Below are 70122 nucleotides of genomic sequence, written 5' to 3' on the forward strand. Positions count from 1 at the left end.
GGGGTTTCTGAGTCAGATATGGCCCTGTTTGAACTCACATAGGAAAATGAAGAGGTTGCACTCAAATAAACATACTTTAAATAGGCTTGTGAAACACTAACTGTAAATAAAGTTATTATATTCATTTCACTCTATTTTATTATATTACTCAATGTCATGCTAAAACTCAGAATTATTGGTAGTAGTCCTACGATCTGATACAGCCCAAATGAACTCTACCCCACTAGGGGGAGGCACCACGCCTCTTCTGTGTGTTTTATATAGGACTGACTCCTTTACGAGTAGACGACACAGGATTACTGACTGACAGCAGACGGACCACTTTCAATTGCGAACATTATTCAGATCGTCATTAACAGGTAAATAACACTTATTTTACAAACGGTATTCAACGTTACGTATTGTTGCTGGATAGCTTATAATGTTGCACTCCTAGTTCTCCATTGGCTTCACGTTGGCCGTGTTCGAGAGGATCAACCACGCAATGTATTGATTGACTGATCTACAAATACTCATGAGTAGTTATTTATGATGCAAGGTGATTTGTAGATCAGTCAGTCGGCATTCGACTGCAATCGTTTTGATGTTCTCAATCACGGCTTTTGTTTTGGGAGCTTTTAGCGTAGGGGTGTCAAACTCATTCCATGGAGGACCTAGTCGTGTCTGCCGATTTTGTTTTTTTCTTTTCGATTAAGACCTAGACAACCAGGTGAGGAGAGTTCCTTACTATTCAGTGACCTTAATTCGTAAATCAGTTACAAAGGACGAGTGAAAGCCCGCAGACACTTGGTCCTCTGGAGTGCATAGATGGTTATTTTTGTGTCACATTTTGAGAACTTTGCTGAGGGAAAGGGTTTTTGCAGTTTAGTATCCTAACAGTAAGTATGCTACAATAGACAGAATAAGCACATTCCATATTAGCATAGAAGCCTATTTTCCAAGACAATGGAGTATATTCTGGTTTCAACGGCTTGGCATTGATCTAATGTAATTTATTAATTTAGGGCCTACTAACTAATCCGTTTACTTATTGGACTTTCAACCAGTGTCTTATCTACAGTGAATGTGAAAGTGGGATTGACCAACTCACCTGTAGGCTATGTGTTTTTCTCTTGCAGCAGGAGATCAGTGCCAGAATGGTTGTGCTGTCTAAAGAATATGGGTATGTGGTTCTCACTGGTGTTGCCAGCATGGTCATGGTCGCCCACCTCGCTGTGAAAGTTGGCAAAGCTCGCAAGAAGTACAAGATCAATGTGAGTTGCCCGGGACCTGCCCCACTGTGTCAGCCAATGAATCATCTAAAGCTTAAACTAGGCTATAAAAACTCAGGATGGTTCCCCTGATTTTCTCTTCTCTGTTGGACAGTACCCTCAGATGTACAGCAATGATCCAGACTCTGGAAATATCTTCAACTGCATCCAGCGAGCCCATCAGAACACGTATGTACTATGTAGTATGAACATTTAGTATGTACTTCACAGAGGCAGCAGAGGAAACAACCAGATGTTTGTTATAAAAACCAAAAATGTCTTGTAATATTAGGTCAAACTTATTATTTTTTTCTTTATAGCCTGGAGAGCTACCCTGCTTTCCTCTTCAGTCTGGCCATTGGTGGTCTGCATAGTCCTGTGAGTTCCACCATTTATTAATTTACTATATATGTTAGATTTGCGTACCATGCATCCCAGACTTTACAGCTAGTTAGTCAGAGTACCCCATAAAGACACTCATCTGGATTCCCTTTTATTAACACATTAAGACTCTCAAAAGAGTCTTTTGTTTAACAGGGAGCCATTTGTGTTACAGCGCCTAGTCAGTGGACTTGGAATGACATGGGTTATAAGCAGGGAGATCTATGCATACGGATACTCCACTGGAGGTAAGACAATTGATAAATATGCTTATAATACAATAATTTATTAAAACAATATAGCAGCCTTTACTCAAGGGTTTTGTTCTATGTATTCCTTTCAGATCCTAAAAAAAGGATGCCAGGGTTATCCGGGAACATTGCTCTGCTGGGCATGATTCTGACCGTAGCCAACTTTGGCAGAACCCTGTTAGGCTGTGGTGACTGGGTGAGGCCTGGGATGAGACCAGGATGAGGTTCTCAGCTCCCTTTCCCGCTGCCATTCCTGCTACCATTCTTCAGTGAGAGGCACTGCAACCGCACCTGACCACAGTCTATTAGTAATTGTAGGATGTCCTTTGTGTATGATATGTACAGACAGAGTTCAGTAAACATTTGGAAGGAGATGACCACAGCTGTTAGTTTATCATTCCATAACTACCACACCACACCAACTCCTCCCAGACCCCCTCCTCAACACTGATAGGCCCAGATAAGCTGTTTATGGTGCTTCACCAGCTACTCTTTGTTAGAGTGTGGTATTTTTTATGCATAATGTTGCCAAAACTGTATTCCACAGGAGGTTGGGGGCACCTTCATTGGAGAGGACAGGCTCGTGTTAATGGCTGGAGCAGAATTATTTGGAATGGCATGTAACACATGGTTTCCAGGTGTTTTATGCCATTCCATTCTCTCCATACCTGCCATAATTAGGATCCGTCCTACCCTTAGCATCCTCCTGTGCTGTATTCTAAATGAAATCCTAAAATGACCATGGAAAATGGGCTTAAATAAAATGTCTAGGTTTTATCATGGACTTGTGTTTTAATGTTTGTATCCATGTGCGTGAGGTGTGTGGAGAATAAGGAGATGTTATTGCTTCAGAAGAACCAGAGTGAACCAAGAGGTTAATATGTGTGGTTGTCCTCATTGATCTGCATAGTTGTTCTAAGTTTACACCTTTTAGTCATTTAGCAGACGCTCTTATACAGAATGACTTACAGGAGCAATTAGGGTTAAGTGCCTTGCTCAAGGGCATATTGACAGATTTTTCAACTAGTTGGCTCGGGGATTCAAACCAGCAACCTTTTGGTTATTGGCCCAACTTTTGTTACCGCGAAGCTACCTGCTGCCCCATCACCTCTAAGCCTACATGCAGGCACAATAAATGCTTTACTATTATCTTAGCCATTAGGTCATGTTCTGTTCGTGGTTGGGTTAGGGCTGGGGACTGTACTACACTGAACAAAAATATAAACACAACATGTAAAGTGTTGGTCCCATGTTTCATGAGCTGAAATAATTGATCCCAGAAATGTTCCATACACACAAAAAGCTCATTTCTCTGTTAGTGAGTATTTTCTCCTTTGCCAAGATAATCCATCCACCTGACAGGTGTGGCATATCAAGAAGCCTTTAAACAGCATAATCATTTCATAGGTGCACCTTTTGCTGGGGACATTAAAAAGCCACTCTAAAATGTGCAGTTCTGTCACACAACACAATGCCACAGATGTCTCAAGTTTTGAGGGAGTGTGCAATTGGCATGCTGACTGCAGGAATGTCCACCAGAGTTGTTGCTAAAGAATTGAATGTTCATAAGCTGCCTCCAATGTCGTTTTAGAGAATTTGGCAGTATGTCCAACCGACCTCACAACCGCAGACCACGTGTATGGTGTTGTTTTGGCGAGCGGTTTACTGATGTCAACGTTTTGAACAGAGTGCCCCATGGTGGCGGTGGGGTTATGGTATGGGCAGGCACAAGCTACGGACAATGAACACTATTGCATTTTATTGATGTCCATTTGAATGCACAGGGATACCGTGACGAGATCCTGAGGCCCATTCTCATGCCATTTAGCCGTCGCCATCAACTCATGTTTCAGCATGATAATGCACAGCCTCATGTCGCAAGGATCTGTATACAATTCCTGGAAATTGAAAATGTCCCAGTTCTTCCATGGCCCGCATACTCACCAGACATGTCAACCATTGAGTATGTTTGGAATGCTCTGGATCGACGTGTACGACAGCGTGTTCCAGTTCTCGCCAATATCCATCAACTTCGCACAGCCATTGAAGAGGAGTGGGACATTTGTTCCCAAGTATTCTCACACATAATAGAGAGACATATGTGATCTTACTCATTTTAAACCTTCCTTACATTTGAATATGTTTTAGTCAAACATATGTGTTTGGGTTTCTTGTGGTCAATTAGCAGTCTACAAATTATTTGTAATTATGTCCTGGGCCCCCCGACCATCCACTCGAGAAAAAATCAGCCCTCGGCTGAATCTAGCTGATGATCCCTGTTTTAAGGTACTGTGACTAACAGATGCCAATCTGTATTACCAGTCATATGAAATCCATAGATTAGGGCCTAATGGATTTATTTTAATTGACTGATTTCCTTATGAACTGTAAATCAGTAAAATCTTTGAAATTGTTGCATTTATATTTTGTTCAGTATAATTAACAATACAATAGCTCTCTGAACTTGTGAATCACTTCCTCATTATGCTGTAGAGTCATAGGCACACAGCAAAAAGGGTTTAGGTTTTATTATTAAAAAAGTCCTTATAACGTTCATTTTTTACAGTTAACCCTGCATCTGTATGTCAACCTCTTACATCACTTTTGGCACTTACAGGTAAATCACAAGTAAAACACTTAAACACTGTAAATAGGATTTGTTGCGGTGCACGACAAAAAGTAGTTTTCTTCAGGTAATTTTCAATCTAAATGTAACTTAAAATCTCATAGTTCTAATACATACTCTGCTGTTTCTGCATTTTATTATTTCCAATTAACTTAAAGGATCAATTTCTGAGACACTCATAAATATCAAGTAAATAGTTAATAAATATCTAATTACATAATTTCCTATGGCTTGTAAAGAAATACTAAGCATACATTTTGATAATACTATACTTTGCACCATTTGTGTTTAACAATGTTTATTAGCTGATCACTTCCACATGAAGCACCGCCGTCTCATCACCATCGGTGAAACTTTATCCCTTAACCTTTCTCCTCAAAGTAGTCCATGAATTGGATCTGTATCTATATGGCTTTGAATCAAGTCACGCTTATTGGAGGTGACCCCCTTTCTGCACGAGCGGACTGGGACCAGAAATGGCCACTGGTATTTCGAACACACCAGCCCATTTTTTTTACCTTGAGGCCCCCATTATTAGCCAGATCATCATCATTTTGCACAAAAAAACAAAACAAGTTAGACAGGCCCACTGGGCTAAAAATGGACCACCCGCCCCTGCCTTTCTACACCCCCAATCAAATTAGCTTCTCTGCATTCGTTGGTTGACTGTTTTTCTGACTGTTTTGGGTTACATTTACAGAATGTTTACTGGCTATCAAGTAAGACCAAGTATGGATGTTTTTCAACCCGCTAGGCATTCTGGTTTGAAAGAGCACTTCACTCATATTTGGTCAGTTCAAGGATTAGAATTGTTCTATAACATGGTTTATTGGAGACTGATAAACATTTACATCAAGTACCTCTACAGTAAGCATCTTTCACTCCCTTTCCATTTTCCCTCGATCCTGGACTCAGGCAACAACATCCAACGTGACATTGTGTCTTCTTCATACAGTTCCAACTCATTTAGGGGCTTTGGAGACTGTGAGAGCACTGTGACTGTTTCTATAACACATTAAAGTGCAGCCTGTGCTGTGCATGACCTGTATCAGAAGAAGAGGATGCATTACAAAGGGAACTCGTCTCTGAAGAACAAAACAGACCCCTGTGCAGATGAGACATCCGAGAGTTTCAAAGGGAATATTGAGGGTGTTGGCCTAATGTTTAAACGGAACCTCTGATGTTGGCCTAATGTTTAAACGGAACCTCTGATGTTGGCCTAGTTTTGAAACTCCTCATTGGGTATTGAAAGCCCTCTCATTGTTAACAGAACACAATCAAATTGGAAACTGCTCAGAAGGGGGAATCATAGGGAGTCAACACGGGCGCTGGCGGAGGGCCTCGAGTCCAGTCAAAAGCTTTGCCAGGATCCAAAAATGGCAGCCCATTGGGTGTCTGCTGTGTAGCTGTGCTAGAAGAAAAGTTGACTGTTGTTGATGAAAAGTTTCCATCATCAGTAAGCGTAAGTGTATCTGGAAAGTGGCGTGTCTTCCATCAAGTCGTCCTGGACAGGAAGACAAAACAAGAGAGTCATAATGTTGCCAAACACTATATCACTTCAAATTAATTMAAATAATATATCTCACATTAACAAAATGTTATGCCACAGAAGACCTGAATCTAACATGTCAAGTATAGTATGGTCACCATGGGTAGATCCTGCAGCCGGTGGAAGTCCGGGTGGTCGGTCCGTTGGCGGAACTTGAGGAAGAGGATGACAGAGACTACGGCTGTGGTGACGATGAAGACAGAGACCAGGCCAGCCAGCACAGGGTCCAGAGGAGAGTGGAGATGTGGCCCTTTGTCTGGAACAACACGTTAACTGATTTATTGATTGATTGGCTAATTAGTTGTGTAATTTGTTAACTGGATAATGAGTGAATAATTTGATTGGTTAATTGGTATATTATCACCTTACCCTCATCTCCAACATTGAGCTCCGATGGAACCTCCTGTTGAGGCGGGCTGACAGGGACGTGGACTGGGGCAGAGGTCTGGGGGTGCTCCATGGTGAGGGGTTGGGTTGGGGAAGGGATCAGGGCAAGGGTGCTGGGTTGGACAGAGGACTGGATCGGTATTAAAACATGGGATGGAAGTAGGTTGGTATCTAAGGCAGGAGGAGTAGAGGTGGTGAGGTGGCCTCCAGCGAAACCAGGGTGGGTAGTGCCCCCTCGGGTGGAGGGGTGGCTAGTAGTGTCCCCTAGGTTGGAGGGGTGGCTAGTAGTGTCCCCTAGGTTGGAGGGCAGTCCTGCAGGGGAGGTGCTCTTCACAGGGGATGAGGAGGAGCCATCTGGAGCGGCTGAGTGATAATCACATAGAAATATAATTACAACAGTTTTACATACTGTACAGTAATACACACTGTACATACAGTATCTCAATGGAAGTAACAGATAAAGGTTCTGCAATGAGTCTTTTTTCATGTACCATCATTACTGCTTCTCCTAAATGAGTTTCTACTCATTGTTATTTGAAAGCAAAAGGAGAAGAATGAGAGAGAGACAGATATATTGAAATCTGGATGGTGTTATGTCATATTGTATGTTTTGTCAGGCAGAAAAGGCATCAGACACAGCAGACTCGCTCAGCATTGACAGAGATAGTTATATTTGTGAAAACGACACCTCCTACATCAGGTTGCCACATCCCCCTCTATACCCCTCTACTCCCTGTTGCCAAGGCACACAGGTAGCCAGTCCCAGGGCATACTATGATAGAAGGGAAAGATGGAGACTTTCTATTCCCCTGGTAAGCTGTTGATGCTGGGTGGAGCCTGAGGCATGCTGTGTTTGCAAACAAGCAGCTTTTGCAGAATGCGGCTGTCTATTTTCAGACTGAACACTATATAAACAAGCTACTAGCTGAGTGGTGGCTGAGAGAAAATCACAGAGTAATATAATTACTCTAGTATTACATAGACAGGACTAGCTCAGGGTAACCATGGGGAATATAGACAGGCTGAATGATGCTGATAGAAGTGAAATACCCTTTGGGTTACAGTACCTGCGAGAGTGACATTGTCTTGGGTGGTGGTAACAGAAATGACTGTGTGTGCAGGTGGAGACGTGGTCATCTGATTGGTCACAGCCATGTCATCGCTGTCACCAGCGTCTATAACAGAATCTGATTGGTGCAGCTTGTCACTGTTGATAACAGCTGGTTTGGTTGGGGCTCTATCCGCTTGGTCTGGTGAGGTCTGATTGGCAGGACCTGGCTCTGGCCCCGGATCCCCATCTTCATTGATAATTGGGAGGGCTTGGGATGCAGTAGACACGTCCTCACGCTGGAGGGTAACTGGGATGAAGACAGGGGGCAAAGCAGTGCTCTGACCTACAAGAAAATAATGATGATGTCACTGTATAAATATAATGTCCTGGTTCTCCATGTTGTTGTGAATAGATGAATTACTGATACTGGTAGACATTACAAAAGCATGACTGGGAAATACATATTTATTGATTATTTTTCCTTTCCACTTAACCTGAGCAGGAAGAACTCAGGGCTCTGGTCAGGCCCTAGTCATGATTGTTGCCATTTTCATATATGTCTAGTGTATGTTCAAATGCCATTGAATTGATCATTGTTTTAGAGTATTGAGTGTTGCATAGAAAATGTGCCAGTGGCCTGTAGCACTGTGGTGTTATATAATTAGGCATCTGTAGCCTGGTGAGCATACGTGGCTATTGCTGAGAGAGGGTACATCATTTCATCTTCCATTCTTATCAGCAATACTAATTGATCTGCTTGTTGATCATGTCATATGATATACTTATGTTATGAAATATTCATAATGAGAGCAGTTGGCAAACAATCCAAATGCAATAGGCTATACAAAAACATGTTTTCATAGGCTTACATTAGTATATGAGACTACAGTACTGAACGAGTATGCATTTAAATAAGAATGGAATATTCACAAGAATAATTGATTCAGTATATCAAGCAGGGTTAGGTTAAATTCCAATTTAATTTGAAATTCCAATTATATTATTGAATTCACTAATGAATTTAAATTGAATTTGAATTGTAAACACGAATTTGAATTCAATATTTGTACATTTCCCAGGTAATAGAATTAATCCACTTAGTATAAAAAAATTTACTACAGGATTTGTTTTAAATAATTTAAACTTGTATTTCTATATTTCCATTATAGCGAGGCTGTCTGAACAGTGAAATGATCAGCCTCAAACCCTGAGGGAATTTAATTCAAATTTGTGGAATTGTTTTGTTCATAATATTGAATTAGGAATGTAATTATTGGAATTTACCTAATATTGGAATTGTAAGGAATTGAATTATCTCTGAATTCAAAGACTGGCCTGGAATTTGAATTTAATTAAATGGAATTTACAGGGAGAGGTAATACAATTAGAATAGAATTTGGGCAATTAACCCCAACCCTGATATCAAGCAAAAGATCAGGTAAAATATGTTGAGAAATTCAAAGAATGTTCCTATTGGCCTCTTATGTCAATACAAATATCCTTACCTATAATAACCTCCTAATAACCCGCACTGACAGGTATCCCTAGTGTATGACCAGTCGATAAACACTGACAAATGAGATTGCTAACATTACATTTACATTTAGCCTACATTATACAAATTGTCATCCGAATATCAGAATAACTGTTATCAGAATATTTTGTGATGATAAAGTAAGCTGAATGACGAGCACAAAATATATATTCTCAGCGGGCTGTCTATTCTAAACACAGCACACACACCGACACCTACCCTTTGTCTGCGATGATCTGGTAAGGATCACCAAAGCACAAACCACTAGATGCATTTCAATGTTCATTTCATGTGCCTCTTTCGTGGATACGATGAAAAAACGTTCAACGGCTTTTAACGCCTGTTCTCTTCTTTGCTAGAGAGTATTCTTTGCTGTTCTTTCGGTTGGTTATCTGACAGAGAACAGCATTGCTAAAAATACAGAAGGGTCTGGCATTAGAGGATATGAAAGAAGGGGTGGGGTTGAAATGCCTGTATGACGCGCGGTGCGCAATGTAGGACTAACGCACCGAGCAACACACAAAGTGAGTGTCTGCTCAGCTCCGTCAGGACGATGTCTGTCGATGTTAAAGGCCCACAGTGTGTTCTGAATGTGTCACTTACATTGCTTGCCCGCGACCGCCCTTCCCATTAAAGGGGCACGCTGCACCTCAGCCAGCTGTCACTGCAAGCCGCGTGCGCTCCTCATTGCTCCCTGATTAAAACAAGCATTTCTAGGCATTCCTTTATCAGAAATACTGATAGGCCCTACACAGGTAGAGTTATGGATCTGTTTTAAAGATTCACTATGTTCTTATGCTTATGAGAAAATTGAGAAAATTATAAAGACCAACATTTCCCTCTTAAACATTTCCCGAATTAGCCTTATCTACAAACAGAGGCCAGTGTTTCAATAGGCTGCTGTCATACGCTGCTAGACCTCTCGTTTGTGGTCAGCACTACGGTCAGCACAGGTGTCAGTGACAAAAGGACAATGAATACTGAATCCGTTAACGACAACTAACTTTTAACAAGTAGRAGGCTGGCCTTCTGCCAGGAGGCGCCTCTGTGTCATCAACAGCACTGTCTGATAGAGGGAGACTTTTTAAAGCCCACGGATCGCGGGCAGCAAGCGCAAAAATATAAGAGCGGACATTAAAATAAGAGTTCTCATTATAAAGCTTGTCATCTACGGGATGGAGCCCCCTGACTGCTCCGTGCAGAGCCCCGACCTCGTGTCGTTAGAATTAACGGTGGAAAACGTCGAAAAAGTAAGTTGTCAAACTCATACAGTGCGCGACAGAGAAGTGGTTCGTTTGATGCAGTAACCTACCAACAATGACAGCTCTCATTAAGTCTGAAAGCAATTTGTTCTTCTCAGTCAAGTCTTTCTAAATATCTCATCAGCATTGTGGTTTTATGCTTTGTGACAATGATATTTATTAGGCCTCCATATTATTTTCCAAATAGGCTACACAGATATAGGCCTATTGTTTGACAGTTGGAAAAATGCACAGACTAATTACAATGGAATTTTGACCTTTAACAAATAGGCTACAGAATAGCTTTTGAATTCATATTTCACAATGGGCAGTTCATATGGAGTAAGCTAGTTCAATGGGACATAGAGGGAAGGGGGCTGTTGTAATATGATATCAGTTACAAACATACTGTGCTAATTATAACCACCACCATGTGCTTGGGATTAGTTGCCATTAGCAACAGCCAGCACTCACTCATGCAGAGTTGGCCATCCTGTGTGATTTGGAGGCTGCTACATTACTCCCCTCGTACATTCCTTATCAGTGACAGTCATGCCTTCAAGGACACATTGTATGATAAGGACTCCGGTCACTTTTTAATTTCCCTCCCTATTGTAAATTAAGTTAATTGGAAATGTCCTCTCCTCCCTTCTCTAGGCCCTCCAGCAACTGTACTATGACCCAGACATGGAGCATAAGAATGTGGCCCAGAAGTGGCTGACTCAGGCCCAGACCTCCCGTCAGGCCTGGCAGTTCTGCTGGCATCTGCTCAGCCCAGACAAGGTCCGCTCCACAGCACCATCCTACAAACTCCCCTGTACTTTCTACAGACTCTGTTGTGTAGTAATCATTCCTTTCCTGCTTGTATTTCACTCCATGACGACACTCATAATAACCCTGTAGAACGCTCTATTCTTTTTACTATTACACCATTGTCAAAACAGCTTCCTGAGATCCAGTTCTTTGGCGCCAGCACCCTTCACACCAAGATCTCCTGTCACTGGGCCGACCTCCCCACAGACCAACACCAGACACTGAGGATGCAGCTCCTTTCCCACATCTCCCACTTCTCCTCTGGGCCAAAGATGGTGCTGACCAGGCTGTGTGTGGCCCTGGCCTCCCTGGCCCTCCACACCATTCCCCAGGGCTGGCCCCAGGCTGTGGCTGACATGGTCAGGGTCTACCAGCCAGAGAAGGCCGGGGATCAGGGCGGAAGTCAGGGTGGGGCTGGGGTTGGTGGAGGAGGTGGGGCAGAGGAGGAAGTGAACGCCCACGCACACTGCCTGGCCCTGCTGGAGCTCCTCACTGTGCTGCCAGAAGAGTTCCAGAGCTGCCGGCTGCCCCAGGCCCGTCGTGCCCAGCTGAGAGAGGCCCTGGCTGGGGAGTGGACGGCGGTATGTCCCCTGCTGCGCCAGCTGCTCCAGAGACAGGAGGGCAACAGCCAGGTGAAGGAGCGGGTCCTACGGTGCTTGTCTAGCTGGGTGGGACTGGATGTTCCTCTGCATGGGGAGAGCGAGGGGCTGCTGCAGGACTGTTTTGCTGCTCTGTCAGACCCAGAGCTGTTTGACACTGCCGTGGAGACCATAGTCAGCTCTATATCCCAACCTGACTGCCAGAGGTGAGAGACACACACACACACACATTGACAGAGACACACACACACACACACGCAAACACACACACACACACACACACACACACACACACACACACACACACACACACGCACACACACACACACACACACACACAGACAGATAGAGCACTTTGATAATGAGTTGTGTTGAGACACATTATATTGACTCAGCATACATTTGTGCGTGTGTGTGTGTGTGTGTTCAGATACACTGATGCTCTGGTGAACTTGATGCCCCTGGTGCTGGGTCTCCTTGACCAGCTGAAAGCCGCAGCGAGGGATGGAGACATGGAGACCTCCCATGGCATCTGTCGCATCGCTGTCGCTCTGGGGGAAACACACTCCAGGTACACATACCTTTAGGTTAGGGCTTGGGCTATGTTACTAGATAGTTAGTTTGCTAACTCTAGTAATCTAACTAAAGTTTGTTGATACTTAGTTGAACATCTATGAACCATCTGTGGTGTTAGTATTAAGTGATAACCAGTTTTCTTGGCTCATTATGGACCTGTTTCACCTCATCTCCCTGGGTGTGACTTTGTGGAACAGGACTCTTCTGGAACAGGTGGAACACTGGCAGGGATACCTGGCCCTAGTCAACATGATCCTGTTCTGTACTGGCATCCCCGGGCACTACCCAGTCAACGAGACCACCAGCTCCCTCACACTCACCTTCTGGTACACTCTGCAGGTATGTACCCTACACCCTAACCACTACACCCTAATCCTGGACACTATCCAGTAAACAAGACCACCAGCTCCTTCACGTTTTGGTACACTCTGCAGGTATTGGTGTAGGGTTTGGGTTAGGGTTAGTGGTAAAACCTACAATGCTGGAAGTACCTCATCTGTACATTGTAGCATGGTCACATGGTCACTTCCTGATGTATTCTCCAGGATGACATCCTGTCATTTGAGGAGGACAAGCAGGTAGTCTACCTGCAGGTCTACAGACCAGTCTACTTCCAGCTGGTGGACGTCCTGCTCCACAAGGCCCACTTCCCCTCAGAGCAGGACTATACTTCCTGGTCCTCAGATGACAAGGAGCAGTTCAGGATCTACAGGTAAACAGGAAGTCTACTTCTACAGAAGGGATGCGAGTTGTAGTCCTTGGAGGAGCTCTTTGATTTTCACTTGAGATTTTACATTATTTGACCCAAGATTTTGTTGTACGATGTATGTTATGCTTTATCCAACACTAGTTTCTAGTCGACAGATCTGTTGAATGTTTTGACCAAAGTATTTCATTTTGAATAGAGCAGAGTGCCCAGGGCACATTGTGATTATACTGCATGTGTGTTTTGTGTGATAGAGTTGACATATCAGACACTCTGATGTATGTGTACGAGATCCTGGGGGCGGCGCTTCTCAGTAACCTCTATGATAGACTGGGCCGACTGCTGATGGACACGGAGAGACCGGCAGCATGGCAGGTCATTACAACCACCAATTTACATAAATACAGTGATCACAAAACGTGTCACACATACAAAGACATACACTACCGTTCAAAGGTTTGGGGTCACTTAGAAATGTCCTTGTTTTTGAAAGAAAAGCCATTTTTTTGTCCATTAAAATAACATCAAATTGATCAGAAATACAGTGTAGACATTGTTAATGTTGTAAATGACTATTGTAGCTGGAAACGGCTGATTTTGAATGGAATATCTACATAGACGTACAGAGGTCCATTATCAGCAACCATCACTCCTGTGTTCCAATGGCATGTTGTGTTAGCTAATCCAAGTTTATCATTTTAAAAGGCTAATTGATCATTAGAAAACCCTTTTGCAGTTATGTTAGCACAGCTGAAAACTGTTGTACTGATTAAAGAAGCAATAAAACTGGCCTTCTTTAGACTAGTTGAGTATCTGGAGCATCAACATTTGTGGGTTTGATTACAGGCTCAAAATGGCCAGAAACAAAGAACTTTCTTCTGTAACTCGTCAGTCTATTCTTGTTCTGAGAAATGAAGGCTATTCCATGTGAGAAATTGCCAAGAAACTGAAGATCCCGTACAACGCTGTGCACTACTCCCTTCACAGAACAGCGCAAACTGGCACTAACCAGAATAGAAAGAGGAGTGGAAGGCCCCGGTGCACAACTGAGCAAGAGGACAAGTACATTAGAGTGTCTAGTTTGAGAAACAGACGCCTCACAATTCCTCAACTGGAAGCTTCATTAAATAGTACTCGCAAAACACCAGTCTCAACGTCAACAGTGAAGAGGTGACTCCGGGATGCTGGCCTTCTAGTCAGAGTTGCAAAGAAAAAGCCATATCTCAGACTGGCCAATAAAAGAAAAGATTAAGATGGGCAAAAGAACACAGACACTGGACAGGAACTCTACCTAGAAGGCCAGCATCCCGTAGTCGCCTCTTCACTGTTGACGTTGAGACTGAGGGTTTTCTAATGATCAATTAGCTTTTAAAAAATAATAAACTTGGATTATCTAACACAACGTGCCATTGGAACACAGGAGTGATGGTTGCTGATAATTGCCTCTGTACACCTATGTAGATATTCCATAAAAAAACTGCAGTTTCCAGCTACAATAGTCATTTACAACATTAACAATGTCTACACTGTATTTCTGATCAATTTGATGTTATTTTAATGGACAAAAACAAGGACATTTCTAAGTGACCCCAAATATTTGAATGGTAGTGTATGTATACATCCCAAAGCTATTTTGTAATGTTTCTTCCTGTGTGATCTCATCAAGCTACCTTCTCAGGAAAAAACTTTAAACTGTAACCAGTGCCTGCAACCTGGATCAGGTTGTCAGTCAACCTAGCAGGGTAGTTACAAACAGCACAGGAATTAAATCATCAACATGTATTGATCACATCTTTACTAATGCTACAGATATTTGCTTTAAAGCAGTATCCAGATCCATAGGATGCAGTGATAATAATATAGTAGCCATATCTAGGAAAACCAAAGTTCCAAAGACTGGGCCTAATATAGTGTATAAGAGGTCATACAAGAAGTTTTGTAGTGATTCATATGTTGATGATGTAAAGAATATTTGCTGGTCTGTGGTGTGTAATGAGGAGCAACCAGACGCTGCACTTGACACATTTATGAAACTACTTATTCCAGTTACTAATAAGCACGCACCCATGAAGAAAATGACTGTAAAAGACTGTAAAAAATCCCCTTGGATTGATGAGGAATTGAAAAATTGTATGGTTGAGAGGGATGAGGCAAAAGGTATGGCAATGTCCAACTGAATGGCAAAATTAAGAAATCATGTGACTAAACTAAATCAAAATCAAAATAAACTACACTATGAAACAAATATAAATTATATAAAGAATGATAGTAAATAGCTTTGGGGCACCTAAAATGAAATTTTAGGGAAAAAAGCCAACTCGGCTCCTTCGTTCATTAAATCAGATGGCTCATTCATCACAAAGCCCACTGATATTGCAAACTACTTTATTTACTTTTTKATTGGCAAGATAAGCAAACTTAGTGATGACATGCCAGCAACAAACCTTGACACTACACATCCAAGTATATCGGACCAAATAATGAAAGACAAGACTTGTACTTTTGAAATCTGTGAAGTCAGTGTGGAAACAGTGAAAAAATTATTGTTGTCTATCAACAATGACAAGTCACCGGGGTCTGACAATCTGGATGGAAAATTACTGAGGATAATAGCAGAAGATATTGCCACTCCTATTTGCCACATCTTCAATGTAAGCCTACTAGAGAGCGTGTACCCTCAGGCCTGGAGGGAGGCTAAAGTCATTCCGCTACCCAAGAATAGTAAAGCCCCCTTTACTGGCTCAAATAGCCAACCAATCAGCCTGTTACCAACCCTTAGTAAACTTCTGGAAAGAATTGTGTTTGACCAGATAAAATGCTATTTCACAGTAAACAAATTGATAACAGAATTTCAGCATACTTATAGGGAATGACACTCAATGAGCACAGCACTTACACAAATGACGGATGATTGGCTGAGAGAAATTGATGATAAAATGATTGTGGGGGCTGTCTTGTTAGACTTCAGTGCAGCTTTTGACATTATCGATCATAGTCTGCTGCTGGAAAAATGTATGTGTTATGGCTTTACACCCCCTGCTATKATGTGGATAAAGAGTTATTTGTCTAACAGAACACAGAGGGTGTTCTTTAATGGAAGCCTCTCGAATATAATCCAGTTAGAATCAGGAATTCCCCAGGGTAGCTGTTTAGGCCTCTTGCTTTTTCAATTTTTACTAACGACATGCCACTGACTTTGAGTAAAGCCAGAGTGTCTATGTATGCGGATGACTCAACACTATACACGTCAGCTACTACAGCAACTAAAATGACTGCAACACTCAACAAAGAGCTGCAGTTAGTTTCAGAGTGGGGGGCAAGGAATAAGTTAGCCCTAAATATTTCTAAAACTAAAAGCATTGTATTTGGAACAAAACACTCACAAAACCCTAAACCTCAACTAAATCTTGTAAAATATAATGTGGAAATTGAGCAAGTTGAGATGACTAAACTGCTTGGAGTAACCCTAGATTGTAAACTGTCATGGTCAAACCATATTCATGCAGTACAAGCTAAGATGAGGAGAAGTCTGTCTATAATAAAGCGTTGCTCTGCCTTCTTAACAACACTATCAACAAGGCAGGTCCTACATGCCCTAGTTTTGTCACACCTTGACTACTGTTCAGTCGTGTGGTCAGGTGCCACAAAAAAGGACTTAGGAAAATTGCAATTGTCTCAGAACAGGGCAGCACGGCTGGCGCTTGGATGTACACAAAGAGCTAATATTAATAATATGCATGTCAATCTCTTCTGGCTGAAAGTGGAGGAGAGATTGACTTTATCACTACTTTTATTTATGAGAGGTATTGACATGTTGAATGCACCAAGCTGTCTGTCTAAACTACTGGCACACAGCTCAGACACCCATACATACCCCACAAGACATTCCACAAGAGGTCTCTTCACAGTCCCCAAGTCCAGAACAGACTATGGGAGGCACACAGTAATAAACTCAGCAAAAATAGAAACGTCCTCTCACTGTCAACTGCGTTTATTTAGAGCAAACAGCAAACCTAACATAAATATATGTATGAACATAACAAGATTCAACAACTGAGACATAAACTGAACAAGTTCCAAAGACATGTGACTAACATACATGGAATAATGTGTCCCTGAACAAAGGGGGGGTAAAAATAAAAAATAACAGTCAGTATCCGGTGTGGCCACCAGGTGCATTAAGTACTGCAGTGCATCTCCTCCTCATGGACTGCACCAGATTTGCCATTTCTTGATGTGAGATGTTACCCCACTCTTCCACCAAGACACCTGTAAGTTCCCTGACATTTCTGGGGGGAATGGCCCTAGCCCTCACCCTCCGATCCAACAGGTCCCAGACGTGCTCAATGGGATTGAGATCCTTGCTCTTCGCTGGTCATGGCAGAACACTGACATTCCTGTCTTGCAGGAAATCCTGCACAGAACGAGCATTATGTCTGGTGGCATTGTCATGCTGGAGGGTCATGTCAGGATGAGCCTGCAGGAAGGGTACCACATGAGGGAGGAGGATGTCTTCCATGTAATGCACAGCGTTGACATTGCCTGCAATGACAACAAGCTCAGTTCGATGATGCTGTGACACACCGCCCCAGACCATGATTAGCCCTCCACCTTCAAATCGATCCCGCTCCAGAGTACAGGCCTCGGTGTAACGCTCATTCCTTCGACGATAAACGCGAATCTGACCATCACCCCTGGTGAGACAAAACCGCAACTCGTCAGTGAAGAGCACTTTTTGCCAGTCCTGTCTGGTCCAGCGACGATGGGTTTGTGCCCATAGGCGACGTTGTTGCCGGTGATGTCTGGTGAGGACTGACCTTACAACAGGCCTACAAGCCCTCAGTCCAGCCTCTCTCAGCCTATTGCAGACAGTCTGAGCACTGATGGAGRGATTGTACGTGCCTGGTGTAACTCGGGCAGTTGTTGTTGCCATCCTGAACCTATCCCGCAGGTGTGATGTTCCAATCCTGTGTAGTTGTTGTTACACGAGGTCTGCCACTGCGAGGACGATCAGCTGTCCGTCCTGTCTCCCTGTAGCGCTGTCTTAGGCGTCTTACAGTATGGACATAGCGATTTATTGCCCTGGCCACATCTGCAGTCCTCATGCCTCCTTGCAGCATGCCTAAGGCACGTTCACGCAGATGAGCAGGGACCCTGGGCATCTTTCTTTTGGTGTTTTTCAGAGTCAGTAGAAAGGCCTCTTTAGTGTCCTAAGTTTTCATAACTGTGACCTTAATTGCCTACCGTCTGTAAGCTGTTAGTGTCTTAACAACCGTTCCACAGGTGCATGTTCATTAATTGTTTATGGTTCATTGAACAAGCATGGGAAACAGTGTTTAAACCCTTTACAATGACGATCTGTGAAGTTTTTGGATTTTTACGAATTATCTTTGAAAGACAGAGACGTTTCTTTTTTTGATGAGTTTACATCGAGCCATGACTACATGGAACTCTATTCCACATCAAGTAACTGACGCAAACAGTAAAATTAGATTTAAAAAACAGAATTAAAAAACACGTTATGGAACAGCGGGGACTGTGAAGCAATATAAATATTGGCACAGACACATACACACACACACACACACAATAACATACGCGCACTATACATACACATGGATTTAGTACTGTAGATATGTGGTAGTGGTGTAGTAGGGGCCCGAGGGCACACAGTGTGTTGTGAAATCTGTGAATGTATTAATTTTGCTGGACCCCAGGAAGAATAGCACCTGCTTTGGCAGCAGCTAATGGGGATCCATAATAAATACATATACAAATCTCACTCTCTAGCTTCCTCTTTCTGGGACATGTTTTCTATTTTTCTTTTGTATTTTTCCAGGACACTGAGGCCCTTCTCTTTGGCTTCCAGGCTATAGCAGAGACCATAGACGTCAACTACTCTGATGTCATCCCAGGCCTCATCGGTCTGATCCCACGGATCAGTATAAGCAACATTCAGCTAGCTGACACCGTCATGTACACTATAGGTGCTAGCCAACATCTGAATCCAAATGTATTATAGTTTTCTTTGCTACCTTTCTGTTTGTTCTGACCCTCTTTTCCCTACAATCTCTTTTCCTGTCTTTCTCCCTTTCTCTATCTGTCTCTTTCCTTTATCTCCCACCCCCTTTCTCTTGCTGTCTAGGTTCTCTAGCGGAGTGGCTGGCGGACCATCCGATGATGTTAGGCAATGTATTACCCATGGTGCTCCAGGGCTTGGTGAAGGCTGAGCTGTCCGTGTCCAGCGTGTCCACTCTGAAGAGAATCTGCAGAGAGTGTCGTCACGACCTCGCCCCTTACACCCATGACATCATGACCGTGTCACAGGTCTCTGTGACAATAAGATTCACAAAGCATGTGATGATAGATGCAGTGTACTGTAGCTCAAAATGTGGTGCGTGGTAACTGTGCTGTCGTTCAATGTTGCTTTGGTTCTTTTTTTACACTCACGTCAAGCATTCTCTTCCTTTCACAGGACGTACTGGTCAAAGATATCCACAAGGTCAGTATAAATTCTTTGTCTTTGAAAATAATTATCAAGTTTTAGACTGTTGCTGCAGATTGTTTATTTTCTGTAAATATAGGGATGGAATTTAAAACTATATTTGTGAATCCATGTGTGTGTGCAGAGCAGCCAGTGTATGTGGCTGATGCAGGGCCTGGGCTTCCTACTCTCTGCCTTGCCAATGGAGGAGATCCTGGGCAGCCTGACCACCCTCATCACCCCCCACATCCAGAGGCTAGACACCCTGGCACACCAGGAGGTAAGAACAAGGAAATTATGCTTATACAGTGCACTTGGTCTATGCAACCACCTAAAAGATACATGTGTTGGACACAGACTTACAATACAGTAAAATACAATGTAAATAGGTTCCATACTGTGTGTCTTTTCCTGCCTGTTTTATCCTCCCACCCACTCTTACTGTAACCTTTTCTCCCAATGTATCTCTGTATTCAGTTTGTCGGGATCTAACCATCTCCCTCTCCCTTTGTGTAGCCCAGCCCCACTGCCAAGCTGTCTATCATCCACATCCTGGGTATGCTGTCCAGTCTGTTCACTACGCTGGACATCAGCAGGCAGGACGAGGGGTCAGAGGGCACCACCCCAGCTCAGGCCAGGCCCAACCCAGTGAGTCTCCTCCCAACTCTGTCTTCCTCACTTTATTTTGCCCGCTCTCTATCTTTCTACACTCTCCCACCTTCTCTCATTTCCTGCCTCCCTCTTTCGCTCTCTCTGTCTCAGAACCTCTCTCACCACCCATAACTACTGTCATCCTGTTTACTTTGTCTGTGCTCTGTCAGGTGCTGGTGGTCTTACAGCAGGTCTTCACATTGATCCAGACCATCCTCAGCAAGTGGCTCAGTGACTCAGAAGTGGTGGAGGTAAGTACTGTAATCTATATGTACATGAGAATGTTGCAACATTTAAATGGGTCTGTATGTCTATCTGAATATGTACTGTACATAGTCATACTGTTCTTCATTAGCCTGGAATCAGAAGTGAATATTGCTCCATTTCACGATTGTTTAACTTCTGAAGCAGTAGTGAAATGAAGTGATATTCAGATTGGATTCCAGGCTAGATTCCTACTCTCTCACAGCATGTCTTCTCCCGTAGGCAGTGTGTGGGGTGTTTGAGAGGTCCGTAAAGACCCTCCTCAATGATTTTGCTCCCATGGTGCAACAGCTCAGTGAGATGCTGGGACAGATCTACAGCGCCTTCCCACAAGCCTCTGCTCTCGACCTCACACGCCAGGTGGGCCGCCACAGACCAACCATCCAAATCAGATTCAATGCTCCACAGGGTCGGGGTGAATCCCATTTCAACTCCGAATAATTTACTACATTTCATTGAAAAGACCCCATATGAAACAATGGCTGAATGGATATAGTCACTGATAGCTTGCCTTACACTTGAAAAATGTGCCCACAATGATTTCTATGAATTACTGGATCTCTTTCATTCTAGATGGTCCACATATTTGCAGGTGAAAAAGATCATTTCAGCCCCATCCAGGCCCTTATTGAGCTGGTCACATCCACCACCCTCTCTATCTTCCAGCAAGGTAAGAGAAAGTAAATTGAGATTTGATTCTCACATCATCTTCCACATACAGTTGAAGTCGGAAGTTTACATACACTTAGGTTGGAGTCATTGAAACTCGTTTTTCAACCACTCAACAAATTTCTTGTTAACAAACTATAGTTTTGGCAAGTCGGTTAGGACATCTACTTTGTGCATGACACAAGTAATTTTTCCAACAATTGTTTACAGACAGATTATTTCACTGTATCACAATTCCAGTGGAATTCCAATGGGTCAGAAGTTTACTTACACTAAGAAAATTATGTCATGGCTTTAGAAGCTTCTGGTAGGCTAACTGACATCATTTGAGTCAATTGGAGGTGTACCTGTGGATGTATTTCAAGGCCTACCTTCAAACTCAGTGCCTCTTTGCTTGACATCATGGGAAAATCAAAAGAAATCAGCCAAGACCTCAGAAAAAAAATTGAGACCTCCACAAGTCTGGTTTATCCTTGGGAGCAATTTCCAAACGCCTGAAGGTACCACGTTCATCTGTACAAACAATAGTACGCACGTATATACACCATGGGACCACGCAGCCATCATACCACTCAGGAAGGAGACACATTCTGTCTCCTAGAGATGAATGTACGTTGGTGCGAAAAGTGCAAATCTTTACCAGAACAGCAAAGGACCTTGTGAAGATGCTGAAGGAAACAGGTACAAAAGTATCTTTATCCACAGTAAAACGAGTCCTATATCGACATAACCTGAAAGGCCGCTCAGCAAGGAAGAAGCCACTGCTCCAAAACCGCCATAAAAAAGCCAGACTACGGTTTGCAACTGCACATGGGGACAAAATTGCACTTTTTGGAGAAATGTCCTCTGGTCTGATGAAACAAACATAGAACTGTTTGGCCATAATGACCATCGTTATGTTTGGAGGAAAAAGGGGGAGGCTTGCAAAACGAAGAACATCATCTCAACCGTGAAGCACGGGGGTGGCAACATCATGTTGTGGGGGTGATTTGCTGCAGGAGGGACTGGTGCACTTCACAAAATAGATGGCATCATGAGGATGGAAAATGATGTGGATATATTGAAGGAACATCTCAAGACATCAGTCAGGAAGTTAAAGCTTGGTCGCAAATGGGTCTTCCAAATGGACAATGACCCCAAGCATACTTCCAAAGTTGTGGCAAAATGGCTTAAGGACAACAAAGTCAAGGTATTGGAGTGGCCATCACAAAGCCCTGACCTCAATCCCATAGAATATTTATGGGCAGAACTGAAAAAGCGTGTGCGAGCAAGGAGGCCTACAAATCTAACTCAGTTACACCAGCTCTGTCAGGAGGAATGGGCCAAAATTCATTCAACTTATTGTGGGAAGCTTGTGGAAGGCTACTCGAAACATTTGACCAAAGTTAAACAATGTAAAGGCAATGCTACCAAATACTAATTGAGTGTATGTAAACCTCTGACCCACCTGGAATGTGATGAAAGAAATTAAAGCTGAAATAAATAATTATCTCTACTATTATTCTGACATTTCACATTCTTAAAATAAAGTGGTGATCCTAACTGACCTAAGACAGGGAATTTTTACTAAGATTAATTGTCAGTAATTGTAAAAAAAAAAAACTGAGTTTAAATGTATTTTGCTAAGGTGTATGTAATATTCCGACTTCAACTGTATTTCCTATTTGACATCATTTTGTGTGTTCTCTATTCCATCTATTTTTCAGGCCCAAGGGAACATCCTGATATTGTTGAGTCATTCATGCAACTCCATGCCCAGGTCTGTCTTATTCTTATAGTCCGATTCTCTGTCTCAGAGATTACATTCTGGATAAATATTTGTGTATCTATGTGTGTGTATCTTTAGCATCATTTATACCTGGCGCTAACATGTGTTCTTTGTCCTGATCTTGTCCACATTCCGATTGTCCCCACATTTTTGACAGGTGTATATGATCCCAATCAGATCACAATGCATATTTTAATCATCTACACCTGTCAAATAATGTGGACACAATCAGAATGTGGACAAGATCAGGACAAAGAACGCATGTTACAACCAGGTAAAAAGGTGGCTTATGTGTGTGTTGTTGACTCCATAGGCCCTCAAAAGGAAGCCTGACCTCTACCTGTCTGACCATCAAGATGTAAAGGCTCTATTCTACTGCGGTGAGTGACTTTGCCATGTAACCCACACTGTAATTCCAAGTGCACTGTAATGTGGCAGGTGTATACAACTGGTTCTGCACCAACTCTTTTTCAGGGGTCCTGTCACTGAAGTTCCCGGAGACGCCTACAGCGAAGTCAGCCTGTATGTTCTTTGTAAGTTAAGTAGGTGCGATGATGACACTACCAATCACTTCACAAATAACTTTACCTCTTGTACTAACTCATGAACGGAAGTCATAACCAGGGATGCAGACTGCTGAGGGCCCAAAAAGGTTACACTTTTTTTCACTGAAACATGCAAGAAATCCCTTCTAGGGGGAAATGCAGGTTTTAACTAATTAAACAACAAAGAATATGATCTACATGATCAGTCTCTGTGTGTAAAAAGTGGTTAATGTGAASCTAACTCACAGCAAAAAAATGTAAAGAAAGAAATCCAATGTTATTTGTTGCCTAGACTTTACTGCAAATGATACTCACGTCTTGAGACAAAAACAATACACTAATATTGCTGTTAGCCATGACAGCCTTTATAATAGAACGCTTGTGACCACACACATAAATATTGCACTTGGGGAAAAAACACCTTATAGTACAAATAGAATGAGACAAACAGGCATTCTATTTTTGCTCTAATATAGTGGCCACTATAGACATCGATCAAGTACACAAGGCTACATGTGTGCAAAAATAACGTTCGCTGAGTAAAACATTAAATAGCCCCCCCCCCCTCACTCACACGTGTTACTGTCAAGTTCAACACAACAAAAGCAATATCTTTATCTGTACATTGTACACTTTCTGCCTGTGGACATCTGTTCTACAATGTGCCAGCAGAGCATGCTACCCTTTGTTGGCATAATTGATCTCTTTCAGGCAGAGAGTACACCTGGCATACCCCTTTTTATCCACTGACTGAAAAAGTGAGAAAGTGTGGTGTTCCTTTCACCTCTATGGTGGCATCCAGCTTAAACCAGGCCCAGCTCCAGCTCCAGTTCGTCCCTGAATCCACTTGTTTAACAAGCAACACCTCATTTTCAGGGGCGGCAGGTAGCCTAGTGGGTAGAGTGTTGAACGGAAAGGTTGCTGGATCGAATCCCTGAGCTGACAAGGTAAAAATCTGTCGTTCTGCACCTGAACAAGACAGTTAACCCACTGTTCCCCCGGTAGGCCATCATTGTAAATAAGAATTTGTTCTTAACTGACTTGCCTAGTTAAATAAAGGTTAAATATATATTTTTTAAATTATTCACCTAATTCTCTCATTCGGAAAATTAACCACATACTTTAGAGGGAAAAGATCAGTTCACAGATAGTGTTTAGTTTGTTAGCTAGTTAACATTTCACACAGATTGCCAGGGTCCAGTAAGCAACTAACGCGTTATAACTTGAAGAACAGCAAGGAGTTGTATACCAGTTAATACTACAGCGAATTGGTTAGGTTATTAATGTTAGCGCATCTGATGTTATAATGTTAGCTGTCTGACTATTAGCCAGCTAATTTCACACCATAAACTCAATTATTTGATCAGTTAAGTTGGCTAATGTTGCTCAACATTTCTCTGGCTAGCTAACGGAGAATTCAATCCAGCTAGCAAGATACTTCATGCTGACAATACTTGTTCCACCACAAACTTTCCAAATGCCAGTTGTTTTTCGTTTATAGCTCATGAAATACGCTTCATCACCTCACCCCGTCTCCGTGATCAGGCTTCTCACCTACCTCTTTGTTATCATTCAGGAGACGAGCAAACTGCCTTTCCTATGGAGGTACATTTGTACAAATGTACCTCCATACTTTCCACTCTCCCGCTGTCTTTCCAGAGCGCACGCTGATGATGTAACTAGCAAATTGCTTGTCTTTTCTCTCTTCAGTCGCGTGCTGCATTCTGTTATGTGAACGATTGGCTGAGCCTTGGATACAACCAGTATTGCTCCAAACGTGTATCACTTGTTCGTCCTACAACCAGTAGTTATCCAAAGGCCCCTCCCAAACTGTTCTCAGATCTACACAAAGCACGTAGGTCACCTATTTTGGATTCAAGAAGGCCAATATCACCGAAAGGTGACTAGTTTGCATCCCTGCATAACTCCTGTTTATTCTGCACCCCTCCTGTCATAATGTGGCTGTTCCATACATCCTTCCTCTGTACCTCCCCATCAGATGGAGTTGGTCTGTCATTGTGGAGACATCCCTCCTATTGGTCAGGTGCTACAGAGGGACGGGAAGCTTCTCGTACACACCATCCTGGAGGTAACCAACTGGTATCTCCGTTAGTGTGTGGGAAAGAAATACCCTCACTAGTAGGACAAGACTGCAGTCAGTGACTCAGTCCTCCAGACCAGTGGTTCCCAACTAGGGGTTCTAGGACCCCTGTACTTGGACTATCCACAAGGGGTACTTGAGAAGACTCATGAGACCATAGGCTTACTGGTAAAATGCAAATGAGGGGGTACTCCGGGCAGTCAAATTCAGTTGGTAATACAGTAACTGAAATAGGTTGGGAACCACTGCTATTAGAACAATAGTGGCCAATGAATGGGTATAATTATGTTTCAGTCAGTGCTCACCCTTGGGATTCTTGTTACGTCTTTCTCTCCCTCTGTGTCATCACCAGATGGTTGGAAGTCAGTCTTTCTGCTGTCTGACGGAGCACTTCTCGGAGGTGCTTTTCTGTCTGAACAGACATTGCCCTGTGCTGCTGGCCCAGTGGCTGAAGGAAGGACTACATGTCCCAGGGTTCCCCTCTGCCCAGGTCTCCATGGAGCAGAAGGACACCTTCAGCCAGCAACTCCTCAGGTAGCTTACACATCCATTCATACACTCATTTGGCATTTCAGGTTCTTTGTAGTCACACTGCTCTGACCTTCAGATCTCACCGTGACAGATGAATTTAATGTCTCAGGAACAATATCATTATGTAGCAGTCCTCCAAGATGCACAAACAGCTATGTACCTGTTTGAACCCTTTTCTTATCTATTCAGACACATCTATCTCATTCACCCTATTTTTCCCAGGGAACAGACAAACAAGCGGCGTGTTAAGGAGATCGTGAAGGAGTTCTCGCTGTCGTGTCGAGGTCTGCAGGGCACTACTGGCTACTCTGCAGATTACTAGTGTGGCTGCAGTACTCGCCTTGTCTGAACCAAGACCTCCTGAGACCCAGAGGATTGGAGTCTCCCGACAAGGACTTTGTGTGAATTGGATCAACTTTATGCTGGCGGTGCAATCACATGGCTGCAGTAGTGTGTATTCTGTGAGGGGGTTGACGTTCCAAGGTAAAACTGTCCCTGTGCTAATGTCATGGGATGTTACTATTGTTATAGCCATGTGAAGAAAGGCATCATGGTTTCTTCAGAAAAGTGATTAACAGTTGTTTGTCTGATCAAGTTATATCCTGCTCTGGACTCTATGGCGTAGGCAGAACAGAGGGAAGAAAACTCTAATCCGGCCCAAAGAGAGCAGTGACAACATTGGGTTGTGGTGGGTGATGTGCGTGATACAAACCGACTGTTTTGAAGGATGATACTATGCAATATATATTTTTTAAAGCCAATTTTCAACCAAGTATTTAGTGGGATCTGAGAGTTATGATCATGTTATAAGCATGTTATGATTGTGTTATAAGAAAGTTGAAGGGATGTTTAGAAAGAAAATAATAAACAGATCTGAGTCTCTGCAGCTGCTCGGGCAGGCTGACTGTATTGGTGTACTCGTTTATTATCATGACATTCTGTTGGATTCTATGGTAGTTCAGATACATATTATCAAAATATAGAAAGTCCCCCAGGCCTCTCTCTCTCTGTTATGTAGGAAAGGCTGAGAAACGATACACCGTGATGAAAGGATTTTATATATTCAACTATTTTAGATATTATATTAGTGGAGGTATATGTCTAAAGACAGGACTTTTTTCCTGAACACGTGACCTGACCTGTAGAAACTCCGGGCCCTGGTCAGGTCACATGGTCAGATAAAAAAAATAATAACTGCTGGCCCTAATGATAATTCTAAAACATCTCAGGACATCCACGACAGAAATATAGGACAGACGTTGTACAGAGACAACAAGCCCCTCACTCTAAGGCTGTGTTCGTTTTTAATCAATGACATCACTTTAGTGGGACAGCTACTAGCAGGCTGGTGGTGGTTGGAGCTGTCCTCTGTAAAAAAAAAAGTGGAATTGAGAGGTGAGGAGTTTGTTCGTAGTGATGGTTAGTAGAGTGGTAAAGGGGGGTTTATGCGGGGTTCAAGGTGGTGTCTCCCCGACCCCCTCTACTTTAGTCCTCCTCCCATTTCACTATCGTATCCTGGTAAAGAGATTCAACACCGACTTGGACTCCTGAAGGAAGAACACAACAACAAGGAAGTTCTTTATTTGACATAATCAAGCAGCAAACCTGTGACTGGCCAAATGAAAAAGAACAATGACAAGATGTGTTCTGTTCACTAACCTTGGTGCAGCGTGTCTTACTGAAAACATTCCAGAAACGCAGAGTCTCGTCTCCCGCCCCCGTCACAATGGCCTCTCCGTCTGGTGACACAGCCTTGAGGAGAAGGAACAGAAAGAGTTGAATATCGAGTTTGAGGTTGTACTTTCTACTAGGGTTGCAAAATTCTAGGAACTGTCAAAAAAAAATCCCTGGTTTTACTGAAATCCTGGTTGGAGGGTTCCAGATTTCCTGCTTATTCCGAGAATCCTCCAACCAGGATTTCGGGAAAACCAGGGAATTTAATGAAAGTCCCAGGAATTTTGCAACCCTACTTTCTACATATGTCATACTGAGGAAGGCGGCAAATTGGTGGTGGTGATGATGATTTGCTGTGTTATTCAACATTACAGACATCCAACTACTCCCCTCCATCAGTCTCACCAGGTAGAGAACTCTGTAGGAGTGTCCCGTCAGCTTGGCCACCTGGTTCAGAGATGGGTACTTCCACACCAGGATCTGGTTCTGAGAGTAGCCATGGGTGCTCACCTGAAACACATGATAGAGTGTACACCTATTCACTACTTATGAACACCGACCTGACTAATATCCTTTACGATCAAAACACTGTCAACTAATACAAGTATTTGTTGGAGCAATTGATTGTGCAATCCTTACTTCACTATTACAATATTTATTTCAGCCTAGTGTTCCATGAAAAGTGATGTGCGACGTTTGACTACATAATTCTACTCTGTGATGAAAGAAAATAACTTAGGACCGGATACGCAGGAAAGCTGATGCTTCGGGAGCAGGTATTAAGTAAGTAGTGCCTCACCAGCTCATTGGCGTGCTTGGACCAGGCCAGGTTGCAGACCTGGGAGCCTGTGTCAGTGCTCTGCAGGGGCTGGCCTGTCAAGGTGTTCCAGAAGCGTAGGCAGCGGTCGGCCGTGCCTCCTCCGGACACCAGCAGCCCGTGCTGGTGGGGTGACCAGGCGATGGCCTTCACTGCAGCCAGGTGGTCACTGTACTGCTGCATCGGGAGCAGGCTGGAGCTGTTCCACACCAGCAGCTGAGGATAAGGAAGGGTGTGTTCAGAATCACAAATGTTGTTAAAATGTTTTGAAATAGAGCTACGGATCCCGTTCAGTATTGTAAATCTTGCAACAAGTCGAGTTGAACTGAATGCAAAGGGTGGGGGGGAGATTCACAGTGTTGAGAGATTGTCTGAAACTGTTTGAAAACAAACATCGGTGTTATATTATTGGAGAAAATCATGTTGTACCTCCCCGCTGTCTCACTAAGTTTCTCCCTACTGAACAGGAGCCAGTGATGTGAATATGACCCTGAAGTGGTCCTGCTCACCTTGTTGTCGTTGCCCCCAGAGGCCAGGTGCTGGTGGTCGGGGGACCACTTGAGGCCACACACCTCCTGTCTGTGGCCCTGGAGCCTCCTCTCAGCGGATGGAGGGGTGCGGACGTCCCTCTGGAGGATCACACGGTCCCTGCTGCCTGAAGACAGCTGTTCTCCATTCCACGCCAGTGCTCCTGGAGAGTGGGAGAGAGAGAGTACATCCTCCATGTTACAGTCCCATTCCATCTGGTATTACCTAAGCAATTATATGTTTTATTTATTTTTTATCCAATAGACAAGCCGTGTCCGGAATCTGTCTTGCCTACTACTTACTAAAACGACATACTGTGCACTAATTGTACTACATACTAATTACACGGTCCCGTGTGGCTCAGTTGGTAGAGCATGGCGCTTGCAACGCCAGGGTTGTGGGTTCATTCCCCACGGGGGGACCAGGATGAATATGTATGAACTTTCCAATTTGTAAGTCGCTCTGGATAAGAGCGTCTGCTAAATGACTTAAATGTAAATGTAATTAGAACGTACTGTTTAGTAAAAATGTATGCAGTAAGCAAAACGATTAACATACCAGGCTTACTAATACAGAGAATGTCATCTAACGTGCAATTTTGCGTCATTCGTTAATTTTGGTACAGTGTCCCCTATATGACTATCAGCTGATTATCAACTGTTGTCAAACACACATGGGTCTGAAAATACTATTCTCTTCCTCAATAACATGCAACAAATTCGTACTGTACTCAATGAAAATCTAAAGGAGTATGACATCCTGGCATTTAAAGCATACTTCATTTTTGTAGTACTATAAAACATTCTATAAAACATACCTAATCATCCTACTATTTACGCAAGTATGGATAATGTATAAGAAAATACCAAGCAAATATCAGACTGTAAAAACTAAGTCCTCTCAAAGAATAGATCTTGTCACACACATGAACATATACACACGGATACAAAAACATATCAAARCGACACCTAAATCGACATGCATCACTGACCGACGCGAGCCGAGTGGCCTTCCAGACTGGTCAGCTTTCTCCCTCCAGCTGCGTCCCAGATCTGAACATAGCCCTTATGGGTTCCCACAGCAACGAGGCTCCCCTGAGAGGATGGATACAACCCAGGCCAGTGAGTGACTAGATGTAAGGTAGATGATACATGTCTTGTTAAGAGTGTCAGTCTTCCTTTATGAACACTAAATGTCCCAGTTTCTCTCCTCATAAAGGTATTTATCAACAGAATGATCACAGATATTGAGCAGGGCTGTAAACTCACCCTTTCATTCCAACACACTGATGTCACAGAGTCCCCATCCACTGACAGGTCACACAGTCTTGTCACCTACAGGGATAAATACATGGATAGAAAATATGCAATAATAGAGGTTTGTGTCCTCTTCCCAAGTCTCCCCTGGCCCCTCCCTCACTCTCCCCTGGCCCCACCCTCACTCTCCCCTGGCCCCTCCCTCACTCTCCGCTGGCCCCTCCCTCACTCTCCGCTGGCCCCTCCCTCACTCTCACCTGGCTGGTGCAGGCGCTCCACAGGTACACACAGGCCCCCAGGCCCACAGACAGCAGGTTGCCAGCGGACCAGTCTACCAGGTTGAGGTAGAAGTCATCCTGCAGCTCAGGGGCGTCGAGCACTTTGAAGGGGATCTTGGAGATCTTACGGGCTGGCTTCCGAGGGGAACGAAGGAGCTTGTGACTACACAAACATGGGAGTGAGGGAGGGGTAAGTTCCAGCGATAGCATATGGACCTCTATGGAAGTTTATAAAAAGATTGGTGTGTATTGTATTTTTGCTTTAGCAGACATGTATATTGGATGGATATAACATACAGTAACTGTGCCTGTATAGTGGATGGATGTAACATACAGTAACTGTGCCTGTATAGTGGATGGATGTAACATACAGTAAACTTGTTGCCTGTATTAGTGGATGGATGTAACATACAGTAAACTGTGCCTGTATAGTGGATGGATGTAACATACAGTAACTGTGCCTGTATAGTGGATGGATGTAACATACAGTAACTGTGCCTGTATAGTGGGATGTGTAACATACAGTAACTGTGCCTGTATAGTGGATGGATGTATAACATACAGTAACTGTGCCTGTATAGTGGATGGATGTAACATACAGTAAACTGTGGCTGTATTAGTGGATGGATGTAACATACAGTAACTGTGGCCTGTATAGTGGATGGATGTAACATACAGTAACTGTGGCTGTATAGTGGATGGATGTAACATACAGTAACTGTGCCTGTATTTTATTTATTTATTTTTATTTATCCGTTATTTTACCAGGTAAGTTGACTGAGAACACATTCTCATTTACAGCAACAACCTGGGGAATAGTTACAGGGGAGAAGAGGGGGATGAATGAGCCAATTGTAAACTATATATATATATATAGTGGATGGATGTAACATACAGTAACTGTGCCTGTATATTGGATGGATAGAAAACCCAACATCACACTTAAAGCCAGTTAAGGCTGGAATCCTTAGTGGTGAAACTGCCATGTCCGTTTGGGATATTACAACAACAAAGATATTACTTCAAACCCCCCCCAAACTCATAGATTGTTGCAAATGGGACAGAAAAGCAGAAAATATATACAGATTTCTTTTTTACAACGTCCACGCTGCCGGACACTCCTCTCCCCGGTTTCATCAACAAAACAATAACAAAGGGTCTGGGGCGAACAGTTGTGCTGTTTCACCAAATGCAGATTCTAGCTTTAAAGGGACATTTAACAAAAATTAAACGTCATATTCATCATCTTCAGCACCACCATATGTGAAAATGCTGGAGATGATGAATATGAAGTTGAATAATTGTGAAATGTCCCTTTAAGACCAGTGGTTGTCACTAGTCCATAGAGTGGACTCATCCGTACCTCTTGTTGCTGAGTGGGGAGAGCGAGTATGGTGAGACTTCATTGCCACTGTCGAAAGGCACTCTCTTAGTGTGGACTGTGTACTATAGAGGAATAATTCAAATCAGAATGTTAATTGTGTGGATTGTTTGCCTCGCTGTATATCGGCGGTTTTGTGCTGGGGCTCGGGGGTTTCTCTCTCTCTCCGTGTCTCACCCTGAAGAGGCTGTGTGTGTCCTGGGAGAAGACGGTGTGGCGGCGGTCCTCAGTGTGGAGGTCTGGAACGCTCTCTATCCCCGCCCCCAGCAACTCGTTCCTCAGCAGGGCAGCATATGCCACAGTGTCTTTCCCCGTGTCTGACCCAGCATCCTTCGACCTGTGGTTCTGGTTAGGAGATTGACAGTTCTCCTATGGAGAATGAGCAGGTAAATAAGGGGTTGAAAATGGTATTGCCAAAGTTGTGAAAACCAATACACATGCGTGTAAACAGATATATCAATGAGACATATCAAACAGACATATCAATGAGTACGTGAGAGAGAGACGGTGGCGGAGAGTATATCATTTGTGGTACACGGTTGGAGGAAAGGTGTGTTGCTTACATTGGCATAGTGGAAGTTGATACACCAGTTGCTTCCAGCACGGGTAGGAATGAATCGGTCCCCAGATTTGACACTGAGAGGACTGCAGGTCGCACCTCCAGACTGAAATGGTTAGACACACAAACAGTGTCAACATGTGCAATAGGCAAAACATTTGGTTGAATGCACTACTACACAAAGCTTTTCACTCTCCATACATGACAACCGTCCAGATTGATTCAAAATTGATTACTTGTTAGTATCTATTCAAACACATCTGTTTCTGTTCTCTCCCCAATCATCCCAATCCTTTTGCCGGCAGTTCTGTTTTTAATACCAGAGATACAGTTGATCGCCTTACTCACCTTAGCCAGCTGGCCCTCTGGTAGGTTCTGATGGTTGATTTGCTTCAGCAGCCTTCTCTCATATTCCTGGTCCATTTTACAAGAGCACCACCACTACCAGCAACTCTGTCCAGTCCCCCCCCACCCTCCCCCCTACACGTTACTGGCCTCCCATCCCTGAAGGAAATAAAATGTCAGAGTAGAGGTGTAAGACAGTTATCCTGGTTAGTGGTCAACCACACTACTTACTGACTGACACAAATTAAAAGTAGCAAGGCAAGCTGCCCTGACTGCACACCAGAAAGCTGCACTGATTGACTAGTTAGCTCCTGCAAGAAAGCCAGATAACTAGCCACATTTCGACTGGTAAATTAGAGAATAACTATGATGACGTTTCAGGGTAAAATAAATATCGTCGCTGTGCAAGAACTCTGCAAAAATGTGTGCTGATGTCAGTCACACCGTTGTCATGGTATCATCCCCCWACAAACAAACTCTGGCTGCTAGCAGCAATAATCAGCTGACGACACACAATACAAGAAAGGTCTTTCTTACTACTGGTTAGCGCAAGTAAAAAGCAGACGTATCGCCATGTTTAGTTCTGGACAGACCACCCATAGCCTTTAAAATGCCTCAATCGCCCACGAGTTTGTTGACGTTTTCCCAATGACAAGGATCATTCCTGATTTTTGTCCTGAAGATACCAACATTAAATTGCCATCGCAACCACTGAGCCAACGATTTTTATAACTAAACCTTGCATTGCTCTATCTGTGACTGAGCTATAAAGATCACAACTCTTGGGTGTTGTTTATGTCTGAATCAAGATGGCGACGATCAGCTGGACTGCAATAGACGCAGAGCTCAACAGCGACACGTGGCGTATATTATTAGCACTGAGGTAGGTTATGAGAAATTGTTAATGAAAAGAAAAACATGGGAATTCACACAAAATATTTAAAGTGTGGTAGTCTATTGCAAAAAGTAAACCATCATAATGATTTTACTAAACCAACATATCCTCATCCTGCCACCCCCTTCCTTCTCCTGATTTATTTTATTTAACCTTCATCATAGTCAAGGATTTCAGTTTGGTGTAAATCTATTTGTATTTTTTCAAATTCCCATAGGCTGGGGGCACATTCCCTCGGGGTTTTAGGCAGCTTTATTGAATAAGCAAGAGGCTCAACAAGTGCATGCACAGATTTAGAAAGGAAGTGGTGCATTAGTGCCCCCACCCCCAGTGTTCAGACTGGACTCCACTCCCTCTGGGTAGGAGATGTTGAATTTCTGGAGCAGGGTGGTGAAGAAGAGGAAGAGCTCCATCCGGGCCAGTTGTTCCCTCGACACACCCTCTTCCCTAGAGTAACACACAAAAACACACCCACAAGTTCAGTTTTTCTTATTCCATCTTGTTCTGAGGGCAGCTCTGCTTAGGGTGATTGGTTGGAATTAATATGATTGGTTGGAATGAGATGGAATAAGGAAAACTCCAATCTGCACACAAACGTGCTGCTGTATCCAATGGATTGTGTCTATGAGGCCCAGGTCTATGTGTGCAATTATATCAGCAACATGCATGTATCTTTCAGTGCCTGACTCTTTCCTGGATATTATTAAGACATATTGCTGGACTAAAACACACTTTCAATAGAGATTCTCCATTGACTGTGGTTTTTAGTCCAGAAGAAGGCTTAATGTATAAGTACCTGCAGAAAAGGGCATGAAAGCCTCCTTCCGCACAAACTTCCCATCAGCCACCAGGAAGTTCTCAGGTTCGAAGCTGTCTGGCATCTTCCATTCATTCTGATCAGCCAATACAGAGGAGAGGAGGAACACCACCACAGTACCCTTCACACCAAATACAGCAGGACCTTATCATAATCATCCTCATCATGATCAGTAGTATTTGGGGAGTTTCTCCCATTCTTCTCTGCAGATCCACTCAAGGATCAGCTTTTTTCAGGTCTTTCAGAGATGTTCAATCAGGTTCAAGTCCTGGCTCTAGCTGAGCCACTCAAGAACATTCAGAGACTTGTCCTGAAGCCACTCATGCGTTGTCTTGGCTGTGTGCTTAGGGTCGTTGTCCTGTTGGAAGGTGAACCTTCACCCCAGTCTGAGGTCCTGAGTGCTCTGGAGCAGGTRTTCATCAAGGATCTCTCTGTACTTTGCTCCATTCACCTTTCCCTCAATCCTGAGTAGTCTCCCAGTCCCTGCCGCTGAAAAACAAGGATGATGCTGCCACAACCATGCTTCACCGTAGGGATGGTGCCAGGTTTCCTCCAGACGTGACGCTTGGCATTCAGGCCAAAGAGTTCAATCTTGATTCCATCAGAACAGATAATCTTGTTTCTCATGGTCTGACAGTCCTTTAGGTGTCCTTTATCAGAGTGACCATCGGGATCTTGGTCACCTCCCTGACCAAGACCCTTCTCCCCCGATTGCTCTTTTTGGCCAGGCGGCCAACTCTAGGAAGAGTCTTGGTGGTACCAAACTAACTCCATTTAAGAATGATGGAGGCCACTGTGTTTGCTCTGAGTCAACTCTGGGATCTTATATAGATAGGTCTGTGCCTTTCCAAATCGTGTCCAATCAATTGAATTTACCACAGCTGGACTTCAATCAAGTTGTAGAAACATCTCAAGGATGATCAATGGAAATAGGATGTACCTGAGCTCAATTGCGAGTCTCATAGCAAAGGGTCTGAATACTTAAGTAAATAAGGTATTTGTTTTTTATTTTTATAATACATTTTCAAAAATGTCTAAAAACCTGTTTTCACTTTGTCATTATGCGGTATTGTGTGTAGATAGATGAGGGAAAAAAGAATGTAATCAATTTTAGAATAAGGCTGCAACGTAACAAAATGTGGAAAAAGGGAAGGGAAAGGGGGATACCTAGTCAGTTGTACAACTGAATGCCTTCAACTGAAATGTGTCGTCCGCATTTAACCCTTCTGAATCAGAGAGGTGCAGGGGGCTGCCTTAATCAACATCCACGTATAATTGTTGTGCGTTCTCAATGGACATTGTTAATTCGGGTGCGTTCGAAAATTCGCTCTGGCTATCACTCCGATTTCAGAGCACTCTCGTCTGAGTGTGCCAGAGTGCAGAATAACTGTTGAATTTACGAACACTCAACACCCTTTGAATATGGCCGGTATCAGTAAACGTCGGCAAAAAGCGCTATTAAATTGTTGCCAGCAGCACAGTTAGTCACCAAAGCTCTGGATAACATGAAAACACCCAAACCAGCTATATTAGGGCGAGTGAGGTGTTCTCTCATTTGTGTCTGGAAGTAGCTAGCAAGCTAGCCAACTTTAGCCAGTTAGCTTGGGTGCTTTACTGCCGTTGTCAGAATGCTTGGATCAACCCTACTCCTCGGTCAAAGCGTCCAGTGTGCGCTCTGAATTTACGAACGGACAATCTGACAACGCTCTGAATTTACGAACACCCAGAGCACACTCTCTGGCACTCCAGAATTTACGAACACACCTGAAGTCGTAAGATGTCTAGCTAACAATGTTTTATGCTAACAAGCTAGTGTAACAGTATAACTTTACGTCCGTCCCCTCGCCCCGACCCGGGCGCGAACCAGGGACCCTCTGCACACATCAACAACGGTTGCCCACGAAGCATCGTTACCCATCGCTCCACAAAAGCCGCGGCCCTTGCAGAGCAAGGGGCAACACTACTTCTAGGTTTCAGAGCAAGTGACGTAACTGATTGAAACGCTATTAGCGCGTACCCGCTAACTAGCTAGCCATTTCACATCCGTTACACTAGCAAGAGGTTGCATAGCAACAGCATCAACTTCCGGTAGACAGGCGAAGCCCTAGTACACTCTGCTGAAAGGATACCATTCGATTACAGTATACTAAAATGAACTAATAGTTTATAGTATATACTCATTAAGTATGTGGTATACAGTATGTTAGTATGGGTATTCGAACACAGCTCATGATTGTTGTTTGGAATGGTTTGCTCAAACTGGATGACCTATCAAAGTTACGGTAATGAAAATAGACTTTCCATTGGTTCCGTATAGCCTGTCGAGCACGGCGACCAGAGTCTCCCACTAGATCCGCTTTCTCTGTGTTGAGGCCAGAAACACACACCATCTTCTCTGAGCCAAAGCTGATATGGAAGACATTTCCACGGATCTATGACACACAAAAAAGAGTACCTTCATGTCTAATTGCTGTTTACTGTATCACGACCAGGTGAAATGTGGTACCTTCAGTGTGGATTTATAGATTCTTTATAATGTAGTTGATAAAGTACAGGTAACTGCCAAAATAAAGGAAACACTTGATTAAATGAAGGATACAAAGTACTGTATATTGAAAGCAGGTGCTTCCACACAGGTGTGGTTCCTGAGTTAATTAAACAATTAACATCCCATCACGCTTAGGGCCAACAACATGATGACCAAAGAAAATCATTACAGAGACATTTGTTTTCCTTCCATTAATGAGAGAACTCACTGTTTGATCATTTGGCCAGCGTGAGCACAAGCCGGTTTATCAAGTTTCGTGTTGAGTTTGTTTGCCGGCCCGGTTGACAAACCAGTGGATAGATCACTCAGAAGTTGAGACGTGGAACGAGCGTGCTGTTTCTGTGCGACCCATACTGAGGGAGAATCACTGTACTGCTAAATGCTGGACTGGTTCCATTTCACGTCGATACAGTGTGATCCATGTGAGCTGTTGGCCAGAGAACTGATCTCTCTGCCTGTTTGCCCTGGTCTGTCTCTCCCATTCTTGTACAGGTGCCCTCGCCCTGTACAAGAATGGGAGAGATGTCATATGCAAACAAGGCACAGCCTAGGTCACAGTTTTTATATGCTGAAATATAACTAAGGGACAGATTCCTTGCTCACTTTTCTCTCTCTCTCTCATTCTCTCTCTCATTCTCTCTCTCTCTTCTCTCTCTCTCTCTCTCTGCTCTCTCTCTCGCTCTCTCTCTCGTCTCTCTCTCTCTCTCTCTTACATCATACGCATACATCGCTGACCTTTTATTGATCAGCGGTTGGACTATTTGATTAGTGACTTTTAGGGCAATAAACAAACATGATGCTGTTGTTCATTTTGTGGTGTCTACCCTTGGTTTTTACAATGTTGGCAATCTTTTAGACCCGTTGCACTGTGAATGAGAAATATATGATTGTTTCTCATTTACATTTACATTTAAGTCATTTAGCAGACGCTCTTATCCAGAGCGCCTTACAAATGGTGCATTCACCTTATGATATCCAGTGGAACAACCGCTTTACAATAGTGTCTGACTCTTTTAAGGGGGGATTAGAAGGATTACTTTATCCTACTCTAGGTATTCCTTAAAGAGGTGGGGTTTCAGGTGTCCTCGGAAGGTGGGATTGACTCCGCTGACCTGGCGTCGTGAGGGAGTTTGTTCCACCATTGGGGTGCCAGAGCAGCGAACAGTTTTGACTGGGCTGAGCGGGAACTGTACTTCCTCAGAGGTAGGGAGGCGAGCAGGCAGAGGTGGATGAACGCAGTGCCTTGTTTGGGTGTAGGGCCTGATCAGAGCCTGAAGGTACGGAGGTGCCGTTCCCCTCACAGCTCCGTAGGCAAGCACCATGGTCTTGTAGCGGATGCGAGCTTCAACTGGAAGCCAGTGGAGAGAGCGGAGGAGCGGGGTGACGTGAGAGAACTTGGGAAGGTTGAACACAGACGGGCTGCGGCGTTCTGGATGAGTTGTAGGGGTTTAATGGCACAGGCAGGGAGCCCAGCCAACAGCGAGTTGCAGTATCCAGACGGGAGATGACAAGTGCCTGGATTAGGACCTGCGCGCTTCTGTGTGAGGCAGGGTCGTACTCTGCGAATGTTGTAGAGCATGAACCTACAGGAACGGGTCCCGCCTTGATGTTAGTTGAGAACGACAGGGTGTTGTCCAGGATCACGCCAAGGTTCTTAGCACTATGGGAGGAGGACAAATGGAGTTGTCAACCGTGATGGCGAGATCATGGAACGGGCAGTCCTTCCCGGAGGAAGAGCAGCTCCGTTTTGCCGAGGTTCAGCTTGAGGTGGTGATCCGTCATCCACACTGATATGTCTGCCAGACATGCAGAGATGCGATTCGCCACTGGTTATCAGAAGGGGAAAGGAGAAGATGAATTGTGTGTCGTCTGCTGCAATGATAGGAGAGACCATGTGGGATATGACAGAGCCAGTGACTTGGTGTATAGCGAGAATAGGAGAGGGCTAGAACAGAGCCCTGGGGACACAGTGGTGAGAGCACGTTGTGCGGAGACAGATTCTCGCCACGCCACCTGGTAGGAGCGACTGTCAGTAGGCGCAATCAAGCGTGGCGCGCCGGAGATGCCCAACTCGGAGAGGGTGGAGAGGAGGATCTGATGGTTCACAGTATAAAAGGCAGCCGATAGGTCTAGAAGGATGAGAGCAGAGGAGAGAGAGTTAGCTTTAGCAGTGCGGAGCGCTCCGTGACACAGAGAAGAGCAGTCTCAGTTGAATGACTAGTCTTGAAACCTGACTGATTTGGATCAACAAGGTCATTCTGAGAGAGATAGCGGAGAGCTGGCCAAGGACGGCACGTTCAAGAGTTTTGGAGAGAAAAGAAAGAAGGGATACTGGTCTGTAGTTGTTGACATCGAGGGATGAGTGTAGGTTTTTTCAGAAGGGGTGCAACTCTCGCTCTCTTGAAGACGGACGGGACGTAGCCAGCGGTCAAGGATGAGTTGATGAGCGAGGTGAGGTAAGGGAGAAGGTCTCTGGAATGGTCTGGAGAAGAGAGGAGGGGATAGGGTCAACGGGCAGGTTGTTGGGCGGCCGGCCGTCACAAGACGCGAGATTCATCTGAGAGAGACGGGAGAAAGAGGTCAAAGCACAGGTAGGGCAGTGTGAGCAGAACAGCGGTGTCGTTTTGACTAGCAAACGAGGACGGATGTCGTCGACCTTCTTTTCAAAATGGTTGACGAAGTCATCCGCAAAGAGGGAGGGGGGGGGGGGGGGGGGGATTCAGGAGGGAGGAGAAGGTGGCAAAGAGCTTCCTAGGGTTAGAGGCAGATGCTTGGAATTTAGAGTTTAGAGTTTCTCCCTCGAGTTTTGAGAGAACCCCACGCTTGCTCCGGAAATGCACGTGAGAACTATGCACATTTCTCCAAACAATATGGGAGAAATCGGACTCTTGCTCTTACATGTCAGGGCTGTTCTCTTGGTAATACCTTGTCTCTGGACTTCACACATCTACTGAAATATGTTGCGTTAAAGACTCTGGTGACTATGGATTCTTCGTTCAAGTGCTTTCTGTCAATCCAAATGTTGTAACCTCAATCTAGACTTTCATTATCTTGCTGCTTCTATGTCTGGAATGTGCAGTCTAACCCGGTCTGACATTCTTACCCTGCCGAATTTAGTATTCAGAGTGACTGAATTTTTTCATTGAATGTAACAGTCTTCTGCCGAAGCTTGGTTTGTAGTAATTATGATAAAACTGCCGACCTGATGTATTTATGCTTCTGACCTGCTTAAAAAATTATTACAGAATAAATATGGTATTATGTTAAATGTTTTTCGTACAAATCGTAAATCTAAGGGTGGTGGTTTGCTGTATACATGAAGATGAAAGTTCGGTGGTGTTCTGACTTTTGTTACTAAACCTAAGCATTTGAATATCTGTCTTTGAACTAAACATTGGGTCATCTTAAATATTGTTGTATCTTGTTGTTATAACTTAATCTGCTACTGTTGGCTCTTCTGGATTGTATTTTCGAATTGTTTATCACAGAATGTAAATTCTGAGTTAACATCTAGCTCTGATCAACTCAAAATCTCACTCAGGGGCTCCCGGGTGGCGCAGTGGTCTAAGGCACTGCATCGCAGTGCTAGCTGTGCACCAGAGACTCTGGGCTCGAGCAGGCTCTGTGCGCAGCCAGCGCGCCGGGAGGTTCATGGGGCGACGCACAATTGGCCTAGCGTACGTCCGGGTTAGGGAGGGTTTGGCCGGTAGGGATTCTATGTCTCATCACGCACTAGCGACTCTGTGGCGGACCGGGTGTACGTGTTTCTCCGACACATTGGTGCGGTGGCTTCTGGGTTGGATGCGCGCTGTGTTAAGAAGCAGTGCGGCTTGGCTGGGTTGTGTTTGGAGGACGCATGGCTCTCGACCTTCGTCTCTCCGAGCCCGTACGGGAGTTGTAGCGATGAGACAAGACAATACTACTAATAATTGGATACCAAGAATTGGGGAGAAAAAGGGGGTTAAAAAATATAAAGAAATCTCACTCAGATTGTCAACAGTGTAATAGGTTGAATATAAAATATCCTCTGAAATCCTCTTTGATTTTATCTTTACCAATACTGGAAATCATTTATTGCTTCTGGTATTTTTGCAAATGACATAAGTGATCACTGTGCGAGAGATGGTAAAATTCCTAAGAAATCTCACGTGTTATTATGAAGAAGCGGTTTGATATTCAAGTTTATTTTACATTATGTACTAGCATTGAATGGAATAGAATGAATGAATCCTGATGTCGAACTAGCTTTTCTTACTTCACAACGCATTCCAGGATGTATGCAATAGGCATGCCCTTTAAAAAAAATCTGGATTAAGGGCAGAGGGTTTACTAAGGAACTTACAAAATATGTTCGTTTATGGTTCGTGCTTGGCGGATCGGGGTTAGAACGAAAACGATGCTTGTGGTAAAGTAAGAGGGATCTGGTTTGGCAGACATGATTGGATGGCTTTTTAAAGCGTCTTCGAAATATGGGTGTGGCATGATTCCGTAAATTGAAAGCAGACCACTACCTGAAATCTACTTCACATAATTTAAATAATCCATCCAAATGTTGGCAAGTAGTGAAGGGTTTGGAGTGCAAAAAAAGATACACAGCTTCCCAAACAATTGTTGGTAGACAATTGAGAGAACCTGTAACTGAGAGAACCTTCATTCTGAAAGCCTTGAATCAGCATTTTTTAGATACAGGCAGTTTATTTGAAAAAGTCAAAGGTATAATTGAGCCCCCTGTGAATTTACCTGACACCCCTGTGCACTCCTTCACCAGGTTCTCCTTTTCATCCTTCTCTGTTTCAGAAGTGTGTAAAGCCCTGAAAGAAATTGATGGGAAAAAATCCCCTGGCCCTGATGAATTAGACCCTTGCCTCCTACACCTAGCTGCAGACATCATTGCTCTCCCCTTAACATGTATTTTTAACCTCACGCTTGATGTTAAGGAAATCCCCAAGTTATGGAAATCTGCTTTTGTACTGCCTCTCCTGAAAGGTGGAGATCCCTCGCTACTTGACAACTATCGACCCATATCAAAATTGTCTGTACTGTCAAAGGTACTGGAGTCCTTAGTTAGTAGGCAGCTGAAGGCCTACCTCCAAGAAAACAACATCTTAAATGGAATGCAATCAGGTTTTAGGTCTGGCTACAGCACTGTTTCAGCAACATTGAAGGTTTTAAATGACATCCACTGTGCTCTTGATAAGAAGTTACATTGTGTGTCTGTCTTTATTGATTTGTCGAAGGCTTTTGACACCGTGCTGTGTTAGTGCAAAGGTTAAAATGTTGTGGAATTACTGGTCAAGCTCTAGATTGGTTTATAAATTACCTATCAAATCGTACACAGTGTGTAATAGCGGATGGTTGTAAATCTGAGTCCATAGAGGTGTGCTCAGGTGTTCCGCAAGGTTCCAATTTGGGCCCACTGTTGTTCATTTTGTATATCAACAACATTGGGGATCTTATTGAAACAGCGGATGTTCATTTTTATGCAGATGATACTGTTCTTTATTCAAGTGGTAGTAGTTTATCTTTAGCTTTTGAAAATGCCCTAAGAGCATTTAACATCATACAACAGAATCTGTATTATTTTAAAGCTGGTTCTAAATTCAGGTAAAACAAAATGCATGGTATTTTCAAATGCCAGGCATGTTACTAATCATGTCATTGCTACATTGGCTGGACATACTATAGAGCAAGTTAAAGTGTACAAATATTTGGGTGTGTGGGTTGATGATACGCTGAGCTTCACTGTGCATGTAGAGAACTTGATAAGGAAGCTCAAGCTGAAAATAGGTTTTTATTACCGGCATAAGGCTTGTTTTTCTTTTGAGGCCAGGAAGGAGCTGGTACGATGTACATTACTGCCGGTTTTAGATTTTAGTGATGTTATATATATGCAGGCCTCAACCACTACCCTGAGAGCACTTGATTCAGTGTATCATGCAGCCCTCAGGTTCGTTACAAATCAAAAACATCTAACACATCATTGTGATCTCTACAGCGCTGTTGGCTGGTCGTCATTGACCTTGCGTACTCTTAAACACTGGTATACACTGATTTATAAGGCCATATTGGGTAAAATGCCATTTTATCTCTGTTCTTTTTTAGTCAGGTGGTAAATAAATATCAATTACGGTCCCACTCTCATTTGCTTCTAACAGTACCAAAAATTAGAACAGGTCATGGTAGAAATAGTTTAAGTTACTTAGCTCCGTGGTCCTGAACATTTTACAATTTGATGATCTAGTTTCATTGGTGGAGTTTAAACACTTGATCGATGTATATATCATAGAAGAGTGCAATTGTTTTTAGGCCAGCTGTTTTTGTTGTACTGTATGTGTGTTTATAGTTTTGTTTAATGTTGTGTTAGTGTATGTAAGTTGTTTTGTCTGAAACGTTGTTCCCCCTGCTGCTATTGGACCAGGTCTCTCTTGGAAAAGAGATGTTATCTCAATGAGAAAAACCTGTATAAAAAAAGCCCAGTTGCCCATTATTTTGGCCCTCGTGGCTAGAAGAAGAGATCTCAGTGACTTTGAAAGAGGGGTCTCAAGGAGTATAGTGGGTTTAAAGTGTGTGTGTCTCAGTCACCATATCTCAACCCCATTGAACACTTATGGGAGATTATTGAGCGGTGCCTGAGACAGCGTTTTCCACCACCCTCAACAACAACAAAACACCAAATGATGGAATTTCTCGTGGAAGAATTGTGTCGCATCCCTCCAATAGAGTTCCAGACACTTGTAGAATCTATGCCAAGGCACATTGAAGCTGTTCTGGCGGCTTGTGGTGGCCCAACCCCCTATAAAGACACTTTATATTGGTTCTTTCAGTAAGGTATTCTGAGTTTCGATGCCAGCTTCCCCGCATAGGGCGACCTGCCATCAAAGCATCTGGCTCTCAGGATAATCCCCCAGAGACGAGGCCCTTCCCCAAAACTATTTTAATAAATGTTTATACTTGCCTTTTGTGTCTGTTGTTCATTCAGTTAGCCTGTCCTCGATTGAAATACGCTTTCCTCACCTAGTCATTGTGTTCACAGTATCTCTCATTTTATTTTTTCAACTAATAAAAAACTCTTGAAAGGGTAAACGCCTTCTCATCTTGTGTAGATACATGTGAGGGAGTTTAGCATCCATTTCAAATAGCTCGTGGTCCTGGAGGAAAGTTGGCGGGCTTCCTGTTCTTTAGGTAGTCAGTGACCAGGAAGAAGATGCAGAGGAACACCAGTATACCCTTAATGTCCAGTCCCTCCAACACAGACTGGAGTAACATGGTGAGGGTGGCTTAAAAACAGAAGGAAGATCAAGGTTAAAGTAAAATCCTTGAAAAAAAATGTAAACCGCGACGTTATGCTTTTTATCCAAGATGGCGCAGCAGTCAGACGTCTTTGTCCTGTCGTGTCCCTTGCATATATCTTTTTACATATTTTTCTTCGCATATCTTTTAAAAATATTTTCCTAAACCTTAACTTCTATATACTCTCCTGCAACCCGCCTCACCCAATGTGGCGTGGATCTGCTTTTTTCTAAAGTATTTATATTTACTTCGGATCTGGAATCCCTCAACTGAAGCTAGCCAGCTAACTAACTACCAGCTATCAGTTAGCAAACCATTGCTAGCGGTCATCAGCTAACCTTTAGCTCGGAAAGCTCTCGCCAGTTCGAACAACGTGACTCAAACCAGAGCATAACGGACCTATTTCTCTCCATATCCCCGGATTCCTACCGCAAACTCTGAACATTTTCATCTGGATCTTCGCAACTAGCTAACCGCAATCCCGGGTGACCACTCCTGGCTAGCGTTTCCATCCCGGATTAGCCTGAAGCTASCCCGGCCAGGGCTCCTGTGCTACCACCGAAGCCCACTCCTGGGCTACAATATCCGGACCTGTCACGTTCCTGACCTTATTTCCTTTGTTTTTTCTTTGTTTAGTTGGTCAGGACGTGAGCTGGGTGGGCATTCTATGTTATGTGTTTCTATGTTGGGTTCATTGTTAATTAGCCTGATATGGTTCTCAACCAGGGGCAGGTGTTTTAGGTTTCCTCTGATTGAGAACCATATTAAGGTAGGCTGTTTTCACCGTTTGTTTGTTGGGTGATTGTTGCCGCGTCTGTGTTTGTGCGCCACACGGTACTGTTTTCGTTCGTTCGCTTGTTCACGTTGTTTATTTGTTTTGTATTTTGTCAAGTGTGTTTTTCGTCTTCGTTGCTTCATTAAAAGATATGTATTCAACCCACGCTGCGTTTTGGTCCGATCCATGCTCCTCTTCAGACGAGGAGGAAAACGACCGTTACAGGACCCATTCTAATGCCGGTATGGGGCACGGAACCCGCCGATCCTCTATGACTGGAATACCGACATAATCTGCCCGAGGACTCCAACAGGCCCCTCAGGCGCGACGCCCGCTGAAGGCCCATTCTGCTAACCTGCTAGGCCTGCTAGCTACCTAGAGCTACCTGGAACCCTAATAATTCCATGACTGGTCTATCGACGTCACCGCACGAAGAGGCAAAAACATACTTACCCCCATCGCGACGTCCCCCAAAGGCTAACTTGCCTGCCCCGGTCTGCTAACTGCTAGCTTGCCTGCTCCGGTTTGCTAACTGCTAGCTTGCCTGCCCCGGTCTGCTAACTGCTAGCCCCTGCTAACTGCTTGCTTGCTAACCCGGTCTGCTAACTGCTAGCTTGCCAGCCCCGGTCTGCTAACTGCTAGCTTGTTTAACCCCGGCCTACTAACTGTTAGCTTGTTAGCATCGGCCTGCTAACTGTCTGAATCGCCGTGTCCCCAGTCAGCCCAACCACTCACTGGACCCATATGTTCACTTGGCTACGCATGCCTCTTTCTAATATCAATATGCCTCGTCCATTACTGTCCTGGTTAGTGATTACTGTCTTATTTCACTGTAGAGCCTCTAGCCCTGCTCAATATGCCTTAACCAACCATGTTGTTCCGCCTCCTACATATGCGATGACATCACCTGGTTTAAACGTCTCTAGAGACTATATCTCTCTCACCATTTCTCAATGCCTAGGTTTACCTCCAATGTACTCACCACCTACCTTACCTTTGTCTGTACACTATGCCTTGAATCTATGCTATCGAGTCCAGAAACCTGCTCCTTTTACTCTCTGTTCCGAACGTGCTAGACGGCCAGTTCGTATAGCATTTAGCCGTACCCTTATCCTACTTCTCCTCTGTTCTTCTGGTGATGTAGAGGTTAATCTAGGTTCTGCAGTGCCTAGCCCCACTCCCACCCCCCAGGTGCTCTCATTTGTTGACTTCTGTAACCGTAAAAGCCTTGGTTTCATGCATGTTAACATTAGAAACCTACTCCCTAAGTTTGTTTTACTCCCTGCTTTAGCACACTCTGCCAACCCGGATGTCTTAGCCGTGTCTGAATCCTGGCTTAGGAAAACCACCAAAACCCCTGAAATCTCCATCGTCAACTATAACATTTTCCACCAAGATAGAACTGCCAAAGGGGGCGGTGTTGCAATCTACTGCAAAGATAGCCTGCAGAGTTCTGTATTACTATCCAAGTCTGTACCCAAACAATTCGAGCTTCTACTTCTAAAAATCCACCTTTCCAGAAACAAGTCTCTCACTGTTGCCGCTTGCTATAGACCTCCCTCTGCCCCCAGCTGTGCCCTCGATACCATATGTGAATTGATTGCCCCCCATCTATCTTCTGTAATCATGCTACTAGGTGACCTAAACTGGGACATGCTTAACACCCCGGCCATCCTACAATCTAAGCTTGATGCCCTCAATCTCACACAAATTATCAATGAACCTACCAAGTACAACTCCAAATCCGTAAACACGGGCACCCTCATAGATGTCATCCTAACTAACTCGCCCTCCAAATACACCTCTGCTGTTTTCAATCAAGATCTCAGCGATCACTGCCTGCATCCGTAATGACCCTGCGACCAAACGACCACCCCTCCTCACTGTCAAACACTCCCTAAAACACTTCTGCGAGCAGGCCTTTCTAATCGACCTGGCCGGGTATCCTGGAATGACATTGACCTCATCCCGTCAGTAGATGATGCCTGGATATTCTTTAAAAGTGCCTTCCTCACCATCTTAAATAAGCATGCCCCATTCAAAAAGAATTGAACTAGGAATAGATATAGTCCTTGGTTCACTCCAGACCTGTCTGCCCTTGACCAGCACAAAAACATCCTGTGGCGTTCTGCATTAGCATCGAATAGCCCCCGTGATATGCAACTTTTCAGGAAAGTTAGGAACAAATATACACAGGCAGTTAGGAAAGCTAAGTCTAGCTTTTTCAAACAGAAATGTGCATCCTGTAGTACTAACTCAAAAACGTTCTGGGACACTGTAAAGTCCATGGAGAATAAGAGCACCTCCTCCCAGCTGCCCACTGCTCTGAGGCTAGGAAACACTGTCACCACTGATAAATTCGCTATAATTGAGAATTTCAATAAGCATTTCTCTACAGCTGGCCATGCTTTCCACCTGGCTACCCCTACCCCGGTCAACTGCCCGGCACCCTCCACAGCAACCCGCCAAAGCCCCCACCATTTCTCCTTCACCCAAATCCAGATAGCTGATGTTCTGAAAGAGCTGCAAAATCTGGACCCCTACAAATCAGCCGGACTAGACAATCTGGACCCTCTCTTTCTAAAATTATCTACCGAAATTGTTGCAACCCCTATTACTAGCCTGTTCAACCTTTCTTTCGTATCGTCTGAGATTCCCAAAGATTGGAAAGCTGCCGTGGTCATCCCCCTCTTCAAAGGGGGTGACACTCTAGACCCAAACTGCTACAGACCTATATCTATCCTACCCTGTCTTTCTAAGGTCTTCGAAAGCCAAGTTAACAAACAGATTACCGACCATTTCGAATCCCACCGTACCTTCTCCGCTATGCAATCTGGTTTCAGAGCTGGTCATGGATGCACTTCAGCCACGCTCAAGGTCCTAAACAACATCATAACCGCCATCGATAAGAGACATTACTGCGTAGCCGTATTCATCGACCTGGCCAAGGCTTTCGACTCTGTCAATCACCACATTCTAATTGGCAAACTCGACAGCCTTGGTTTCTCAAATGATTGCCTTGCCTGGTTTACCAACTACTTCTCTGATAGAGTTCAGTGTGTCAAATCGGAGGGCCTGTTGTCCGGACCTCTGGCAGTCTCTATAGGGGTGCCACAGGGTTCAATCCTCGGGCCGACTCTCTTCTCTGTATACATCAATGATGTTGCTCTTGCTGCTGGTGATTCTCTGATACACCTCTACACAGACGACACCATTCCGTATACTTCTGGCCCCTCTTTGGACACTGTGTTAACTAACCTCGAGACGAGCTTCAATGCCATACAACTCTCCTTCCGTGCCCTCCAACTGCTCTTAAACGCAAGTAAAACTAAATGCATGCTATTCAACCGATCACTGCCCGCACCTGCTCGCCCGTCCAGCATCACTACTCTGGACGGCTCCGACTTAGAATACGTGTACAACTCCAAATACCTAGGTGTAATGGCTTTTGTTGGTGGAAGGAGAGGAGGGCCAAAATGCAGCGTGGTACGTATCCATAATATCGTTTAATCGAGAATGAATACAAAATACAAAAACAGAACAAGAGAATAAATGAAAACCGAAACAGTCCCGTATGGTGCAAACACTGAAACGGAAAATAACTACCCACAACCCATAGTGGGAAAACAGGCTACCTAAGTATGATTCTCAATCAGAGACAACGATCAACACCTGCCTCTGATTGAGAACCATACTAGGGCAAACACATAGAAATATAACGTACAGACCAAAACATAGAAAAACAACATAGAATGCCCACCACAACTCACGCCCTAACCAAACTAAAATAAAGACATAAAAAAGGAACTAAGGTCAGAACGTGACACTAGGTGTCTGGTTAGACTGTAAACTCTCCTTCCAGACTCACATTAAGCATCTCCAATCCAAAATTAAATCTAGAATCGGCTTCCTATATCGCAACAAAGCATCCTTCACTCATGCTGCCAAACATACTCTCGTAAAACTGACCATCCTACCGATCCTCGACTTCGTGATGTCATCTATAAAATAGCCTCCAACACTCTACTCAACAACCTGGATGCAGTCTATCACAGTGCCATCTGTTTTGTCACCAAAGCCCCATACACTACCCACCATTGCGACCTGTACACTCTTGTTGGTTGGCCCTCACTTCATACTCGTCGCCAAACCCACTGGATACAGGTTATCTACAAGTCTCTGCTAGGTAAAGCCCCGCCTTATCTCAGCTCGCTGGTCACCATAGCAGCACCCACTCGTAGCACGCGCTCCAACAGGTATATCTCACTGGTCACCCCCAAAGCCAATTCCTCCTTTGGTCGTCTTTCCTTCCAGTTCTCTGCTGCCAATGACTGGAACGAACTGCAAAAATCTCTGAAGCTGGAAACACTTATCTCCCTCACTAGCTTTAAGCACCAGCTGTCAGAGCAGCTCACAGATTACTGCACCTGTACATAGCCCATCTATAATTTAGCCCAAACAACTACTTCTTCCCCTACTGTATTTATTTATTTTTCTCCTTTGCACCCCATTATTTCTATTTCTACTTTGCACATTCTTCCACTGCAAATCTACCATTCCAATGTTTTACTTGCTATATTGTATTTACCTCGCCACCATGGCCTTTTTTGCCTTTACCTCCCTTATCTCACCTCATTTGCTAACATTGTATATAGATGTATTTTTCTACTGTATTWTTGACTGTTTCTACCTGGTTAAATAAAGGTTACATTTTTTTTAAAGAATAAAAAAAGAATAAACCGTCCCTCGAGTGAGCCTCTTTCTCACTTACAGATTCCTCAATGACTGCTGGGGTCGGTGGATTCAAAACTCCACTATCAAACAGAAGAAACAGAAGAATCACATGGGATTGTTCAGTGATGGCCAAAGTCCAGAGCCTGTATTTGTGGAGCCCAATTATTGTGCCGTCTGAATAGCTGAAGTGATCACACGAGATGAACTAGCATGAAATGTAAATAAGACATACATTTGTTCTGTTGTACAGAATTGTGACTTTAATCAAACAATGCTGTAAGACTGGATCTTTTCAAAATGCTAGAAGGGTTACGTTCAAAGTACAAATGACTTAAACCAGGGGCGCAACTTTGGTTTTAGAAGTGGGGGGGACATAACTTTTTTTTAAATTATTATTATTTTTCTTCTTCTATCCAGTCGGAAAACACTCCAAAAAGTCTACCCGACTGCTCGGAGGCATCCGCATGATCCTAAAACACACTGTTGCCTCGTTTTGTATCACATTCCAATGATAAAACTGGGGAGACAAAAATGTAATTTCAGAATGTGGGCACATTAATGCTGTTCCCAGTGAAATGTGCGCCCCTGAATTAAACTATTAAAGGCCCAGTGCAGTCAATAATGTGATTTTCATGTGTTTTATATATATATATATATAATATATAGGTTGGGATGATATTGTGAAAATTATGATAATGCCCTTTTAGTTTGAGAGCTGTTTGAAAAGACTGCCTGAAATTTCAGCCTGTTTTGGTGGGAGAGAGTTTTGGCTTTCCATGGTGACATCACCATTCAGTAAATTAGTTAATAGACCAATAAGAAAGAGCGTTCCAAACCTCTCTGCCAATAACAGCAAAATTCTTGCTTGAGAAATTGCTATTTTCTAAGGAGCTATTTTTGTTTATTTTTGACCATTTTAATTTAAAACAATCACAGTAAGGTACTTAATTGTTACCCAGAAATGATTTGATATTGAGATAAAAATGGCTGCGTTGGACCTTTAAGAAAGGGGGGACACTGTAAATATAATACTGTGTATACATTATGTTAAGCATGCAGACAGTGCTCAGTAATTCAGTGTATCATACAATCTGCCGTTGTGCCCTTAACCTGAAACTTCTCCAGTGGCGCTGCACCATGGCTGACCCTGTGCTTCCAACCCTTCGAGGGTGTGTGTGTTTGATTTGGGAGGGGGTAGGGTTAAAAGCAAAAAGACCGATTTCCATAGGAAAATGGACAATAAAATGTATTCCTCTTCTTCTCCAAAACGGAACTATAATGGTGGTGAACCATCACCATGTGGAGGCACAGATAGTGAAGGGTTTAGGGGACTGGATGGCCACTCCCTGGGGCTCCAGGCTTGGTGGTTCCTCTCCAGGGGATGTAGAGATGGTGAACCTCTGGAGGAGGGAGGTGAAAAAGAGGAAGAGCTCCATGCGGGCCAGCGACTGCCCCAGACAAGCCCTCTTTCCTAGGAGCAGAGAGAGGGAGAGAAATGGGTATACGCAGGGTACAGGGACAGAGTTATTATTACCGCTACTGTATCACATAACACAGGCTTTGTAGGCAGGCTGTTTTTTTTTTCATTTTGTGAAAGCTAGAATAGAGTTAGTAGAGCTACATTGTATGTGGGTGGAATTTAGGGCAAGAGCGGATGAAATTGAATCTAGGGACCAACCTGCAGAAAATGGGAAAAAAGCCTCCCTTTTCCGGAAGTGACCATGCACATCCAGGAAATGTTGTGGGTTGAAGTGGTCTGCCGTCTCCCATTCTGTCTGGTCACGTAACACTGAGGAGAGGTTGACTATCACTTTAGTGCCCTATGGAGGGGATGATGAGAAAGCATGCTTGAAATAACCTTTTAAAACCATAGAACTTCAAACAAAAAATGTAAACATCACTTCCATGGGATGGTATTTTCCATAATGTAACAAATACACTGAACATTTTATTCACCAGAGTTCTCGCATTAAAACAGCACTAAAGAAAGTGTGGAAGTTCAGGACAAATGAGCATATCTTCTAACTCCCCCACAGAGAAATGAATTGAGGTGATACTGTACAGTCTGTCTCACCTTGGGTATGAAATATCCCCCCATGGTAGCATCTTTGCTTGACATCCTGATATTGAGAGGCAGTATGTTGGCCATTCTCTGTGTCTCGTGGATCACAGCGTCTGTGTAGGGCATGCTCACCCTATCAGCAAGGCAGGGCTGGCGAGACTGGCCAATCACACTTTTGATCTCTTCCTGGACATTCTCTGGGAAGATGAAGAGGGATTCAAATGGCTTAGAACTTAGTTATGACTCAACTTAGTTTTGTTGATGTGCTGTTTGGTCAGAAAGTGGTTGTTTGTTGGTTGGCTGTAGCTGCTTAGTTATTCAGAGGCTGTTTGTAGGTTGGTTGGTGTATAGCATAGCTTTAAGAATTGGATATACTGTATACAGTGAGCTCCAAAAGTATTGGTATCTTCCAGCACTTTGGATTTGATACAATGAGGTTATAGCGCAGACTGTCAGCTTTACTTTGAGGGTATTTTTATCCATATCGGGTGAACAGTTTGAAAATTACAACACTTTTTGCCCATAGTCCCCCCAGTTTAGGGGACCAAAAGTATTAGGAAAAATTCACTTATGTGTATTAAAGTAGTAAAAAGTTAAGTATTTAGTCTCATATTCATAGCATGCAATGGCTACATCAAGATTGTGACTCTACAAATTTGTTGGATGCATTTACTGTTTATTTTGGATGTGTTTCAGATTATTTTGTGCCCTATAGAAATTAATGGTAAATAATGTATTATGTCATTTTGGAGTCACTTTTATTGTAAATAAGAATAGAACGTTTCTAAACACGTCTACATTAATATGGATGCTACCATGATTACAGATAATCCTCAATGAATCGTGAATAATGATGAGTGAGAAAGTTACAGACGCACAAATATCATATCCCCCCCACACACACACACACACACACAAATGCCAGCCTCCCCTGTTATTGCAATGGTGAGAGGTTAGCATGTCTTGGGGGTATGATATTTGTGAGTCTAACTTTCTCATCATTATTCACGATAGAAATAGAAATTAACTGACCATTCATTTCTATTGGGCAAACAGCAAATGCATCAAACACATTTGTAGAGTCACAAGCTTGATGTAGTTATTGCGTGCTATGAATATGGGACCAAATACTTTACTTTTTACTATTTTAATACACATAAGTGAATTTCCCCCAATACTTTTGGTCCTCTAAAATGGGGGGACTATGTATGAAGAGTGTTGTAATTTCTAAACGGTTAACCCGATATGGATGAAATTACCCTCAAATTAAAGCTGACAGTCTGCACTTTAACCTGATAGTCATTGTATCAATTCCAATCCAAAGTCCTGGAGTACAGAGCCAAAACAACAACAAAAAATTGTCACTGTCCCAATACTTTTGGAGCTCACGGTATGACTCTAGTCTATAGAGCACTATACCTACCCTGAACATCAGGGTACTTCACCATGTAGAGCAGAGCCCAACGTAAAGTATTGGTTATGGTCTCTGTTCCAGCCTCAAACAAGTCCAGACTGCAATACACCAAGTTCTCTGAGTGGAACCCAGCCTCGATGTCCCTCTTCTTCTGAAGGAGGTATTATCAAATACAAGAACAGGATGAAACATTACTATCAACTGTCTCAGATGTTGTACCTAAAAGGCCCATGGCAGTAGTCAAAAGCTTTTATGACTGTTGAGACCATTAAAGATGGCAAGTCAATATTCAAGTTAATTTCATGACTGAACATGTTGCACAGGCAATAAAAGTGACAATATACTGTACATACACAGACAAAGAAACTGATATACAGGCATCACCTTGTCTATTTCTCCGATGTAGGAGTCAATGTAGTCCCGGTGATCAAAGGGATCCCAGTCCTTCTTATGTTTCTCTATTTCTTTTCTCAGGAATGACACAATCTTTGCATAGTTGGAAAGAATTGTCACATGGGGACCAGAACGCAGCCCAGGCAAACGCTTGAACAGCCATGGAAATACATCATACAGCTAAGAGAAAAAGGGGACATAATTATATATCCTGAAGTTGTGCTTCAAAGAAAAATGTGAGATGTATACTAGGGGCTAATGAGAAGGTATGGTGTATGGTGAACACAACTAATACGTGTATCACTTTACCGAGCTGCATATAGCAGAGGAGGCTGGTGGGAGAAGCAATAGGAGGACTGGCTCATTGTAATGGCTGGAATGGAATCAATGGAACGGAGTCAAACAAGCTGTTTTTATGTGTTTGGTACCATTCCATTTATTCCATTCCAGCCATTACAATGAGCCCATCCTCCTTCTATAGCCTTGTTGCGTCATCGCATCAGCACAGGGGAACCCACCTGAACCAGAGGGTTGCCTATCAATAGCATGGACTCCTGGCTCAGTCGCAGACGGTTCTGGAAGTCTGTAGCGTTGTAGTCAAATCGCTTTCCAAACACCAAGAATCCAATGCTGTTTGCAGCAGCACTGTTTATTATGAGTTGGGGGTTGAATGGCCCTCCTGTTGGGTTACATTTAAGTACTGTTCTTAAGTAGACACAATGTTACCTTTGTATTACATAGAACTTGAAATGCACAATGTACAGTTACAATAATAAGGAAAATGCACTGAAAACTCTAAATTTGTATTCTAAAGTCACAACCAGAAATCTTATTTTAATGTTTTTCACTGTAAATTGTGATTGGTTTGTTTACAGCAGCTCACCCATTTCCTGTTGGAAGGCCTGACACAGGAAGTTACACTCCTGCTGCACATGAAGCTCCAGGGTTCTCTTCCCCTCACCAACGTGTTTTAGGTGGGCCACCGAGAACTGCCGTTGCCTCCTCCATCTGTATCCATTACTTACAGAGATTCCTTTTGAAATAGAGTTTCATGGTTACTTGAAAATAATTTTAATTAAACAGTAACGATGGTGAGTGAAATTATATATGAAAATGTAAATAGCAGGTCTTACCACAGTCTTTGAAAACATCACTAAAGAGAGGAGATGCAGGTCGGTCTAAAAAGTTATCTCCCTGAGTCATTAAAACATCCTTCACCATCTTGTACCCAGACACAAACACCACCTTCTCCCAACCCCACCGAAGGCTGAAAATATTGCCGAACTGTTCAGCAACCTAAAAACAATCGCAGGAAAACTTAAAGAAAGATCTTTGTAACAAGCAACAAAACATTATTTGCATAAATTGATCGGCCTTGAATTTTTTGATGCTGTTTGTACAGTACCAGTCAAAGGTTTGGACACAAAAATCTCAAATTAGACCAAAGGACAGATTTCCACCGGTCTAATGTCCATTGCTCGTGTTTCTTGGCCCAAGCAAGTCTCTTCTTCTTATTGGGGTCCTTTAGTAGTGGTTTCTTTGCAGCAATTCGACCATGAAGGCCTGATTCCTGCAGTCTCCTCTGAACAGTTGATGTTGAGATCTGTCTGTTACTTGAACTCTGTGACGCATTTATTTGGGCTGCAATTTCTGAGGTTGGTAACTGTTATGATTTTTATGAATAATGACTCAATTATGTATACATTTAACGTAGAACTATAACTAACAGAAATCTACCCTGTCACTGTATGATTGTATGAAATGTATTAGAATTTCAGCTTGTAGTAGATTGTATAACAGGTGGCAGGCAATGTATGAGAAGGAGAAGACTTGTGAACTATATTGTCATTGTTTCTGAGAGGAGGGACATTTATGACGAAATGTGAGGTATATAGACCAATGTACAGGAAAATGTTAAGCAGAGCTCTCGTAAATAAACCTGCTGACTAAGTAGACTGTTTCATTTTAATAAGAACCTTACAAATTCTTAGTAACAGACAGAGTATTTTAATTGAAGTTCAGTTAATGAACATGAGAAAAGAATTCTCATAACAGTAACTCTAATGAACTTATCCTCTGCAGCAGAGGTAACTCTGGGTCTTCCCTTCCTGTGGTGGTCCTCATGAGAGCCAGTTTCATCATAGCGCTTGATAGTTTTTGCGACTGCACTTGAAGAAACTTTCAAAGTTCTTGAAATGACTGACTGACTGATTGACTGACTGACCTTCATGTCCTAAAGTAATGATGGACTGTCGTTTCTCTTTGCTTATTTGAGCTGTTCTTGCCATAATATGGACTTGGTCTTTTACCAAATAGGGCTTTTTTCTGTACACCACCTCTACCTAGTCACAAAACAACTGATTGGCTCAAACGCATTAAGAACGAAAGAAATTCCACAAATTAACTTTTAAAAAGGCACACCTGTTAATTGAAATGCATTCTAGGTGACTACCTCATGAAGCTGGTTGAGAGAATGCCAAGAGTGTGCAAAGCTGTCATCAAGGTGGCTACTTTAAAGAATCTCAAATACAGTTGAAGTCGGAAGTTTACTGTCAGAAGGTGGTGTAGCTGGTGCATGAAGTCAGGCGCAGGAGAGCAAAATGAGTGAGCAATGTACTTTACTCAGAAAATAAAGGCACAAGGTAAACAAATACACTTGACCAATAACCAACGGTTATGAACACGGGTGAACACAGCACCCGTCGAAAAACCAGCCATCTTGAACCGAACTGAACATAGAAATAATCACGCACAACAAACATGGGGGAAACAGAGGGTTAAATACATGAACATGTAATGGGATAATGAAAACCAGGTGTGTAGAAAATAAAGACAAACCCAATGGAAAATTAAAGATGGGTCAGCGATGGCTAGAAGACCGGTGACGTCGACCGCCGCCCGAACAAGTAGAGGGACCGACCTCAGCGGAAGTCGTGACATTTACATACACTTAGGTTGGAGTCATTAAAACTTGTTTTTCAACCACTCCACAAATTTATGGTTAACAAACTATAGTTTTGGCAGGTTGGATAGGACATCTACTTTGTGCAAGACACAAGTAATTTTTCCAACAATTGTTTACAGACAGATTATTTCACTTATAAGTCACTGTATCACAATTCCAGTGGGTCAGAAGTTTACATACACTAAGTTGACTGTGCCTTTAAACAGCTTGGAAAATTCCAGAAAATGATATCATGGCTTTAGAAGCTTCTGATAGGCTAATTGACATAATTTGAGTCAATTGGAGGCGTACCTGTGGATGTATTTCAAGGCCTACCTTCAAACACAGTGCCTCTTTGCTTGACATCATGGGAAAATCGAAAGAAATCAGCCAAGACCTCAGAAGACAATTGTAGACCTCCACAAGTCTGTTTCATCCTTGGGAGCAATTTCCAAATGCCTGAAGGTACCACGTTCATCTGTACAAACAATAGTACGCAAGTATAAACACCATGGTACCACGCAGCCATCATACCGCTCAGGAAGGAGAAGTGTTCTGTCTCCTAGAGATAAATGTACTTTGGTGCGAAAAGTGCAGATCAATCCAAGAACAACAGCAAAGTACCTTGTGAAGATGCTGGAGGAAACGGATACAAAAGTATCTATATCCACAGTAAAACGAGTCCTATATCTACATTACCTGAAAGGCAGCTCAGCAAGGAAGAAGCCACTGCTCCAAAACCGCCATAAAAAAGCCAGACTACGGTTTGCAACTCCACATGGGGACAAAGATCGTACTTTTTGGAGAAATCTCCTCTGGTCTGATGAAAAAAATATATAACTGTTTGGCAATAATGACCATCGTTATGTTTAGAGGAAAAAGGGGGAGGCTTGCAAGCCGAAGAACACCATCCCAACCGTGAAGCACGGGGGTGGCAGCAACATGTTGTGGGGGTGCTTTGCTGCAGGAGGGACTGGTGCACTTCACAAAATAGATGGCATCATGAGGATGGAAAGTTATGTGTATATATTGAAACAACATCTCAAGACATCAGTCAGGAAGTTAAAGCTTGGTCGCAAATGGGTCTTCCAAATGGACAATGACCCCAAGCATACTTCCNTGGCAAAATGTCTTAAGGACAACAAAGTCAAGGTATTGGAGTGGCCATCACAAAGCTCTGACTTCAAGCCTATAGAAAATTTGTGGGCAGAACTGAAAAAGCGTGTGAGAGCAAGGAGGCCTACAAATCTAACTCAGTTACACCAGCTCTGTCAGGAGGAATGTGCCAAAATTCACCCAACTTACTGTGGGAAGCTTGTGGAAGGCTACCCGAAATGTTTGACCCAAGTTAAACAATTTAAAGGCAATGTTACCAAATACTAATTGAGTGTATGTAAACTTCTGACCCACTGGGAATGTGATGAAAGAAATAAAAGCTGACATAAATAATTCTCTGTTCTATTATTCTGACATTTCACATTCTTAAAATAAAGTGGTGATCCTAACTGACCTAAGACAGGGAATACATTTTTACTAGGATTAAATGTCAGGAATTGTGAAAAATGTAAACTGTTTAAATGTATTAAAAACATTTTTTAAATGTAAACTCAGCAAAAAAAGAAACGTCCCTTTTTCAGGACCCTATCTTTCAAAGATAATTCTTAAAAATCCAAATAACTTCACAGATCTTCATTGTAAATGGTTTAAACACAGTTTCCCATGCTTGTTCAATGAACCATAAACAATTAATGAACATGCACCTGTGGAACGGTCGTTAAGACACTAACCGCTTACAGATGGTAGGCAATGAAGGTCACAGTTATGAACACTTTGGACACTAAAGAGGCCTTTCTACTGACTCTGAAACACACCAAAAGAAAGATGCCCAGGGTCCCTGCTCATTTGCGTGAGCGTGCCTTAGGCATGCTGCAAGGAGGCATGAGGACTGCAGATGTGGCCAGGGCAATAAATTGCAATGTCCGTACTAAGACAGCGCTACAGGGAGACAGGACGGACAGCTGATCGTCCTCGCAGTCGCAGACCACTTGTAACAACACCTGCAGAGGATTGGCACATTCGAACATCCGGGTGATGGTCGGATTCGCGTTTATCGTCGAAGGAATGAGCGTTATACCGAGGCCTGTACTCTGGAGCGGGATCGAGGTGGAGGGTCCATCATGGTCTGGGGCGGTGTGTCACAGCATCATCGAACTGAGCTTGTTGTCATTGCAGGCAATCTCAACGCTGTGCGTTACAGGGAAGACATCCTCCTCCCTCATGTGGTACCCTTCCTGCAGGCTCATCCTGACATGACCCTCCAGCATGATGCCAATGCCACCAGCCATACGGCTCGTTCTGTGTGTGATTTCCTGCAAGACAGGAATGTCAGTGTGCTGCCATGGCCAGCGAAGAGCCCGGATCTTAATCCCATTGAGCACGTCTGGGACCTGTTGGATCGGAGGATGAGGGCTAGGGCCATTCCCTCCAGAAATGTTCAGAAACTTGCAGGTGCCTTGGTGGAAGAGTGGGGTAACATCTCACAGCAAACACTGGCAAATCTGGTGCAGTCCATGAGGAGGAGATGCACTGCAGTACTTAATGCAGCTGGTGGCCACACCGGATACTGACTGTTATTTTTGATTTTGACCCTTTGTTCAGGGACACATTATTCCATTTATGTTAGTCACATGTCTGTGGAACTTGTTCAGTTTATGTCTCAGTTGTTGAATCTTGTTATGTTCATACAAATATTTACACATGTTAAGTTTGCTGAAAATAAACGCAGTTGACCGCTAGAGGACGTTTCTTTTGTTGCTGAGTTTATTTGGCTAAGGTGTAAACTTCTGACTTCAACTGTATAAAATATATTTTGATTTGTTTAACACTTTTTTGGTTACTACATGATTACATGTGTTATTTCATAGTGTTGATGTCTTCACTATTAGGTCCTATGATTGAGTGTAGTCTGGCCCAGGAGTGTGAAGGTGAATGGAAAGGCGCTAGAGCAACGAACCGTCCTTGCTGTCCCTGCCTGGCCTGTTCCCCTCTCTCCACGGGGATTCTCTGCCTCTAACCCTATTAAAGGGGCTGAGTCACTGGCTTACTGGTGCTCTTCCATGCCATCCCTATGAGGGGTGCGTCACTTGAGTGGGTTGAGTCACTGACGTGATCTTCTTGTCCAGGTTAGCGCCCCCCTTGGGTTGTGCCGTGGGGGAGATCTTCGTGGGCTATACTCGGCCTTGTCTCAGGATGGTAAGTTGGTGGTTGAAGATATCCCTCTAGTGGTGTGGGGGCTGTGCTTTGGCAAAGTGGGTGGGGTTATATCCTGCCTGTTTGGCCCTGTCTGGGGGTATAGTCGGACGGGGCCACAGTGTCTCCCGACCCCTCCTGTCTCAGCCTACAGTATTTATGCTGCAGTAGTTTGTGTCGGGGGGCTAGGGTCAGTCTGTTATGTCTGGAGTATTTCTCCTGTCTTATCCGGTGTCCTGTGTGAATTTAAGTATGCTCTCTAATTCTCTCTTTTTCTCTCTATCTTTCTCTCTCTCGGAGGACCTGAGCCCTAGGACCATGCCTCAGGACTACCTAGCCTGATGACTCCTTGCTGTCCCCAGTCCACCTGGCCGTGTTGCTGCTCCAGTTTCAACTGTTCTGCCTGCGGCTATGGAACCCTGACCTGTTCACCGGACGTGCTACCTGTCCCAGACCTGTTGTTTTCAACTCTCTAGAGACAGCAGGAGCGGTAGAGATACTCTGAATGATCGGCTATGAAAAGCAACTGACATTTACTCCTGAGGTGCTGACCTGTTGCACCCTCGACAACCACTGTGACTATTATTATTTGACCCTGCTGGTCATCTATGAACATTTGAACATCTTGGCCATGTTCTGTTATAATCTCCACCCGGCACAGCCAGAAGAGGACTGGACTATTCTACAATGTAGAAAATAGTAAAAAGAAAGAAAAACCCTGGAATGAGTAGATGTGTCCAAACTTTTGACTGGTACTGTATATGTCATTACCGTATAGCCTAAGGTATAAGTCTTTGTAATATAGTAGCTAAGTGTTACCTTGTCCATGTCCTGGTAGCCAAACCCAATGAAGATATTTCCAAGGAAAGGTAGAGGCCATGGTCCAGGAGGGAACTCAGGTGGGTTTCTGTGCTTCAGGAAGTCCACCAGCAGTAGGAACAGAAAGATCACAAGCAGGCAGCTCTTCAGGTCCAGACAATCCAGAGATAGTAGCATGGTAGGAGGCAGCTACAGCAGGACTGTGACAGACACTAGGAGGCTGTGGAACACTGGCAGCATGCTCCTTCCAAAGTTCACCTCCCGTTTAAATTCTCTCAAGCCAGAGTTTGTTTTGCTATTCATATGAAATCCGAAATTAAGTTACAGATTTATGATATTTGAGGTTTCTGTCTCTCTCTCTCTTTCCGTAATTAAATATTTGCTTGTGCTACTCCCCTCCCCCTCTTTATTTTTTCTCTATTTCTCCCTCTATTTTATTTATTCTGTCTCTGTCCTTTCCCTCAGTAGTTTGTTGCCAACTATTCAGGAGTTCAAACCCTTATGTAAGAGCTGCAGAACAAACAGCCAGCATCACTGAAACAGGGGAACAGCCAGCAACACCGAAACGGGAATGGCAGAAAAAGGAAGGAAAGTAAGGAGGAAAAGAGGAAGTGGGAAAAGTTCAATTAGCAAAGATTATTTTTGATTCCTTTCAATGGGTGCACTACAGAAAAACATACAATAGTATACATTCTGTACTTGTCTGGTTCCTCTATACATTGAAAGATTTTCACATTTTGGGCCCATGGATTTTTATGGCCGATTTCACAAAGTTCTGTTGAAGAGGCACCTGCAGACATGTACCCATGCATATTCAAATCCTACCACTTGGTGGCACTCTATCTCTAGAATGATGGCGACTTTACCTCTGTTGAATTTAGAGCTCTGAACCAGGAGGTCAAATCAAATCAAACTTTATTTGTCACATGTGCCGAATACAACAAGTGTGGAATTTACAGTGAAATGTTTACTTACAAGCCCTTAACCCAACAGCGCAGTTCAAGAAGAGTTAAGAAAATATTTAGGTGGCAGTATTAGAGGGGAAAACTCATCAGGAATATGTGTGTGCTTGCATGTGTGCGAACGAGTGGTGAATGTGAATGCATGAGAGAGAGAGAGAGAGAGAGAAGAAGAGAGAGGAGAGATGAAGAGAGAGAGAGAGAGAGAGAGAGAGAGAGAGAGAGAGAGAGAGAGAGAGAGAGAGAGAATGAGAGAGAGAATGAGAGAGAGAGAGAAAAGTGAGCAAGGAATCTGTCCCTTAGTTATATTTCAGCATATAAAAACTGTGACCTAGGCTGTGCCTTGTTTGCATATGACCTCAGCTCCAACGCCTAAGGCTAAACAGAAAAACCATCCATTATTTAAAGCGGTTAACCACACTCTCCCAAATTACAGTGACTTTGGGTTCCCTTTCGCCAGATTTAGTGGTTGTGTAGTTCCCCCTCTTAAGTTACTCTGTTTTGTTTTCGCTTAACATTTATGACAGCAAATTGAAATAAGACTTTTAAAAATCACTGCGTTTTTGTCTTTCGAGCTTCTAGTCATGAAATCTATGCAGCCTACTCAATCACTTTTTATAGCTACTGTTTATATGCCTCCTGGGCCGTATACAGCGTTCCTCACTGAGTTCCTGGAATTCCTATCGGACCTTGTAGTCATGGCAGATAATATTCACATTTTACATTAATAGTCTTTAATAATCACATGGAAAAGTCCACAGACCCACTCCAAAAGGCTTTCGGAGCCATCATCGAGTCAGTGGGTTTTGTCCAACATGTCTCCAGACCTACTCATTGCCACAGTCATACCCTGGATCTAGTTTCGTCCCATGGAATAAATATTGTGGATCTAAATATTTTTCCTTATAATCCTGGACTAACGGACCACCATCTTATTACATTTGCAATCGCAACAAATTATCTGCTTCGACCCCAACCAAGGATCATCAAAAGCTGTGCTTTGGCAAAGTGGCTGGGGTTATATCCTGCCTGGTTGGCCCTGTCCGGAGGTATCGTCAGACAGTGTCCACCGACCCACCCCTGTCTCAGTCTCTAGTATCTATGCTGCAATAGTCTATGTGCCGGGGGGTCAGTCTGTTATATCTGGTGTAATTCTCCTGTCTTATCTGGTGTCCTGTGTGCATTTAAGTTTACTCCCTCCAATTCTCTCTCTCTCCCTCTCTCCCTCCCGGAGGACCTGAGCCCTAGTATCTTGCCTCAGGACTACCTGACCCGATAACTCTTGGCTATCCCCAGTCCACCGAGTCGTGCTGCTGCTCCAGTTTCAACTGTTCTGCCGGAGGCTAGGGAACCCTGACCTGTTCACCGGACGTGTTAACTTGTCCCGGACCTGATGTTTTTGACTCTGAATGCTTGGCTATGAAAAGCCAACTGACATTTACTCCTGAGGTTCTGACCTGTTGCATCCTCTACAACCACCGATTATTATTTGACCCTGCTAGTCATCTATGAACGTTTGAACATCTTGAAGAACAATCTGGGCTTAAATGGCCATGTACTCTTATAATCTCCACCCGGCACAGCCAGAAGAGGACTGGCCATCCCTCAGAGCCTGGTTCCTTTCTTCTTATGTTCCTGCCTTTCTAGGGAGTTGTTCCTAACCACCGTGCTTCTACACCTGCATTGCTTGCTGTTTGGGGTTTTAGGCTGGGTTTCTGTATAGCACTTTGTGACATCTGCTGATGTAAAAAGGGCTTTATAAATACATTTGATTGATTGTTAAGTATGTCAGATGTACTCACACAGTCTTTTCAACCCTTGTTAAATTTAACAGGCTATTTCTTGGCCATTGAATAAACATCCAGTGAAATGCTATGGTTGCTGGGGCCATTCCAAAACAGAACCTGATAATGAGGTATTGGAGAGGACATCAGCAGTATAGAATCACACCATGTAGAGATACACTGTACATTTATATGCTATCTCTACTCTCGCCCCTTTACCCTCTCCACTCACTTTATCCAAATATAAAGCTATAGGTCAATGCTCCTGTCATGGCATGGAGAGAGAATGATTGACAGCTGACAGGACAGCCAGATAACACCCTGGTTATAAAGTTGACCCCAGATTTAACCTTTTTGTCCAAGTCCTGTCGTCACCCCACCCCCTCTCTCTGTCAGACCGAACACCCAATCCAAACACATTTACTCAGCGCCCGGAGGAAACTGCCTCTCCCCCTAGCCCACCTATTAGTAGACAGTTGTGCACCCTGTGGAGATGACCCTTGACCCCTCAGAGGCTATAGATAACCTCAGTGCAATGTCATTAAACAGACACTCACTCCTTGTCAGCGCAGCATTGTGGCATATATGTAATACATCTAGGCTACGTGATAAAACTGATGTATGTAAAGGGTATGGTGGTAAGTGACCCACCAGCCATCACTACTATCCAAATTACATATACTATTTATACAAAAGTATGTGGACACCCCTTTAAATTAGTGGATTCGGCTATTTCAGCCACACCCATTGCTGGCAGGTGTATAGAATCGAGCAATCTCCATAGACAAACATTGGCATTAGAATGGCCTTACTGAAGAGCTCAGTGACTTTCAACGTGGCACATTCATAGGATGCCACCTTTCCAACAAGTCAGTTCGTCAAATTTCTGCCCTGCAAAAGCTGCCCCGGTCAACTGTAAGTGATGTTATTGTGAATTGGAAACGTCTAGGAGCAGCAACGACTCAGCCGCGAAGTGGTAGGCCACACAAGCTCACAGAACACTACCACCGAGTGCTGAAGCGCGTTGCGAGTAAAAATCCTCTGCCCTCGGTTGCAACATACAATGACATTCTAGACGATTATGTGCTTCCAACTTTGTGGAAGGCCCTTTCCTGTTTCAGCATGACAATGCCCTCGTGCACAAAGGGAGGTCCATACAGAAATGGTTTGTCAAGATCAGTGTGGAAGAACTAGAAGGCCTGCACAGAGCCCTGACCTCAACCCCATCGAACACCCTTGGGATGAATTGGAACACAGACTGCGAGCCAGGCCTAATCGCCCAACATCAGTACCCGACATCACTAATGCTCTTGTGGCTGAATGGAAGCAAGTCCCTGCAGCAATGTTCAAACATCTAGTGGAAAGCCTTCCCAGAAGAGTGGAGGCAGTTATAGCAGCAAAGGGGGGACCAACTCCATATTAATGCCCATGTTTGACGAGTGTCCACATACTTTTGGTCATGTAGTGTATATAGAGAGCGAGAGAGAGAGAATACTTTATCCCACAAGGAGCTGTGTAAGCAGTGTGATTGAGTTCCAGACATAAGACACATACATGTCCTACATACAACAAAAACTTGTAAAAACATAATTCTTATAAACATGACTTTGACTTATAATAATTAGGTAATGTGTGGTTTGATTTAAAATTGAAGTTTAGATGAATAGTTTAAGCGTCATTATGTCTGAGCTTCTAGCTGATATATGGTTGTATTTGACCAGACACAGGAGGAGAACAGCAGGTTGCGACATTCATTCCCACCCTCCTCTTTGTGTAATGGAGGGATTTTCTTTCCCACCGTCTCCTGCTGGAATCCTATTTCCGGATCATGTCGTTCATTTACTTAGAGAGAGAGAGAGGGAGAGGTTGGAAAGGGAGTGTGGAGATGTGGCGCTAGTGAGAGAGAGTTGCAGGAGAGCTGGATCAAGTCCCTAACAAGCCCGAGCAACAGACTTGACCAAAATAGCCCAGTCAAGCATTTGCTTCTGGGTAACATGAATGTAAGTATGATGATGGGTGTAATGACACTGGAGGAGATTGGGCATGTCAAATAAACTGTTGTTAATGCTGTCTTTCTTTGTGTCTGTCTGTCTTTATGTTTGAGTGTGTCTCTCGCTCTCTCTCTTTCTCTCTCAGTACATCCTCACGCCTGAGCTGTGACTCCGGATGTCCATTACCATTTTACCTTTTGACATGTCCACATTATCCAGTGTAGGCAGCAGAGGCATAGGCTAGCCCTCACATCACAGTAATATAGTAATGTATCGCCGACGTTAACAAGCCTCTGATCTCACAGCCACGCACCTGAAAAACTCCATTGACATTGGCTGATTAAGCCGGGTTTGAATCAATTTACTTAACATCTTTACGCCAGGGGTCACATACAGTAGTCATGGATGCGGAGGGAGAGAGCGAGAGAGGGAAAACAAGATGAGGAGAAGTAGGGTAATGTGAGGAAAAGAAGAAATGAGACACTCACACTGTCACCTGAGGGAGCTCAGAACATTTCCGGCCGAAACTGTTAATGAACAAGATGGCGCCGGAAGGGAGGGCTGCCATCTTATTGGCTCTTAACCAACCATGCTATTTTGTTTGTTTTTTCGAGTTGTTCGTAACATGTTGTGTACATAATGTTGCTGCTACCATCTCTTATGATTAAGAGCTTCTGGACATCAGAACTGGGATTACTCACCTCAAATTGGACGAGGAGTTCTTCACTAAGTCGGACGCGAGGGATATACTTCGTACACCCGACCAGGCCCAGATCCCTGTGATTCGCTGGAAAAGGAAACGTAGGTTTCGCGGAAAGAGATCAGGATTCCTTGTGAGGGTCAGGAGATGAGTGGCTAATCTGCCCTTGCCTTCCGTTCTGCTAGCTAACGTTCAATCGCTGGAAAATAAATGGGACGAACTGAAAGCACGTATATCCTACCAACGGGACATTAAAAACTGTAATATCTTATGTTTCACCAAGTCGTGGCTGAATGACGACATTAAGAACATACAGCTGACGGGTTATACACTCTATCGGCAGGACAGAACAGCAGCCTCTGGTGAGACACGGGGCGGGGACCTATGCATATTTGTAAACAATAGCTGGTGCACGATATCTAAGGAAGTCTCAAGGTTTTGCTCGCCTGAGGTAGAGTATCTCATGATAAGCTATACACCACACTATCTACCTAGAGAGTTTTCATCTGTATTTTTCATAGCTGTCTACATACCACCACAGTCAGAGGCTGGCACAAAAAAACGCACTCAATGAGCTGTATTCCGCCATGAGCAAACAGGAAAACGCTCATCCAGAGGCGGCGCTCCTAGTGGCCGGGGACATTAATGCAGGGAAACTTAAATCAGGTTTACCCAATTTCTATCAGCATGTTAAATGTGCAACCAGAGGGAAAACAATTATAGACCACCTTTACTCAACACACAGACGCGACAAAGCTCTCCCTCAAACTCCATTTGGAAAATCTGACCATAACTATATCCTCCTGATTCCTGCTTACAAGCAAAAATTAAAGCAGGAAGCACCAGTGACTCGGTCTATAAGAAAGTGGTCAGATGAAGCAGATGCTAAACTACAGGACTGTTTTGCTAGCACAGACTGGAATATGTTCCGGGATTTTTCCGATGGCATTGAGGGGTACACCACATCAGTCACTGGCTTTATCAATAAGTGCATCGAGGAAGTCGTCCCCACAGTGACTGTACGTAAATACCAAACCAGAAGCCATGGATTACAGGCAACATTCGCACTGAGCTAAAGGGTAGAGCTGCCACTAACCCGGAAGCTTATAAGAAATCTTGCTATGCCCTCCGACGAACCATTAAACAGGCAAAGCATCAATACACGACTAAGATCAAATCGTACTACACCGGATCCGACGCTCGTCAGATGTGGCAGGTCTTGCAAACTATTACACACTACAAAGGGAAGCACAGCCGAGAGCTGCCCAGAGACACGAGCCTACCAGACGAGCTAAATAACTTCTATGCTCGCTTTGAGGCAAGTAACACTGAAACATGCATGAGAACATCAGCTGTTCCGGACGACTGTGTGATCACGCTCTCCACAGCCGATGTGGAGAGCGTGAATTTAAACAGGTCAACATTCACAAGGCCGCTGGGCCAGATGGATTACCAGGACATGTACTCCGAGCAAACACTGACCAACTGGCAAGTGTCTTCACTGACATTTTCAACCTCTCCCTGGCCGAGTCTGTAATACCAACATGTTTTAGCAGACCGCCATAGTCCCTGTGCCCAAGAACACTAAAGTACTACCGACCCGTAGCACTCACATCTGTAGCCATGAAATGCTTTGAAAGGCTGGCTCACATCAACACCATTATCCCAGAAACCCTAGACCCACTCCAATTTGCATACCGCCCCAACAGATCCACAGATGATGCAATCTCTATTGCACTCCACACTGCCCTTTCCCACCTGGACAAAAGGAACCTATGTGAGAATGCTATTCATTGACTACAGCTCAGCGTTCAACACCATAGTGCCCTCAAAGCTCATCACTAAGCTAAGGACCCTGGGACTAAACACCTCCTTCTGCAACTGGATCCTGGACTTCCTGACGGGCCGCCCCCAGGTGGTAAGGGTAGGTAACAACATATCTGCCACGCTGATCCTCAACACGGGGGCACCTTAATGGTGCGTGCTCAGTCCCCTACTGTACTCCCTGCTCACTCATGACTGCATGGCCAGGCACGACTCCAACACCATCATTAAGTTTGCTGATGACACAACAGTGGTAGGCCTGATCACCAACAACGATGAGACAGCCTATAGGGAGAAGGTCAGAGACCTGACTGTGTGGTGCAAGGACAACAACCTCTCCATCAACGTGATCAAGACAAAGGAGATGATTGTGGACTACAGGAAAAGGAGGACCAAGCACGCCCCCATTCTCATCGACGGGGCTGTAGTGGAGCAGGTTGAGAGCTTCAAGTTCCTTGGCGTCCACATCACCAACAAACTAACATGGTCCAAGCACACCAAGACAGTCGTGAAGAGGGCACAACAAAACCGAATTCCCCTCAGGAAACTGAAAAGATTTGGCATGTGTCCTCAGATCCTCAAAATGTTTTACAGTTGCACCATGGAGAGCATCCTGACGGGTTGTATCACTGCCCGGTATGGCAACTGCTCGMCCTCCGACCACAAGGCACTGCAGAGGGTAGTGCGTACGGCCCAGTACATCACCGGGGCCAAGCTTCCTGCCATCCAGGACCTCTATACCAGGCGGTGTCAGAGGAAGGCCCTAAAAATGGTCAAATAATCCAGTCACCCTAGTCATAGTCTGTTCTCTTTGCTACCGCACGGCAAGCGGTACCATACGGTACCATACCCCCCCGCTTCCAACGCTGCTGCTGCTACTCTGTTATTATCTATGCATAGCCACTTTAATAACTCTACCTACATGTACATAATTACCTCAATTACCTCGACACCGGTGCCCCCGCAAATTGACACATTGACTCTGTACCAGTACCCCCTGTATATAGCCCTGCTATTGTTATTTACTGCTGCTCTTTAATTATTTGTTATTCTTATCTCTTACTTTTTTGGGGGTATTTTCTTAAAACTGCATTGTTGGTTAAGGGCTTGTAAGTAAGCATTTATTTCACTGTTGTATTCGGCGCATGTGACTAATACAATTTGATTTGATTTGATTTGTCCTCATTGGGTTCCAATAGGCTTCCTGTTGTTGGCCCATCCTCACCAGAACAAGAACAGTCAAAGAGAAAACACACCAACAGGCCTATATTGTCAGAGGCAGGAACATTACAGCAGAGGAGCCACTTACTATGTGACCTATAGTATAGAATAGAATAGGCTCTTCCAGGTCGCAGTGGCACTCAAGTTGAGGTAACGTGGTGCAGGTGAGAAACGAAGAACAGGAAGTGTACTTCTCCTGTGGGGTTTTATAAGCAAATGTAATAACTATTATTGGAACATGCTGTGTTGTACCAGCTGCATCCATAATGTCATTGACTTTAGATCTGTCTGGGAATCAAGCAGCTTATGTTCCATAAATCACATAACTCATGGTCATACCACCTTCACTCTAACTCTATGTAGTGACTGGTGGTTATGTCAGTTGACTTTAATCAAGTATATTCTGTTATGTTAACAGAATGTTCTGTAACACTTTGTTTTAGTGTTCCATTTTTCTGAAATGGCCTAAAATATATATTTAGGCTATTGGAAGAAAACACTAGATCAGATTAGCCCTACACTTTATTAAAGTGTAGTCATTTAGCAGACACTCTTATCCAGAGCAATTATGATTAAGCGCCTTGCTCAAGAGCACATCAACAAATTTTTCACCTATTCGTCCCAGGGATTTGAACAAGCAACCTTTGGGTTACTGGGCCAACGCACTTAACCATTAGGCTACCTGCCACCCCACACTGCCTGACACAATCATATTTCATAGGGTCAAACTTGAAAGGTTTGACTAGTATGCTGAATTACACTCCTCTTCTTGCACAGTTTGAATACTGTACAGTATGCATATTCCACATGGTCGTATGTATGTACTGTCATGACATCACCAGTCCAAAGGGTCACACAAAAGTCAACATCAATTGAACGCTAACGACA

General features: G+C 43.7%; 5 protein-coding genes across 10 annotated transcripts; 2 read left to right on the forward strand and 3 right to left on the reverse strand.

Moving 5' to 3' along the window:
- The first annotated feature begins 250 nt into the window (after positions 1-250).
- Positions 251-2260, forward strand: LOC111956690 (glutathione S-transferase 3, mitochondrial). Of its 3 annotated transcripts, none has more exons than XM_023977228.2 (6): positions 251-359; positions 1119-1253; positions 1366-1439; positions 1571-1628; positions 1807-1879; positions 1975-2260. In XM_023977228.2, the coding sequence occupies exons 2-6, from the start codon at positions 1137-1139 to the stop codon at positions 2103-2105; spliced, it is 453 nt and encodes a 150-aa protein (XP_023832996.1). In that variant the 5' UTR covers positions 251-359; positions 1119-1136; the 3' UTR covers positions 2106-2260. The 3 variants fall into 3 exon arrangements, with proteins under 3 accessions (XP_023832996.1, XP_023832997.1, XP_023832998.1); XM_023977229.2 differs by lacking the exon at positions 251-359 and adding an exon at positions 581-709; XM_023977230.2 differs by lacking the exon at positions 251-359 and adding an exon at positions 790-878.
- Positions 2261-5864: 3604 nt separating this feature from the next.
- LOC111956674 (mucin-1) lies at positions 5865-9411 on the reverse strand. Its single transcript, XM_023977209.2, has 5 exons — positions 9249-9411; positions 7512-7838; positions 6427-6807; positions 6156-6313; positions 5865-6012 (listed from the first exon to the last, which is right to left on the reverse strand). The coding sequence occupies exons 1-5, from the start codon at positions 9313-9315 to the stop codon at positions 5962-5964; spliced, it is 984 nt and encodes a 327-aa protein (XP_023832977.1). The 5' UTR covers positions 9316-9411; the 3' UTR covers positions 5865-5961.
- Positions 9412-9876: 465 nt separating this feature from the next.
- Positions 9877-26886, forward strand: LOC111956621 (importin-13). Of its 3 annotated transcripts, none has more exons than XM_023977128.2 (21): positions 9880-10279; positions 10928-11053; positions 11215-11888; positions 12113-12253; positions 12456-12597; positions 12804-12970; positions 13219-13339; positions 18804-18951; positions 19110-19291; positions 19440-19466; positions 19594-19728; positions 19965-20096; positions 20270-20350; positions 20655-20723; positions 20937-21033; positions 22739-22791; positions 23114-23180; positions 23275-23333; positions 25345-25434; positions 25799-25980; positions 26200-26886. In XM_023977128.2, exons 1-21 carry the CDS (start codon positions 10205-10207, stop codon positions 26297-26299), a joined length of 2868 nt encoding a protein of 955 aa, XP_023832896.1. In that variant the 5' UTR covers positions 9880-10204; the 3' UTR covers positions 26300-26886. The 3 variants fall into 3 exon arrangements, with proteins under 3 accessions (XP_023832897.1, XP_023832896.1, XP_023832895.1); XM_023977127.2 differs by having other exon boundaries at positions 9898-10279; positions 20586-20723; XM_023977129.2 differs by lacking the exon at positions 25345-25434 and having other exon boundaries at positions 9877-10279; positions 20586-20723.
- fzr1b (fizzy/cell division cycle 20 related 1b) lies at positions 26852-33655 on the reverse strand. Its single transcript, XM_023977189.2, has 13 exons — positions 33353-33655; positions 32819-32974; positions 32475-32576; positions 32089-32280; positions 31894-31976; positions 30510-30693; positions 30265-30330; positions 29988-30090; positions 28978-29159; positions 28451-28684; positions 28057-28161; positions 27637-27729; positions 26852-27524 (listed from the first exon to the last, which is right to left on the reverse strand). Exons 2-13 carry the CDS (start codon positions 32891-32893, stop codon positions 27483-27485), a joined length of 1461 nt encoding a protein of 486 aa, XP_023832957.1. The 5' UTR covers positions 32894-32974; positions 33353-33655; the 3' UTR covers positions 26852-27482.
- A 16949-nt stretch (positions 33656-50604) lies between these two features.
- Positions 50605-61242, reverse strand: LOC111956655 (cytochrome P450 2J2). Of its 2 annotated transcripts, none has more exons than XM_023977188.3 (9): positions 60756-61242; positions 54877-55039; positions 54627-54776; positions 54262-54422; positions 53735-53923; positions 53360-53498; positions 51949-52133; positions 51553-51694; positions 50605-51345 (listed from the first exon to the last, which is right to left on the reverse strand). In XM_023977188.3, exons 1-9 carry the CDS (start codon positions 60930-60932, stop codon positions 51167-51169), a joined length of 1485 nt encoding a protein of 494 aa, XP_023832956.1. In that variant the 5' UTR covers positions 60933-61242; the 3' UTR covers positions 50605-51166. The 2 variants fall into 2 exon arrangements, with proteins under 2 accessions (XP_023832956.1, XP_023832954.1); XM_023977186.2 differs by having other exon boundaries at positions 53360-53501.
- Between the last annotated feature and the right edge of the window lie 8880 nt (positions 61243-70122).

Source organism: Salvelinus sp. IW2-2015, linkage group LG32, assembly GCF_002910315.2.
Source record: "Salvelinus sp. IW2-2015 linkage group LG32, ASM291031v2, whole genome shotgun sequence".
NCBI classification, from domain to species: Eukaryota; Metazoa; Chordata; class Actinopteri; order Salmoniformes; family Salmonidae; genus Salvelinus; species Salvelinus sp. IW2-2015.

Coding starts and splice junctions, on each gene's coding strand:
- LOC111956655 (XM_023977186.2), bottom strand. CDS start 60,932: ATGCTACTATCTCTGGATTGTCTGGACCTGAAGAGCTGCCTGCTTGTG. Junction 55,040..60,755: donor GCTACCAGGACATGGACAAG/GTAACACTTAGC, acceptor GATTGTTTTTAG/GTTGCTGAACAGTTCGGCAA. Junction 54,423..54,626: donor GGCCTTCCAACAGGAAATGG/GTGAGCTGCTGT, acceptor GTAACCCAACAG/GAGGGCCATTCAACCCCCAA.
- LOC111956674 (XM_023977209.2), bottom strand. CDS start 9,315: ATGAACATTGAAATGCATCTAGTGGTTTGTGCTTTGGTGATCCTTACC. Junction 6,314..6,426: donor GCTCAATGTTGGAGATGAGG/GTAAGGTGATAA, acceptor GTGTTGTTCCAG/ACAAAGGGCCACATCTCCAC. Junction 6,013..6,155: donor GGCTGCAGGATCTACCCATG/GTGACCATACTA, acceptor CTTCCTGTCCAG/GACGACTTGATGGAAGACAC.
- LOC111956690 (XM_023977228.2), top strand. CDS start 1,137: ATGGTTGTGCTGTCTAAAGAATATGGGTATGTGGTTCTCACTGGTGTT. Junction 1,440..1,570: donor CAGCGAGCCCATCAGAACAC/GTATGTACTATG, acceptor TTTTCTTTATAG/CCTGGAGAGCTACCCTGCTT. Junction 1,880..1,974: donor ATACGGATACTCCACTGGAG/GTAAGACAATTG, acceptor TATTCCTTTCAG/ATCCTAAAAAAAGGATGCCA.
- LOC111956621 (XM_023977127.2), top strand. CDS start 10,205: ATGGAGCCCCCTGACTGCTCCGTGCAGAGCCCCGACCTCGTGTCGTTA. Junction 20,351..20,585: donor GTGACTCAGAAGTGGTGGAG/GTAAGTACTGTA, acceptor CTTCTCCCGTAG/GCAGTGTGTGGGGTGTTTGA. Junction 21,034..22,738: donor CCTCTCTATCTTCCAGCAAG/GTAAGAGAAAGT, acceptor TCTATTTTTCAG/GCCCAAGGGAACATCCTGAT.
- fzr1b (XM_023977189.2), bottom strand. CDS start 32,893: ATGGACCAGGAATATGAGAGAAGGCTGCTGAAGCAAATCAACCATCAG. Junction 30,091..30,264: donor CAGTGTGTTGGAATGAAAGG/GTGAGTTTACAG, acceptor CCATCCTCTCAG/GGGAGCCTCGTTGCTGTGGG. Junction 28,685..28,977: donor CTGGGGGCAACGACAACAAG/GTGAGCAGGACC, acceptor CCTTATCCTCAG/CTGCTGGTGTGGAACAGCTC.